The 72,089-nt window shown below is 46.2% G+C and overlaps 1 protein-coding gene across 1 annotated transcript; it reads right to left on the bottom strand.

The window, feature by feature from the left end:
* Positions 1 to 11,555: 11,555 nt before the first annotated feature.
* Positions 11,556 to 56,607, bottom strand: Lmnb1 (lamin B1). Its single transcript, XM_052742211.1, has 11 exons — positions 56,242 to 56,607; positions 35,382 to 35,538; positions 34,767 to 34,892; positions 31,027 to 31,197; positions 29,451 to 29,576; positions 24,254 to 24,474; positions 22,906 to 23,131; positions 21,387 to 21,491; positions 16,950 to 17,069; positions 15,324 to 15,431; positions 11,556 to 12,354 (listed from the first exon to the last, which is right to left on the bottom strand). The coding sequence occupies exons 1-11, from the start codon at positions 56,598 to 56,600 to the stop codon at positions 12,313 to 12,315; spliced, it is 1,761 nt and encodes a 586-aa protein (XP_052598171.1). The 5' UTR covers positions 56,601 to 56,607; the 3' UTR covers positions 11,556 to 12,312.
* Between the last annotated feature and the right edge of the window lie 15,482 nt (positions 56,608 to 72,089).

Here is a 72,089-nt window from a genome sequence, read left to right as displayed (position 1 = left end):
CTCCTGCACATGTGCATATGGGCTTATAGAGCTATGCCACGCATGCACATAGATTGCATGATCACACTGTGCACGGTTTACATAGGACACAAAGCCCTGGAATGATTAATCGTTTTTTGTTTGTTTTGTTTGTTTGTTTTTTGCCAGCGCATGCACAGTCATGTAGCTGGGGGGAGTGGCCAGGAATTCCAACAACAATGTGTATAAACTACAGCCTATCATATAGGTTGTACTTTGCTTCTTCTAGCTTGACCTATTTCTGAGAAGGGAATAAATTCTAATTACTGCTGTCTATTCCTTTCTTATTTTATGTATCTAAGATACTGATGTTTACCATCACATCTTTAGTGTTCTTCTTACTAGGATATATTAATATCCCTCCTGTCCATTTGCGATGTTTTGAAATTCTTTTACTCAGTACTAACCATACCCCTAACCTTCTAAGTCTCCTGTGGACAACAACATACTGGGAGATATTTCTCTAAGACGCCAAGCAAGTGAATTCCATCCGCTTACACTTACACTGTCTTCATGTCTTATTTTCCCCATGTTCTTAAATTCTCCCTGTGATCATGAGTACCAGGCTAGTATCGTGGCCTGGTGGTGAGAGGCGTCGCATCCCTCGGAGGGGACAGAAGGTGGGGGGCACACCAGAGTCAGGAGATCCTCAGGCATTGCAATACGGACCCAGCCACCGTAGACTGTAACTGCCCTTTTAGCGAGCGAAGGGCTTGCCAAGAGGAAGTCCGTGTGGCTCACCCATGTGCCTGCACACGTTGTATGCATCCACCCAGCAAGCAGGCACTGCAGCCGGCCGGACCTTCCCCCACTGCCTGGTGGCACGGGGCTGTCACTGGGGCCATCACTGCCTTCTGTGGTGTTTCGTTTTGTGAAACACTGCTGCAGGAAGGGAGCTCACGCCAGACCACCTCTAGCTCCGCCCTCCCACCCTCCTCGGCGGGTCTTTCCCATTGTCACACTCGGCCTTCCAGCAGTGACTGGGGCGAACAGTTGGAGGAGCTGGCATACCTTCTCCAACAGCACAACGCCCATCTTAGAGCTGCTTTGGGGCACAGCGCATGGAAAAGAGACCAGTAACCCTAGAACTAGTATCCTGGCCCAATTCAACCAGTCTCCAGCTTCAGAGTGGACATCTGGGCTAGATTTCACAGCAAGGGGCCCAGCTGCTACCTATCAGTGTTGGAATGTTAAATCCTTAACATTCTGGGTAGCGGCCACAGGCTCCCCGGCTCTTGGGAGTGATTCTATTCAGTACAAAGGGTAATGAAGTGTACTTGGTAGGAGAGCCCAACAGTGTGCCCGTCCAACAGAAAAATGACCACACAACTCTCCCCGAGCACAGCTCAAGGAAGGAGGCAGCTGTGGCCACCCCGCCGCACACCACTACCACGTCGTGTTACCCTGATGGACCTCAACAGCTGTTGCTGTTAGGATGGTTGTGTGCGGCGGTGACTTTCAGCTTCTGTGAAGGTGACTGCAGGAAACCCAAGTCACCAGTGCCACCGAGGCCACCAAGGAGCGGCTGGCTGCAATATTCTTTTGCAGCGTAACTTTTTCCCATACCCTTTAAAACGGGGGGGGGGGGGGGGGGGGGGGCACAGACAAGCTTCGTGACACTTTGCAATTAACTTTGCTAATATATAAAATGTCACCGGGCTTTTCCATCACCGACCATCCTTCTCACTGGCCCCCGCCTAGCAACTGCAAGGCTCACCATGAATGAATGCTTCAAGTTCAGCTGTGGAGAAAGCTGGGTGGCCCGGCCTGGATGACAAGATACCACAAGGTTAGGTATCCTGTTCATTCAAGGCCTAACAGCAGCTGGAGGCCCAAACAGTCCAGACAGACTGATCAGGCAGGGAGATACATAGTCTATGTGATGGTTTTTGGCGGCGCTCTTACCCTGCGGGGGAAAAGTCATGAAACACGACAGAATCCACTAACAAGAGCTTCATTAAGATGAGGAGAAAGGGATAGATGTGATCAGGTCTGCTGAAGGACACATGTGGGAGAAGGGGGCGGGGAGACGTGGGGCCTGCTTTTTAAGGGCCACTCCACACAGGCACACACAGGCCCACGTGGCTACTCCACGCATGCGCATAGATCATGTGGTCACGCCTCGTGCAATTACGTAGGACACATGACCAGGAAATGACTAAGTGTCCCACCGGGGCGACCATGGGGGCGTGGCTGGAATTCCTGTCGCTATGGAAGGCACCTTGAGGTTCTGTCATCCAGTACATCTGCAGTGTGTGAGGGCCCAGGGCTCAGTCCTGCAGGCAACAGCCTAGTAATAACACTAGCCCTCAAGGGCTCTGCTGCCCAAGATCCACAAAGGCAGGCAGCATTCTGGGGCTGGCAGCACGGCCTCTTGACCTCTCAGTGGTCTGCGTGAGGGGGAGGGGCTCGAGGGCAATTGGCTACTTCCACAGGGAGGTAAAGAACCAATGATGGCGTGAATCATGGGCCATAGATTCAGAGCTGGTCCTTTTACAGAGGCGTTCTGTACGACAAGGCAAAATAGTTCAGTGTCAGCCAAGCTAGCACGTGCTAGACGAACTGCGCAGTCAATCCTTGTTGAGATAACGTGGATGGCAGAGATCAGGCCTGTGCTTGCTCTCAAGCATAATGATTATTTTTTGGGTCATGGGCAGAGGATCAACAGGCCTCGGAGCATCTGGCTAAAAAAACCAAACCCGTACCTTCCTCAAATTAGAGGACCCTGATGAGGCTAGGCTGCCACTGCTAGACAGAGCTGTAGTGAAGTGGGGCATCCCTTCCTCTCCAAAAATTGACTATACAGGGCGCCAGAACCCCCGGCTCTGCCTTCATGGGGCAGGTGGTACAGGCACATGCCAGCATGGGTTGGAGGTGGTGGGCTGAGAGAGACTCCATGGAAAGGAAAATCCCCTCCGCTAGCATGCTCTCAATGCCGAGTGCTGCAGTACGGAAGTGGGGGGGGGGGGGGGGGAGTGTGCTCAAGTCTGTCCCCGGCTGTGGATCATTCACATCCTTCAGACTGTTCAGGAGTACTCAACGTCCACCTCGCCCTGTCGGGTAGCAAACAGGGTCGGTCCTCTGGGAACCATCCCAATGTGGGCAACTGGACACTGAAGAGACCTCTACCACCCCAACGAAGACGAGAAAGCTTTGTCCAAGTGAATGGGTCCAGAGACTCCTTAGGCATGGTGGCGCTCGCCTTTAATCCCAGCACCCAGGAGGCAGGGCCAGACAGATCTCTGTGAGTTCCAGGCCAGCCTGGTCTACATAGTGAGTTCCAGGACAGCCAGGGGTATGTAGAGAGACCGTCTCAAAAACAAAACAAATAAACAAAATCAGCGAATGAAACCCAAGGAAACTCAGGTTACTCTGGGGAAATATCTCAGCCACACTCATGCATGTACTCTTGTATATGCATGCATGTATTCGCACGCATGCACGGGTGCACAAGTACAAACAGAAAACCTGTGAAGAGCCAGAACAATGAAAGAATCCCAGGACGAGCCAATCTTGAAGTGAATCCCCTTATTTCCTCTGCCATTCCCGTCTCACTCCCCAAGACTGCTCCATTGGGCCACATTTGCGCCACTCCAGGAAACAGGTGTCTGCAAGAGGTCTGCTGAGGACAAAGAGCAGGTCACCCAGCAAGTCAGAGACGAAGTGGCCCCATGCCCTGCCCCCTCCACACAGGGACAATCTGCTGTGTGACAAAAGGCAGCACGTAGGCAGCACATGCGCTCATCCCCTGCCTGTCCCACCTTGTCTCCTGACAGCAATCTCCTGCAAGGCCATGGCGGCCCTCGCTTCCCCAGGCAGCACTGGCATTTGTGTGTTCCCCCATTATCATCTTCCTGTCCCTCAGCCAGGCCAGCCCTTTACTACGGTCTGTGGGAACACACATGGAAAAACAAGCTGCTGGAGAGCAGGAGGGCTGCAGTCCGAGATCCAGAGGCGGGGCCCATTCCTGTGTCTTGCGAACCGGTGCCAAGGATGACAAAAGGCTCTCCTTCCTTTATTTCATAATTCAGTGTTTCCCAACCTCCCAACACTATTTTTTTTAAAAAACAAAAAACAGTTGCCAAAGACACCTCGTCACTTCTCAGCCGCCCGAGGAGCAGAGTAGAGAGCCCTCCACGGGGCCGCCGTGGCTCCAACATGCCTGAGGCTGTCTGTTGGCACGTCAATCCTCTGCCCTAGCTAAAGGCTTACATTATTTGTTTAGATGACAGTCGGACATAAAACGACAGCTTTCATCAAGGACAGGAGCGCTGCCGCCACCTCACTCCTGCGGCTCGAGGAGAGCGGTACCCAGCTTTGTGGAGGGTGGAAGCGGGAGCGGCCAGCAAGGCCAGCTCGACTCAGCGGTGCGCAGGCGCACGCGCCCTCCCATAGCGCTCAGAGGTTGGCCATCTATTTGGCAGGAACCAAAAGATCTTTCGTGCTTAGTGTCTCGGTGGGAAATGCAGAAATGACGGCCAAACGTGTTCCAGAATTCCCCATTTCCGGCTTGAGGCTTGGGCACACGGGGTACTCCAGGGTCACTGTCGTCTTCAGTTTTAAACGACAATGTCACGGGTAGCAATGTGAGCAGCCTGTCACAAAAGCGGAGTGTTCATAAATGCATCCTTCCTACCAGGAAAGCCGGGGAGTCCAACAGGGCCACTGAAGCGCCACTGGGCAGTTTGAAACAAAGGAAGTTTTCAGTAAAAACAAGGAGCTACTCCATGAGGAGCTGACATTTACAGGGGACAGTCACGGGCTCTCCTGGAATATTCAACCATGAGGGAGAAGGGCAGATGCGACCTTGCTGTTGCGGTAGTGTATTCCCACCTGAGTGCTGGGTACAACGGGAGCTCCCCAGGGTCTCTCTTTGAAGGCAACACAGCAAGCCCAACCTCTGGCAGCTTTATGTCCCCAAACTCCAAGCTATCCAGCAATACCACACTCGAGTCCAGTTATCATCCACTGAGCACAAAGAGTCCCACCCCAGAGAACCCTTAAGCCCATATCAGGCCGGAACCTCTGTGGGCGCCACTTCCAAGAAGACTCTGGAGTCTGACCTTACCCTCCTAACACTGTCTGTGACCCTCATGTTGTGGTGACCCCCCCAGCATAAAATCATTTCATTGCTACGTCATTACTGTAATTTAGCTACTGTTATAAATTATAATGTAAATATCTACGTTTTCAGATTGGTCACTCTGGGGATCAGGACCCACAGGTTGAGAACCAGGTCCTTGTCTAGTTCACCCCTAGGACCACCTGGGGAGTCCAGAGAAACAGATTCGGGGCTGGGCTGTGTGGCCATGATAGTTCTAACCTCAGAGTTGAGAGAGCTGTCCTCTGCAAACCAACTTCCTACTAGACCAATCCCACCTGAAGGCCATTGCTGTGAGACCAGCGGTGCCTGCAGCATGGACGGCAGTTGGAGTTTTATACACGTCAGGGTCAGGGAAGGATTCTCGCGCTATGGGGGGGTCTCAGGCTGCGCATGGCAGTTAGCAAGTGACTGACGAGGCTTGCTGAATTGTTTGCTCATGAAACGAAAACTGCGTTGCTCCTGGCATTCTCAATGGCTTTCCCTGCTGAACCACTGACAAATCCACGAGGAAATGTTGGTTCCGACCGACTCCAGGTGCACCTACAACTCACAGGAACCCCACCATTCCACACCAGGTCTCCTTACCCTCACCCCAATTCTCTCGGTCAAATCATCTTAAGCTTGGTTTTAAATTCCGATGCACTTACAACCTACTACGTTGCCGTGACCTTTCCCGTGATCTAACTTAATTCTCCCACCAACACTGGACTGGGCTTCCCATCTAAACTTCCAACTAGGGATATTAGAATGTATCGTTTTTCAGGACCATGCCATGCCACGGACTAACAGCAACTGGTGATACTAACTGCTCTTCTTCTAAGAGATTTCCACTCAAGAGAGCTACGTCAAAGGTCATCAGTGTTATTCTGTTTGAACCCTGTCTATGGAGGCCTGTCTGGGAAAGCACAAATTTGGAACATGATGATGACGACATTTGGTATGTCCTAAACAATGGTCAATCCGGTTGTTAAAATTCTTTTTCCCTCAATTCTAATCACAGCTGAATCACCAGTTCCAGTAAAATCCCTATTCAGTCCCCCCACCCCACAAGGGAGGTACTGGCACCCATGCCTCACCAGTTCCAATAAAATCCCTATTCAGTCCCCCACCCCACAAGGGTAACAGAAGTACTGGCACCCATGCCGGGCCCATCAACAGTTCACAAATACTGTCAACACACTGCTTCACTTGGGCCAATTACTTTCAACTGCTTTCTCTGTCCCCACCACCCCGGAGGTGACTTCAGCAGAACACTTAATTACCTCCCTGTACAAAGACTGTGTCCTGAAACAGCCAGCTTGGCCAAAGGTCACTCCTCCAGTCCATGGCTAGTGAGACCGTCCTCCACACTAATAAAAGACAAAGCTGAGAATCTGGAGAGATCGTCCAGAGGACCCAGCTTCGGTTCCCAGCACCCAAGAGGCCCACAACCATCTGTAACTCCAGTTCCAGATCTTCTAACCCCCACAGGCACATGTGGTACACATACATCCATGCAGATGAAAAACTCTTACACATAAAGTAAATCAATCTTTTGAAAAGGACAGACCTGAGCAAGAGCTGGGGCTGGGAAAACAGAACCTGTCTCACCCCTCAGGCCATGTGCCCAGGCTTCCTTGACATCACCCCTAAATGGCACTGTGCAGGGCTCACTGTATTCACTGGGGCTTAGATGACTTTTGGACGAAACAGAGATTGAGGATCATGTGGAAGCCGGAATTATTCCAATTCCCATTTGCCAAGGGGCGCATGTCTCACCAGTAAGCCAACTATGACTGGGTGAACTGTCTGCTGCCCACTGCCTGTGATGGCAGGAGAGGCAGAGTGGTCAAGGATAGAACCCACCAGTCAGAAAGAAGCGGCTTTCCCTTCTGGTAGTCCTGACGCCCAATCCTCAGTGAGTGCTGAGGGACAGGGAGTGCTACACGACACCTTTTGGGCCCATTCAGCATCCTATCTGCCAAACAAGACTACCACTAGCTAACGAGGTTTGAGTCGGGTAGTATTTGGTGATCGTGACTATAACAGTCAATGAATGCGCCCCTCCCCATCCTCCCCTCTTAAAAGTACCCCGGGTGACTTTTCTGTCCCCCCACCCCCACCCCATGTGAGAACCACATATGAGGAGCCTGTGCTCCAAGTGTCCCCTCAGCTGCAAGGCACAAACCCAAGGGGTAAGGTCACCTTGGTGCCCTCAGCTCTTTTCTCCATAGAAAAGCCCCTTCAAGGACTGGCACTTTTCCTGTCGGCTCCATGGCAGCTTCTGGGGCAGAGCCCAGACCACTGTTTAGTTTATAATGAAGAATGAGCATTCTGGACTGTGGGCCCCACGTCTGTCTATCACCCCACACACACACACACACACACACTCCACTCCCTCCCCCCAAGTTCAAATCTCTTAACCATTGTTTTCTTAGGACAAAAACTTAAGGAGAAATGGTCTGACTTGTCATCTGGGAAAACGGCTCCCGGGAATTTTTTGGCCCCAGCTTCTGGAACAAGGGAACGGGAAACTGGCAGCCAAGTGGGGAAGGCAGGGTCATGGCCTCAGGCACTGGACCAGAACACATGAATGGCCGAGTCCAAGTCAAAAAACCTGGTGCTGTTGTTACAGGCAGTGTGAGTCAGGAGCTCCCTGGCTCCGCTGGAGAGAAAGCCCGAGCTGGCACTCCATTTGGGAACTGCGCGATGAAGAGTTATCTAGAGATCACTCCCCCTCACTCAGCTAGAAGCCAACGTGAGCGAGCTGCCCCTCGGGCGCACTTGCGACATACCGTGGCCAACACTTGTGGCCAGACTTAGGTCCCAGGACGTCAAGGGGGGGTTGGCTGAGTGAATAAGCATGTATATCCCTCAGACCAAACCAGACCAGTTAAGCGGGGGGTGGGGGGGGGGGGGGTTGAGTGCATGGCGTGACCCCCACACCTCAGGAAAGGGAGGCCTGGGTTAGAGTGAGACCCGAACTTGAAACACAAAACCCACCCAGCCACCCAGACCGTTTGAGACTACTTGAGGAGGCTGAGTTGTCACAAGACTGAGGGAAACAAAACAGGTACCTCAGCCCTGTCACACTGCAGGGAGGTCTCCCCACGGGCACTCATGGGGGACGGCAGAGAGTTGGCAAGCCGAGCAAGGAGGTCATGACCTCCTTCAAAGTGTGGGCTTACTGTAATCATTTTTATATTTATTTGTTTGTGCCCTCAGGCACCAAGGCAAGTGTGTGGAGGCCACAGGACAGCTCTGGGGAGTCAGTTTTCCCTTCCATCGCCTGGAAACTCAGGCAGTTAGGCTTGGCTTAGGGAAGCACCTTTACCCATTGGGCCATCTCCACAGTCTGTAAGGGTTTATTTTAAATCAAAGAAACCAACATCAATTTTGCTTGAAATAGCAAATGAGGAGGAATCTCTAAGAGCCAGCCCCACACTCACGAGGCGACCCACAGAAGCGACATGGGTCTAAGAGCGACGGAACAGACAGGGTGGCTGGCAGGGACTGGAGAAGAAAAGCACTAGCATTTAAATCTGGGGGAATCTGTGTTCTATTGTCATTAAGTCATTAAGCTACCCGGCAAGCGCTCTCGTGAAACCGAGAGGTGCACTCTGTCTCTGGAGAAATGTCAGCCAAGGACAGATTTACCGAGCTGTTGAAAGTGAAAGAGAAAGAAAGCATTATTGTGGAGGTAGGCAGCAGGAGGAAGTGGGGCGATTTCACACCCCGGGCTGGTGCAGGTCTCCAGGGCAAACTGGCGCTGATGCCTCTCTGTGTACTGTTCTCTGCCCACACCCAGACCCTCCAAACCAGCCCCGCCTTGCGGCTTCCACTCCCAGAACCATTCCCTGCGAACTGGATATCCTTCCCACACAACACTGACTAAAGTGAAACTCCAGACCTCCAGCAATGCGAAATATGAGTCCCTCTATTTTGCTTCATTTTACCTAAGAAGTTTCCCATTCCATCAGTCTGGATGGTTACTCCTTTCAAAAGGCAGCCAAACAGAAGAAATAGAATTCTAAATCAGACCTCCGTCGGTCCCCTTGCCTCAGTCAGCAGGACAGCCCCGGTGGCAGAATTCTAGGTTTTACCATCCATAAAAATACCAAACCCTTGCTTCAGGGACTCTGACACTGGTCTCCGACCAGAGACCCTTCTCCACACAGAGCCTTCCGAAGCACAAGCTACCTCATGAGAGAGGTGTAGGGTGAGAGCCTTTCTCATTTTAAAATACATGTTGGCCAAGAAGAGGAATGTTCAAATAAACTTCTTTAACACGATGATGGTGTAGAAGTTGATGATGCATATGTCAATGGGCATATGACTTAGGATAATCACACCTTTAAAAATGCACACACACACACACACACACACACGTATCTATACACATATGTATATGACAATAAATTAAGATGGCACGCATGGTCAAGCCCTCCTTTCTACTCTAAGACTGGTTAAGACAGCTAAGGCCCCTTCAGTAGTATGGTTACAGGCCTAATACGGTCAAAATCCTAGGACTTCTTGCTGAGAAGTGGTCACAAAGCTAAAACCCCAAGAAGCAAACCACCTATTATTAGAAGTCAACAAATGTACCTATAACATAAAAATAAGCAACACCAAGAACTCAGTACAGGAGGAGCCAGAGTCTTGAGGCTTTCAAGGAGAGAGCCTATCTCAAAATCAGGTTGGCAGCACCAGGAGTGATGCCCAAGGTTGTCCTCTAGCTTACACACACTCACTCACCCCTCCTCCTCCTTCCCTCTCTCCCCTCCCTCCCCCTTTAAGAGAGAATCAAAGACAACTTCAGAAATGAAGCCGATGAAATCAAAACTCAGTGGCTTGGATAAATGCCAAGGTGGACAGGGAGGGTCAAGAGCAGAATTAGTGAGACAAGCACAAAGGACTTCCTAAAACACACCAGAGAGATCGAACGCAAGAAAGTATTCCTCCTAAAATCCCAGACTGGAGGGACAGGGAACAGCGATGCCTGCCATGGTTCCCAACAAATAAGAACGTAAGATGAGACCCAATGAAAATAAGCTAAACATGAAGGTCAAAACAGAGCATGGCAGACAAGACAACGGCAGAAGATGAATTCCCACTTGTTAGAAGAAGGTAATTTCAAAGCGCGTTTGCGTGCTCTCTGCCTGGCCTCCACCATTGGAGATGCGGGCAGAGTGTCCCCAGCACCCCAAGTCCATGGGACAGGGTCGGAGCAGCCGATCCCTGAAAACCACAAGAAGCTCCAAACTACTTTGGTTAACTGAATCCTGGATCTTTATTTTCATGAGGTCACATAATACTCTACTGTATTACAACTGCTATTTTTTTCTTAATGCCTACCTAAAGTGTTGGTTTTTATAGCATAATTATTCTGGTGGTAAAGAACCCAGGGTATACGTGACAACAAGAACCCCATCTTGTGACAAAATATTTCACAACTGTGTTCGGCTGTCTTCCATATCGCCATTCAGAAGATAAATCTGTGTTGAGAAGTTATGATTTCATCTGCTTCAGCAGACAGAATTTCTGACCCAGCATTTATCTTGTGTCTGCGACAGCAGCAGTGTGCGCAGTCAATCTGTGGCGCACAGTAATTTGGGGCTTTGGGAGTTATTTTCAAGTGAAAGCTGGTAGTCTTTACACAGCTTACTGCAGGAATATTTTAAGAGGAGAGCAAACACTGGCTTTGGGTTAGCTTCTGAAATATCATCCGTGTGTTCTAGGGAGGCCTCCGACATTCCAAACCGACGCTGCTAAAGCAATCACAGACAGAAACTCCTCAAATCCAACCAGTGATGCCTTAGTGATCACCACACGCCAGGGGCACCTGCCACAGCACTCTCACATGTACTGCCTCTCGGTCACTCCTCCAGCAGGGGATTCTTACATCAATTTCTTTTCCTTTCTATTTTAAATGAGAGTAAAAACAGACTCTCAAATCTCCTCACTTTCTCCTTCAACGTGCATACTTTCCTGTGTCTTCACCCAGTGTTTCTGTGTGGGAAATCTGAAAGCCACCGGTGCTAAGCTAAAAAGCATGGTAAGTATTGAACATTCTATTATTATTGCCAACAGAGCACCGAGGAGCTCTGAACTCTGAATCCATCGCCTCCCTCCATTGTGAAAGCATCACTGAAAAGTCCAGTTCACACAAGCCAATCAAACCTAAAACATTTCTACCCTGTCAAGATCTGTCTAAAGCTGTGGTTCTCAGCCTTCCTAATGCTGCGACCATTTAAAACAGTCCCGTTTAATACAGTGACACCAACCATCACATTATTTTCATTGCTACTTTATATTGTAATTTTGCTACTGTTATGACTCTTAATGTAAATATCTGATATACAACCCCTGTGAAATGATCATCTGACAACCCCCAAAGGGTCAACACTCCCAGATTGAGAACCACTGGTCTAAAGAGTTAAAAAGGACAGGAGAGTAATAGTAAAAGAGCTTTTATTGGTTAATGTCGCATAAGAAATTTAAGCATGTTACACTATCTTAAAAAACACAACTAGAGCATTTGAAGAGAATCCCTCCCCCACCCTCTCCCCGCCTGCCCCATCCCCTCATGAATCAAGAATTAAGAGAAGTAGCTGAACATACACAGCTTTTCGAAACCTCCATCCAGAGTGCTTACATGACGGCTAGATTAATATTGCCTTCTTACAAAAATTTCCTTCTCTTTCTATTTAAAAAAAATTTGTAACCTTGATCATTTGGTACAAAAAAATTCCATACAAAAGTTCAATATATTGAAAAAGTTGCTTTCCCCCCTCCCGAACAGCACCGTTTTATAGAGAGCAGAGAATGATCAAGAGCAGACTGCCCAGCTAGACAGAGCAATCTTCAAATTATGCCGGGACACGCAGTGGTATACTTACCCTCCCCACCCTTCCTTAAAAGAACTTAAAAAAAAAAAAAAAATACATACACACATACAAAAAATGCCAAACCTTGAGGGCCCCTTTCCAAACAGTACAGTTAGTTCAGTGTCAATATTCACATCTTGCAACAACGTGTATGGATAGGATTTCTTTTACAAAACTTTCAGTGTCAAAAAGGAAATTAAGGCCATCAGATTCGCAGCTTAAAAATTCACATAAAGGAAATAGAAAAATATCCTGTGCTTCTGAGAAGGCTCTGCACTGTATCCAGGATTACCATGCTTCTGTCTCCGAAGACAGGTGACAGGTTCACATAATGGCACAGCTTCTATTGGATGATCTTGGGGCTCCCTGGGGAGAGGGGGGGAACAGAAAGAAGACTCAGCACTAACATCACAATGTTGCAAACACAAACCCTTCCAAACAGACTCCAAACACCCGCATTACCTACTAAAATGGGCCTGGTCACGGCTCACTCTTTTCAGCATTCTCCTAAGGGCTACCTTCAACAAATCCCACAACTGAGGTTTTTTTGTTTTTGTTTTTTTCCAAGACAGGGTTTCTCTGTGTAGTTTTGGTGCCTGTCCTAGATGTTGCTCTGTAGACCGGGCTGGCCTCGAACTCACAGAGATCCGCTTGGCTCTGCCTCCCAAGTGCAGGGATTAAAGGCGTGCACCACCACCACCCAGCTCACAACTGAGTTTTTAAAAACAAAGAACAAACAAACAAACAGCTGATCTAAGCCTGTAAACAATTAAGGATTTCTCACTTAACTCTAATTTTAAAGTAATTCTCCTATGTAGCTGAGCTGAAAAACCACTGTGTGAAATAGAAACTCAGGTTTGCTGAGGTTACAACCATAGCAAGATCTGGGCTTAAATAAGGAAGGAAAAAAAAGGCGGCAAGCGGGCTGGAGAGAGAGATGGTTCAGAGGTTATCAGAGGTTAAGCGCACTTGCTGCTCTCCCACGACGACCTGGGTCTGATGCCCTCTGTAACTTCGGTTCCAGGGGATCCTATGCCCTCTTCTGGCCTCCACGGGTACTGCATGGTGAGGTGCAGGCAAAACATTCATACCCGTAAGATAAAAAGGGTTTAAACAGTTAAAGCCTTAGCAAAGCCTTAGAGCATTGCTCAGTGTCACTTGCCTAGCAAAACTGTGTGACTTGTGACTCGCTCCTAATTAAACTAACACTGAAGGTTGGTTTTCAGTCTCAAGGGGACTGGGTCACCGTCACTGTGCTCGGCAGCTCCAATCCTTCCTCTTTTCAACTCTGAGGTGACTATCATCTGCGATCACAAGCACAAAGCCTCAAACACCTTGGACTTTTTCTTTTCTTCTCTTGAGTCTGCATAAATCTTAATGAGTCTGCATTTACCTACTTCCTTAGCAGCTCTGGAGTCAGCCTCTAACTTCATTTGCCTAGTGATATATGTTCTGACACTCCAGTTCTCCTTTGCTGCAGACTGTGGAGACGACAGGCCTGGGCAATGTGAAGCACACCGGCTCAGCAGCAGGCTTTCCACTTTACCTCTCCACAGACCCAACAACACACCTGACAACAGGTGGACTCAGCGCCTTCACCACAGCACCCTAAGTAGCGGGGGTGGACAGCTTGATGGGAGAGTATTTCCCTAGCATGCAGGAGTGTCCTAGCTCCTGGGTCTGACAAAATTGACAAGACATTCCACACCTCTTGGTCCCTCCCTCCCTCCCTCCCTTCCCGAGTGCTGGCTAGCCTTGGCTGACTTCTAGGAAACACAAGGAAGCTCTGGGCCTAGCTTTTGGGAGGCCCAGGACTTGCATTTTCACAGTCTTTGCCAGCTGCTAGTCTGTAAGAAGCTGGGGCTGAACTAGTCAACCCTGAGAACCACACTGGGACGGGTCCTTTCAGGCCCAGCCCCTGCCGGTCACACCACAAACTCATCGGAACGAAGAATGACGGTTTGAAGCCCAAGTCTGGTGCATTCTGCTGACAGTTCAAACACTACCGTTTGTCCTTCTTTAATACCCAAATAATGGCCTATCCTTCAGAACACTGTCCAAGTAGCATCTTCCACAGCTGTTTACAACGACACCAGAGGCCTAGAATGCCTTCTCCAGATCTGACCTGGCGGGATTCATGCAGATCACTTGTCCTCACATGTTAGTTCTCTCCCTTCTACTCACTGTGAGGTTTCCAAGGACTGTAGGAAATGGATCTTGTGCTTGGTTCTCATTAAAGCCAAGTATAACATACTTCTCTTAACTATGCCAGCAAAATGACAAGACATTCAGATGAAATACGATCCCACAGGAGGTTACACGAGTGGGTTCCACATGTCAAGTCAGCTGACAGCAGGGCTAGTGAAGCAAGACTGGTCTCTGAGTGAGAATGCTCCCCACAGGTTCATAATTGAATGCTCAGTCACCAGGGAGGGGCATCATTTAACCCATTAGAAGGATTAGGAGGTGTGTGGTTGAAGGAGGTGTGTTTCCAAAGCCCAGGCCAGATTCAATCTCAATCTCTCTCTCTCTGTCTGCTTACAGACCAGGAGGTTCACTCTCAGCTCCTGGTTCAGCTCCGTGCATGCCGCCATGCTCCACACCATGATGATAATAATAAACTTAAACTCTGAAACTGTAAGCAAGTTCCCAATTAAATGTTTTCTTTCTTAAGAGTTGCCTTGGTCGTGGTGTCTCTACAGCAACAGAACACTGATTAAGAAACAAGGCCAACTTAGATTACAATTATGGAGACAAGAGACGGATTAATAATCATGCTCAACAGCTTGAGAATATAAGTTAGAGGCTCATTAGTTATATTAATATATATTTTTTCCAAATTTAATGAGTTAAAGCTGAATTTGGAGTTTATTTGAAGGGTTATACAAAGCCCGGGCATTAGCTGAACTCTCTCGCGATTACTTACTAACAGCAGTGAATCTGGCTCCACACTGGAGCTCAGTGTGACTCTAGGTTCTGTGTTCTGTTTAAGTTTATACGTGAATGCTGCTCTCATTTAGTAGCACAAACTTTTCAGAATCCAATAAATAAGCTTCAAGGCATACGATCTAATTAATCTGTGCACTTGTAACATACATGTCTAGAACAACACACCATCTATACCAGAACACAAACGACAAAAGTCAAGGCTGACAGAGAAAACAAACGGAAAGCACTACCATCTTCCACTGCATCCAAGGTGCCGTCCTGAGCACTGCTTTGCTGAGCACACACCCAGCGGGTGGACTGCTACTGCTCGGGGTCACGAGTAGCAAGGAAACCCACATAGTGAGTTTTCAGGCAAGTCCATTACTAAAAATTAAAACAAGTACTACCTGCTGGTAGAAACGCTCCTCCTCACCAACCACTCCAATGGGCTCTTCCTCCTCCTCTTCCTCTTCAGGTATGGTTGTCTTAAAGACTGTACTTCTCTGAGCAACCTCCTAAAAGCAAGAAAGCAAACTTCAAGTCAGAAGCCACAGGAAAGAGGCCCTTTCCTTTGCTTAAGAAGCAGCACTGCTCCAGCAAGGGTGTTTTAAGCCATTTTCATCAGCAGCTTTAGCTAGTGAATTTTGTGTAATTAGCAGCAGTTAGTAGACCTCCAATTTGTTCCTGCAGGGGAGCTACTGGGATCCAATTTGAAATACCTGCTGAGCAGTTTCTAATGCTTTTTATCCTGTTCTGTTACTGAAAATTCTGTGCCAGTCCTCTGACATACTAAATTCTCTATACAACTCAACATGAGTTCTGCTTAAGATTTCAGCTCCTAGCAAAGAAAAGGCGCTAAAGAAACGCTGATTAAAAGAAGCTGGAGGCCAACTGCTCTAACTCAAGGACCATGGTGACAGCAGGACCACCTGAGCAGCCTGCAGACAAAGACAGCACCTTCCATTCATCAGGATATGGGAGCAGGACGGACTAGCACTAATTACTAGTACCGTACCCCTGAGGTCCAGATGTATTGTAGGGAAACAGAGCTCTGACCATTCATAAAGGAGCAACAGAAAGTACCTGTTTCCACTCTCAAGTCTAGGTTGCTCTGCTGGAGAATGCTGAGCTGGGCAAACGCTGCCAATCAAGCACAAGGCTAAGCTGATGGTCCAGCAGCCAGCAAAGCGTGTGTCCTAGAGTGCTTTGAGCATCCTAAGTCCAAAGGTCACTCAAGAAAACTACTCCACAGGGGAATGACTTCAGCAGAAGCTTATCTGAGCTCTAACAGACTCCCTGGGTTAAAACAAGACTAAGAAACTTTGGAGCCCGCTTCACGTGACACCTATCCAAGGACATGCTTTGTAAACAAAACAAGGCTCGATGACAGGTTCTATGTGGACATGAAGTAGTGCATCAGGACGGAGGAAGCTTAGAGGCTCAGCCAGAAGCTTCAGTTCCGTGAAGCCCGTCTTTACAGTCAATCAACCCCCAAGCACCAGTCTGTTTTAACCAAAACAATACATTTTTCCTGAGTCCTTACAGCAAACATCAAATGCAGCTACAGTTTTGACAAGAATCCTAGGGCTCACATGGGTGAAAATACACACCACTATCTTATACTCAAGTTTTCTGAGCACAGAGAACTAGTATAGTAGGGTTGACCACACAAACATTTACTAGGCTAACAGTGTGAGCATTTACAAGGTTAACAGCATAAGCATTTACCAGGTAGACATTCTGTATGGATATCTGTTTCGATAAAATGTGAACATTCTGAGCTGAAATTACTCAAAGTCCCAAAGTCAGTGTGCAGTGGAAACAGACCCTGGCCAGGACCACTGGACCCGAGTGTCCACTGTCAGTCCTCTCGGAGATGCTCTATGTTCATGTGTGGTGCTTTCCACTTTCTCAGTATCAATTACTTGGCAGCCTTGGTCTAACTGAAGCCTCGGGTACTTCACATTGCAATGGATTTCTGGTAAGAAGTCAGTCTGGTGAAATGGGGCCACAGTGAACTACATGTACCGTACCTCTCCCTGAGAATTTTTCAGTACAACCTTCACATCTTCACCAGTGCCCCAAGAGTTCTGGTTCTTCCAGATGAGGTCAGTTGGAGGACTGGCTGTGACTCCAGCATTTGCAGCCCATATCTGGAAGAGAGACAGGACATCAGGACACCCCGAGCCCAACACTCACACACAACACTATACTTAAACTCTTCCTCTAAAGGTCTGTGAACTCTGCCCAGCTGCCTGTGGTCACCATAGCTCAGAGCTTCTGCAGGCCTCAGCTTCCTCACATGAAAAACACGGACACATGAGCCCCTGAAATCAAGCTGCCACACTCCAGCCCAGCCATCCCAGAAAACAGCAATAATGGGCAACAATGGTGCCTAATCGCTGCTGAAGTGGCGACCAGTACAAAGATGCCTGCTCACTCACTGGTACCATTAACAACCAATTGCTCTACGGCAGTGGTTCTCAACCTTCCTAATGCCGTGACCCTTTACTACAGCTCCTCACGTTGTGGTGATCCCCACCATAAAATTATTTCATTGCTACTTCATAACTAACTGTAATTTTGCTACTGAGAGGTGTCTAAGACCATCAGAAATATGTTTTCCAATGGTTGAGACCCACAGGTTGAGAACCTCTGCTCTATGGGCTTCATGGGTCACCCTTCCAAGAGACCCCCGACACACACACATACATGCGTGTACATACCCCTCCAATTTAAAGAACAGTTGATGGTCTACAGCTAACAGCCTATCTGAAATATTCAGGAAGAGCAGCTCATCCCCAATTGGAGACAGTGTCACAGTGCCCCAGCACATCTCAGATTATGCTCCACAGAGAATGCAGGAAATGTTCCAGGTAAAACATAATTGCTATTGAAATAAACCAAAGAAAATAAATGCATTCCCTTCATCAGCATGGAAATTCTGCCATGTTTTTTCAAGTATTCTTGGCAGAAGTAAACAGGTGGAATGGAAAAAACTGGCAATCAGAAAACGCCGGAACAGAGGGCTGGAGAGAGAGCTCAGCAGTTAAGTGTGCACTGCTCTTGTGGAGACCCAGGTTCAATTCCCAGGGCCATACGGGCTGCTCACTGACCACATCCAGCTCCAGTTTCAGGGCATCTGGGGTGGGCCCCGGGGGTATATGCATGCATGTGAAGCACAGCACCTTATACAGTACAAAGACACACGTAACTGTTTTAGAAAACCCAGGTAGAAATCCTTATCCTTTGTGGTATCACTGTCCTCAGAGGCAGACATAACCGGTCCTAATCTTACGGGGCTCTATGAACCCCACGAGAAATACCCCTTGCTCCCTCTAAGTCGCTCTCCTCTTAGAAAAACCAGGCTTTGTGGGGCTTCACTCCTGCAGCAGCAGTACCTAAACCCCATAACGGGGTGCCTGGGCCTGTGCACCCCACAGAAACGGAGTTACTCCTCTAGTTCGGGGCAGAAAGGCCCATGGAAGCGTCGAGATCTTTCATGAGTATCAAAAATGGAATTTACCAGATGAAACTCAAAAAGGCGTCAGGACCTAGCTGACTTTCAGGTACTTCTTCTTGTGACACTTTCACTATCTCCACAGAATCACACAGTTGGTTTAGTGTGAGCAGTAACGTGTCAATATGCGGCTTAAGTGCCTGAAATGTGGCTGATCAAGTAAAAGATACGCTGTGCACCCCAGATCTCAGAAACAGCTAACGTTCTTAACTGATCATTTTGTATTGATATGGGGTTTTTGTTGGGGGGGGGGGGGGGGGGCGGGGTATTTGTTTTTTGACACAGAGTTTCTCTGTGTAGCCCTGGCTGTCCTAGAACTCACTATAGACGAGACTGGCCTTAAACTCATAGGTCCACCTGCCTAGGCCTTCCTGGTGCTGAGATCAAAGATGGGCACCACTAGGCCCTGCTTTGATGATATTCTGAACAAAATAGATTAAATACAGTTCCATAATTAACTTTATACCTTTTTAAGTTTTTAAATATAACAACAAATTTTTAAAAGCATACACAGGGTTTTCATCTCTGTTCCATCTTCAGACTGATCCCTGCATTTGCCTTGTACAATGTCATAGGAAAATCTCCCTCACTACTATGTCCCAAAAAGCTGATCACACTTAATGCTAGCTGAAGAAAAACTACACTACATTATCTCATACACAACACCTCCAGGAGCAATCTCTAGTCCCTGGGGTACATCAGCAGGTAAGGCAGATGATTGGCATAATGGCTCCACATTATGAGAGACAGAGAATATTCAAATCTAAACCTTCTGAATTAAAATACCAAATTCTTTCAAACACATTATGCAGTTTCCCTAAGACATAGAACAGAACTAAGCAATCTTCTCTCATATAATTACTAAAGAGGAGAACAGAGCAGTTAGGGTATTTGTTCTCATTTTCACCCATTATTACAAAATTAACACCTGCTATTTTCAGAGAGATGTCAAAGCTCTCTACACTTTAGAGAAGTTCTAACCTGCATTTTGAGCCTTTGATCTTAAACATTAAGGTTTGTTCTGATCAAAATTATAAATATGTGGGAGGCTAAGACAGAATTGTGAGCACTTCAAAGTCAGCCTAGGCTACAGAGGGAGCCCTAAGGAGGGAGGGGGAAGCTGGGTGTGGTGCCAGCCTTTAATCCCAGCATTTGGGAGGCAGAGGCAAACTGAGCTCAAGGCCAGCCTGATCTAAAGAAGTTCCAGGACAGCCAAGATTACAGACACCTTGTCTCAAGAAAAAAAAAAATGTGCTAAAAATAAGTACCTGTTTTCTTGAGACAGGATCTCATATAGCCCAGGCTGGCCTCATATAGCCCAGGCTGGCCTCAGACTCACTGTGGAGCTGTGAATGACTTTAGCCTCCTGACATCAGTTCCCTAGTGCTAAGATTAAAAGTGTGTTCCCCACACTCAGTAGCACTTATTATTATTATTTTTTCCTAAGGAATCCAATAAAAACAATGAGTAGTCACATCTACATTCGTCAAGGATGCCTTCTTTGAGATCAATAAAGTTAACAGATTTGACTGTTTCATAATTTGCTTGCTAAGTAAAAACAAAGGAATCTTTTGTTAGCTATATGATTTATACTTCTCCAAAACTCAATGCATTACTGTTTAAAATGTGTTTTAAACACATCAATAGAAAGCCTAGTTAGGGTAAGATCAGAATGGCATTTAGCCCAGCACTCTGGATAACCAGGGAACTATCCTTGCCTGAGAGGGCATTTTTTGTTTTGGGGGCTTGAGGGTGGGGGGCGGGATGATGTCTGTCTTATTTACATTTGTTCATTTGTGTGGTTGCTTCAGAGTCCAAAAGAGGGCGGTGTCAGGCCCCCTGAATTCACGGGTGGTTTAAAGCCACCTGATATGGGTGCTGGGACTCAAACTGGTCCTCTAGAAAAGCAAGTGGCTGCTTGGGGATTTTCAAGACTAGGTTTCTCTGTCTATCCCTGGCTATCTTGGAACTCTATAGACCAGGCTGGCCTCAAACTCAGAGATCTACCCGCCTCTCCCTTCCCAGCCCTGTACCACCATGCTTGGCTTTTTTGTTTTCTTCCAATTATTTTTGAGATTTTTTTCACACGAAGTATTTTGAGCATATTCATGCCCTACACCTCACTCCTCCCCTCCCAGCCCTTCCCATCTAACTTTGAGATTACTTTTTTTCCTTCTCTCCCCATCCAGGCAGTCTTTGGACTGGAGTGTGGTCAACCTCTCAGGAAACACATTACTAAAGGAAACTGAGTCTCCTTTTCCCATAGCTATCAAATGCCAATGGCTCCTCAGCTAGTGGTGAGATTTCGTGTCTACCTTCCTCTACGCTGGGATTTCACTGTCTGGAGCTGCAGAAAGTGCTTGCAACTGGTCCATCAGGCCAAGGACATTATCTGAAACAAAGTCTCGCTAATATGCTGACCAGGGTGGCTTTGAACTTACAATGTTTGGCCTCAACCTCCCAAGTAGAAGAGTTGCAGGCATATGCAGCCAACTATACCTGACTACTGAAGGACTTCTGTTAGAAATCCAATCCTGCAACTCCAACCCTGAAAACGGGTAAGGTTAAGGCAGAGCCAAGATAGCAGCACATTAAAGTTCGTCCAAGGTAATTTAGGCAGCTGCAGCTTTAGGCTGATGCTAGTATTAGCTTCCTACAACTCTTCATGCTGTACAGTATCCGGGATTGCAGTAGGTACAAGTAGTTAAGAGCTAACTATTTTATACCCACCGAAACAGACAAAACATAATGCAAACTTCAATTCTCTTCACTATTGTTAAGGCAGAATTTTTAAGTCTTTAACAGCACACACAATACTCTATAATGTAAAGACAGTTTAAAGCCCATTTCTAATATGCTGCTCCTTCTGTCAAACTGTTGTTTGGTTTTGTTATAGCTATTTTATCTATGATTAAAATAATGAAGTTAAAGGATGACTGAGATCACTTACTGTAACGGTCTGGCCTGCCTTCAGCACATATCTTGAGGTATATTTGTAACTGACTGATGTGTCTCCAATTTTTCTGATCATCTCCCAGCCTCCCATTGGTTGATCCTAGTCACAATAAAACAAGGTTACTTCACATATACAGAAAACTATGAAATAATCAGATCCATGAACCCATAAAGGCTCAGAACTAAGGCCTTCCCATGATATGAACTGAACTTTGTCTCTCTGCAAAGAGTAACTTCATGACTGCTGCACCCCACCCGGAAGGGTCTGAACGTTAAAGGGGACAAAACGGGAGAGGAAAACACAGAACCAAGGATGGTCTTCACTGCTAAGTCAGATGGGTCTTTATGATTCACAACACAATCCAGCCATCAAAACACAAACAAAACACCTAATGTCCGAAGACTCCATTTTGCATGTAGACACTCATGGCCGACAAAGATAAGGAGGGAATTTTGTTTTTGTCTTCTGCATCTGTGCCAGCTTCACCCCAAATTAAGCTGTGACTAAGCATTTAAAAGCAAACTAAAGAAGCACTAAGCCGGACCTGGCTGACTACTGTCAACCCCAGCCGCAGCTGCCCAATGAGGGGGGGTGAAGACAGCCAAGCAATCAGGCTCCACTCTAGGCTGAGGTTAGCTGCCCACTCCTGGTTGCTACTCTGTTGCCAAGTTGTGGCCAACCAGCCCCCAGCCCCGTCTCTCCTGAAACTGCCCGTGCTCGCTGGCTTGTGTACACACATGTACATGCACAATAGTTCTAATAGTCTGGTGAGAAAGAGAGCGACCCTGAACATATGGTCCAAGTAACATTCCCTCCCCTGTGCCCCAAGACTGCTTCCTCCAGCACTGCCCTACATCTTCACAGCTCCTTCAGAACCAGAGCTCTTTAAAGTCCCAGTTCTAAACCTCAGAAATCCCTGCAGTGGGTACTTCCTGCTCACATCAACTATTCCAAGACCGAGATTCGTGTCATTACTATATTTATATAAATCAGATCACGAACATATGTTCATTCATTAACTTTGAGAGGAAAAAGCTCCTTCAACACACGTGAGCCCACATCCTTTCCTAAAGCTTTATTAATAACTGCAACTTCACCAACCTGGCTATGGAAACTTCTATTTCATCTTTGGGAGGGCCATGAAGAAATGGCCAGATCTGGGTTGAGGGATGGAGCAGATAAAGTTAGATTCACAAAGAAAATCTCAGGCTGGGAAGGGGGTTTAATGGGTAATGGTGGTTGCCCCCCGCCAAGGCTGGTAACCCGAGTTCAATTTCAGAACCCCACATGGTGGAAGGAGAGATGACTCTCTGACCTCCATACCCTGCTGTAGCACATGGACACCATTCCCACCACCACAATAAATAAACACAAGAAAGAAGAACAAAGCAAATCTTCAGGCCCCGGAAGACTGTAAGAGTGAAGCACACAGATGGCAGAGAGCCATTACTGTCTACAGCAGCCCAGCAGCCTGCAGAGCAGCCTGAGGAGACGGGTCGGTCGGTCCTTTTACCTGTTCAGAAGTGTTCTTCAAGCGGATGAACTTGCCATCAACATCGATCTCTTCAATGCACACGTTGCCGGTGGCTGAGGCTGAGTGGGAGATGCTAACACTACTGCTGGCCTCTGACTCCTCCACATCAACTCTCTTCCGCTTCCCCCGAGTGGTGCGGACACTGCGGCTAGACGATGCTCGGGACACAGTCACCCGGGAGGAAGGACTTGGAGAGAGCTTTAACCTACACAGGGAAACAAGAGGTCTGCTGATGGAAAACCTGACTCACCTAGGCTTTGGTCTCCACGGGCATTTCTAAAGCAAGGAACCCCTTACCATGTTAGACAATGCCCATAACTGCCTTACCTAAAGCAAGATTTAGTCAAGCTGCGATATTCATATTGCATTACTAAAACATTTGAAATCTCCAATGAAAAAGCCCACTCAATATTTAAAGTAATAACAATAAATTGAGACCTATTTCTAAGGGCTGGAGAGATGGCTCAGAGGTTAAGAGCACTGGCTGCTCTTTCAGAGGACCTGAGTTCAATTCCCAACAACCACGGGGCTGGGGATTTACCTCAGTGGTAGGCAAGGCCCTGGGTTCGGTCCTCAGTTCCGGAAAAAAAGAAAAAAGGAAAAAAAAAAAAAAAAAGACACAACAACAACAAAAAGACCAAAAAAAGGGAAAAAAAAATCCCAGCAACCACATGGTGGCTCACAACCATCTATAATGAGATCTAGTGCCCTCTTCTGGCCTGCAGGCATACATGAAGGTAGAACACTGTATACATAATAAATAAATAAATTTAAAAAAAAATCTATTTCTACTTAAAACAAATGACAGAAAATTTCAAAGTCATTTTCCTCCTTTTCAAAAGAAATGCTTTCTTTTCCTTAAAAGTGAGAGCATTTAATAATGCAATTTCATTCCATTTAATACATTTGGAAATATACACTGAAAGAAATGTAAACCACTTATAATAGTTGTGTTATTCATGTTGAAGAATGTACTGGATTTTGTTTTTGCTTTGTTTTTCAAGATGGGGTTTCTCTGTGTTAACAGTCCTGACCGTCCTGGAACTCACTTTGTAGACTAGACTGGCCTTGAACTCACAGAGCTCTCCTGAGTGCTGGGATTAAAGGCGTTGCGCCACCTCGCCCAGCTGCTCTGGGTTTCTTAGAGACACTTTGAAATGTAGGCTGTTCTTCACTATGACTCATTTGTAAATGTCTTAGTGAGGCAGGAGGCAAGGCTCTGATTTAGAGCAGCCCTAAAACACTGGATATAAGAGAGACAGAGGGAGAAGGGCAAAAAGTGGGAGCAAACCCAGCTTGTGGGCACGGGGAGGCCAGAGAGCCTTACCGCTCTTCCTCGCCTTCTAAGAGTTTCCTGTAGGCGCTGATCTCCATGTCCAGGGCCAGCTTCACGTCAAGCAGCTGTTCATAATCGTTCAGCTGCTGCTGCATCTGGTCCCTTATCTCCGCCATCTCTCTCTCTTTGTCAGACAGCATGCGGCGAGAGTTGTCTTTCTCTTTAGCAAGCATGTCCTCCAATTCTTGAATCCTTTCCAAACACGCTCTAGACTTCAGAGTCAAAGGAGGACATTTACTTTCCAGGACCACTTCCCCAAGAGTACAAGGCAGCTCTTTTAACCCATCTCCTAACGAGAGTGCAAACACAGCCTCGCAGGAGCTCTAACTCATAGCTCAAAAGATCCTGACTGGGAGAAATTAAAGCCAAATCCTAAATAAAAAATTATAAAAGACATAAATTATTTTATCTTTTAAAATATAAAATACAGCTCTTGGGCCGGGCGGTGGTGGCGCACGCCTTTAATCCCAGCACTCGGGAGGCAGAGCCAGGCGGATCTCTGTGAGTTCGAGGCCAGCCTGGGCTACCAAGTGAGTTCCAGGAAAAGGCGCAAAGCTACACAGAGAAACCCTGTCTCGAAAAACAACAACAACAAAAAAAAAAAAAAAAAAAAAAAATACGGCTCTTATTAAAAAAAAGTCTCGGGTAATAGAAGCCTAAAAAGAATTATTTCTCAAATTAAAGTTTGGAAATGTACATGTGTAAGTTTTGGAAACCTCAAGTCTGACCTGTCCTCCAAGGTCCTCACTTCAAAACTAAAGAGCGCCAGGCATACTCCTTCACAAAAGGAACACTAAAGGGTATATGAGAGTATGCTTTTGGAGAGATACTGGGACACATTCTAAAGACCAAAGAAAAGGGGGTCTGGCTAGCACATTGAATGTGCCTGTCTCTTTAGGGTAGCCCCATCATGTCCTGTTTGGTTACAGAGCACATGTGCTACATGGTGATGTGTAAAATGTTACCGGAAGTACAGAAGCTGTATTTGGCACACAGAGTGAAAAATCACACATCCTCTATCTATCATGAAGCTCATCTTTAAAACCTTGTAGCTCACTAGGTAATCATTCACCCATGTTTCTTCCTGACAGAATTCATCTCAGTAGCCCCAGAAAATGACAAGGGTAATCAGCTCAAAAAGAATGATGGAAGCCAAGGTCCTCAGAATCCCAAGTACCCATTCAAGTGACAGACAGGGACCTACTGTGGAAAATCTTAAATCTGGAGAAAGACACTGTAATAAATACTGCGCTACTAGAGTTTATTCTTTGAACAAGGACAGGCTCAAAATTGTAAACATATAATGGGGCTCAACAAGTAACCAGATGATAAAAACTAATTCCCCAGACTCAGAGGTTATAAACAGGTGAGAAAAGAAGCCAGAAGAGCCCTGTAGTATCATATGAGACAAGTGCAGGAATTTCTGCTTAACTTAATATAAATACATATGACTAGAGAGAAGAACAATTACAGATTATGGCTATGCTAAGTTAGCTATGTGCATGTGTGCACGAGGGGTGTGTAACCTGTTCTATGAGAAGGTGTGTGCGTGCACAATTTATTTTATGAGATGGCCCAGAAGCAGAGATACCAGTACCAAAAGCATACTGTGTGTTTGCATGTGCAAGCAAGTGTACCTGCACCTCATACCTCTTCTTTGAGGTGTGTGTGTGTGTGTGTGTGTGTATAACCTGTGCTACAAAGGCCAGGGATGTGTGTGTATGTGCACGTGCATTCACACACATAAGGGTATAACTTGCTCTACGAGGGCTCAAATGTGTGTTGGGGAGTGTATAACCTGTTCCGTGAGAAGGCCCAGATGTGTGGGTTGGGGGCCAACGCTAACCCTGTCCTATAAGACAGCCCAGAAGCAGAGACACCAGTGCACATTCCATGGATAATTACTGGATAATTTACTATTATCCGGTAAAAAGAACCAGGAGAAATGTATGATTCTAGGGCTGGGACACAGAAAATACATGGTAAACCTAAAGCATACTTTAAAATCAGGTAATAAGGTGATACTGGGATTGTGGCTTAGTGGTAGAGTGCTTGCCCTGGGTTCAATCCCCAGCAACACAAGAAAGCAGGTTGGGCTTAAGAGGTGGCTTGGCGGTTAAGAGCTTTCTGGAGCAGTTCTACTCTCTCTAGGACATGGAGCTTATTAATTCTTGTCTGGGTAGGCCAGACAGCAGGAAATGAAAGACCACTGACTCTATGAACAGTAAGAAATCAGAGTCTTGTCGCTTTTTTACTTTTATGGATCTGAGTGTTTTGCCTACATTCATATATGTCACATGATGTGAGTGCCTGGTGCACACAAAGGTCAGAAGGGAGTGTCAGATCCCCTGGAACTGGAGTTAGACAGTCTTGAATTGTCCTGGGGGTGCTGGGAACCAAACTCAGATCCTCAAAGAGAATGCTAAGGTTCTTAACCATCACTGTGCTGGCCCCAGGTCTGATTTGTAATTCAGAACACAATGACACTGATTCATTGATGATACAGACGCAGTCAGTTCCCAGTCTGGGAGTCAGAAACACAGAAAGAACCATGGGTGCTTCTGGTGTGCCACTGCAGACACTTGTAAGGTAGGCAGACTCAGACCACCACAACTACTGTTCGAAATTCCTAGTGCCAAAACAATCTTGCTATCATCTATATACTTCAAATTATCTTCTAAAAGTGCTTCTTGAAAGGTTGCTTCAATCTTCAATTCGAGAACGTCAGGAGCCACGGGTCATTCACAGAAGGAAACCCTTATGACCCAACAGCAGCATGATGAAACCACCATGACTCAACAACACTCAGACACACAAGAGAAAAGTATTAAACAGATCTTTTTCTCTCTTTTCTAAGACTGAGAACACTCACCAAAACCTCTTATCAAGCTGGACACAGTGGCCCACACTTGCAATCCCAGAGGCAGGAAGGTTGGTTAAGCCTTAAGCCTTCCCAGGTTACCCAGCAAGTTTGATGAAACAAGTATGTGTGTGCGTAAATGTGTTCATTTATTCCTCAAGACGAAGCCTTCTATCAGTGACGAGTAGAGGGAGATTCCCTCTGCCCTGATAAACTAAAACCACAGTAGCTGAAGCGGATGCTCGTCTCCTATCTACTAGAAACTCCAAGGGTGCCAGCTAAAATCCACTAAACTGAAAGCACTTAGAGGTAAGGAAGTAGACACATCAGAAAAACAAGGAAAAGACTGAACGCGAGTCAGGACCTAGACCTGGTTCCAAGTCCCCAGACCACCGCTATTTAACCACAGTAAATCTCCACCTCCTTGGCTGTCAACCAGCCTCAAGAGAAGCAACAGCCAAATGAACAAGAGACAGGGCTATGTGAGCACTATCTAATGATACAGAGTGGCTGCTATCAACTCATCGTAGGAACACAATGGCCCATTTCCAGAATAATGTTCTCCCCAAAATCACATGTTGGAAATTCTACTCTCCAACATGGCAATACTAAAAGAAAGGATCTTTCCATTGATCCCTACCACCTAGAATTAGTACTTCCATAAAATAGGCTCTGGGTAGTGACTGTATTTGCCCTTCGACCACAGGAAGACAGGAGACAGCCCAATCTACGGATATGGAAATGATCTCACCTCTTTTTTTTTTTTCTCCAGGGTTTCTCTGTGTAGTTTTGGAGCCTGTCCTGGAATTCACTCTGTAGCCCAGGCTGGCCTTGAACTCACATAGATCCTCCTGCCTCTGCCTCCCCGAGTGCTGGGATTAAAGGCATGCGCCACCACTGCCCGGCTTATGATGTCACCATTTAATCTTCCCTGGTCTTAGCCTTCCCAATGCTGAACCAGGGCCTGTGGAGCTAGCTCAGTCAGTAAAGCACTTGCCAAGCAATCTTGAGGACCTGAATGAGAGTATGAGTATGAGAGTGTGTGTGTGTGTGTGTGTGTGTGTGTGTGTGTGTGTGTGTGTGTGTTGTGTGTAAACTTTATAACATTCTGTTAGAGCAGCCCAAAAGGACTAAGACAGATGGTGCAACAGAGAGCAAACTCCTCAGAGAAAATTTTCAACAAGAGTTGGGTATAAAGGGAATATGGGGAAGGAAGGGGGAAATCCTTGGTTACCTGAAGCCTCTGGGCAAGTCATTAAACTCACCTTGGCCTGTGGTTTGATCCAGTGAACAGTCCATAGTTAGATGAAAAGTTCAAAATACTAGCAGAACAAACTAACTCTACAAAGTTTTATGACCAAAGTAATAAAATGCACAAGGCAGCAACGTAAAAATCTGTGTTAACTGTTTCATGTGACTAATTTTCTGCTTTATTTTCTAAAGCCCACAATACATCCTTTTATTCCTAAAAAGATTTTGCTTAAAAAAAAAAAAAAAAACAGGAAGAAAAGCCTGCTCAATAAAATAGCATAAAGTTTAAACAAGTTCTTCTGCTCAGGGAAAAAAAAGGGCAGAGTTACTTCCCACATCATTAAAGAGAGCGGCCATGCTGAATCCTCGTGTGAATCCTCGTATCACTTTATCCAGCATCGCCTCACAATGAAACTGACTTGAAGCCACATCCAGGCTAACTTTACTTCACCTGGAGCATGCCACCACCAGGACAGGCAGCCAGTCAACAAGGAGAAACGCAGTCACTTGTCACTGAGGTGAGTGACTTATTAATGACTCCAGAGATTCATAACCACTGACTAATTTCAAATGCAAGGAGAAAGAAGGCATTTCACTCACAATTTTTTTGTTGTTCTTCATTCTAGTTTCCAAGTGTGATGAAAAGGACTGAGCGGTAGCAGTACCACAAAGATAAGACTCAGTGTGTCCAGTGAGTGACCAGTAGATCTCCACATAACCTTCTAATTAATTAGGAATAAGGTACTGTTCAGGTGTCTTGGGGAGAAGGGGGAATTCTGAGACACATGTTACTATGTAGCCCAGGCTATCCAGGAATAACCCAGGCTGGCCTTGAAAGTGCAGCAATCAATCCTCTTACCCCTGCCTCTCAGGTGCTGGAATTACTGGTGTGCACCACCACAAAGCTGCAAGATATTTATGCAATGAAAAAAATCTAGAAAAAAAACAGAGGGAGTATGTCTCATCTGTGACAGACAGAGAGGTGGAACAGGCAGGCAGAGCAGGTACACGGTGATAGCACAGGGGCCAGCCTGCCAGTGTAACCGCAGTTCTGCTCAGAGGCACGTGCCGACTCACCTCCTTCTGCAGGTTAGAAAGCTGTGAGGAGAGGCTCTCGATCCTCATGCGGCTCTCCATCAGTTCTTCCCGGGCACTGTTGACAGTGGAAGTGTTCATCTCTGAGGACAGTCTGGCATTCTCCAGCTGTAACAACAGGAGCCAGTCAGTCTCACCTAGTGAGTTACAACTGAAAACTGAGGAAACATGATTCACCAAGACATTTTGCAAGCCTAAGCCCTGCTGGTAACTGGCTGACGAAACACAGGAAAATCATGGCTGGTCTGCTGAGGTACATGGCCGTGCACCTATCTTTTCAGACTCACTTCTAAAACTATGAATTCAAACAATTTCCATGTATCTAGGTCATTAACTCCATTTATTTGTTCAGTATTTCACCCACTAAGCATTTGCTATCTAGGGTAGCACTATCAAAGAAATGGCATTAAAAACTTGACTGTAGTGATGTTTGTAAAGGAAAGAGTCCATATGCCAAACCCCCCAAACCTAACACAGATAGACTTTGTAACCAGATAGACTCTTCCTTTCAGAAGCAAAAGCCGTTCTCACAAAAACAATGCAGACATCTCCAAATGCCGTGTGTGTGTGTAAAACAGAGGAGTGAGAAACAGAGATGGAAAGTATTTGTTTCTGTGTTCCTTCTCAGACTTCCAATCCAGTCTGTGGGATTCCCACTCCCGCACTGTCTAGCTCCATGCCAGCCCTCAGCGGTGCTGGGCGGCTGCAGGAACTCTTCATGAGGTCTCTCACATGCAATGCCCATTACTACTGCATTAAATAACCAACACTCAACAGGAACAGTGTGAGGCCGAGCAACGGAAATTATTTTAAATGACTCCATCAATTTTCTACCTCTGCCTCTAACTAATATTTTTTAATCTAGTCATTTAACATTTAACATATGAGAAAAATCATTTGCAAACAAAACCCAAGATGTTTTCATGTGACCTGGTCATGTAAGTGGGATGTTCTCACACTTCTGAAATGAAGAGTCAGATTTTCCTATAAAACAAAACCACCCAAAGGGGACACGCATCCATGCGCACCAGCTATGTGACCGTGACAAGTAGCCGCAGTGTGCAGAAAGGCCCCGCAAGTCCTTGGGACCGGAAAGCATTTGACGCTTTGGGTTAACTACTCTGATATGACTGAGTGGCCACTGACAGAAACATAAACCTTTACTTCTAGTAATACTAGAATAACCCCATTTTCTTCTATATCCTAGTCGCGTTCAGTCTATATGAAGCTACATTGAAAATATAGTCATTATGTTTATTCCTAAATAAAATCTTTTTTTTTCTCTTAATTTTTAAAAATGATTCCTGGGGCTGGAGAGAGAGCTCAGCAGGTAAGAGTTCTGGCTACTCTTCCAGGCGACAACCCAGGTTCCATCTCCAGCACCCACATGGTGGCTCACAACTGTCTCTAATTGTAGTTCCATGGAATCCAATGCCCTCTTCTGGTATGCACAAGTCCATGCAGACAAAACACCGATATACATAAAATAGATGAACAAATAAGACCCCAATCTGTCAACTCTGCAGGATGACCGAGGCACTGGCTGACGAGCATTCACCTTGGCATGGTAGGTTTGCTCCAGCTCTTCCTTGTACAGTCTCACTTGAGCATCATGCTGCTCTCTCATCTCATGCAGAGCCTGCGCCAGCTTGTACTCATACTCAATCTGACGCCCAGAGTCCACCTCCACCAAACGGGTCTCATGCTTCCTCCTTGTCTCATTGATCTCCTGCGGGGAGAAAAAGACCATGAAACAGCTGCTCCCACGGACCACACTAGCACCATCTTGAGTAACCTGAGAGCCGTCTGAGGCTTCATACACTAAACTCCATGCACGCCTGTCCTGTCTCAGAACAGGCGGGCGATTACACTGCTGTCTTCCAGTTTTCAGACAGAACATCTCTAGGTATAAGTAATGACATAATGACAGTACCCCAAGTCCCAGGAACTTCCCAGCTCTTTTCAGGGGTATAGCTAGTTCACTTCACTGATGGCAAGAAACGGCCTGATGACTTACTAAAGCGCCACGCGACTGTAGGGACCCAGACAATACATCACATCAAACACTAAACGGGGTTTGTGTTTCTGAGCTGCTTTATTGGCAATCCTATGGACAGTCCACCTCAAAGTTTCTATGTAATGATCTATTTTCTTAGATACGGTAACAGTTTACATGACTCCTCTTACAATCTGATGTTACACTATTAGTAACAATGTATGCAGGGTCTATTTCATAGCAATGTCACTAGACTAACTCAATCCACTAAAATACTAAAGTAGTGGACTGAGTAGTTATGATCCTTCACTGTTTTAAGAAACTGTCCAAATGAACGGGGATAGGGAATTTGTGGCTAGTTACAGAAGCCCACTAATAAAAACTGTCCATTTTAGCTTCTCACTATGAACGTGTTTGTCTTGAGCTGCAATAATTAAAGAAGCCACAAGGGGGCACCATAACCCATTAAAGTTGTTTGTCTATTTTTGCATGGTGCTGGAGACCTCACAGGTTAAGTACATATTGTATCACCTACATAACGTCTAGTCCTAACTTCCTGAATATTTCTTCACGGTTCTCTTAATCATTAAAAAGACAATTACACTTGAAAAAAAAATCAGAAACCCGAGTTGAATACCCAGCTCTGCTCCCAACCTCCTGGAACTCAGGGTTGTTGGAGGAGCAAGTGTGCTACTTAAACGGTGAGGTCTAGCTGAAGAAAAGCTGAGCCCGTGCTACAGGCATGTCCTTGTCAACCTCCTCTGCCCTCTCTCCTTCCTCTTCCTGCCTCTTAACTGTTCCTAATGAAGAGGTTAAACCTGTCTGTTGGGCAGTGTCCGCCATGCTGGAAAAGAGCAAACATATCCCCACTTTAATACTGAATCATGCCGGGCGGTGGTGGCGCACGCCTTTAATCCCAGCACTCGGGAGGCAGAGGCAGGCGGATCTCTGTGAGTTCGAGGCCAGCCTGGACTACCAAGTGAGTTCCAGGAAAGGCACAAAGCTACACAGAGAAACCCTGTCTCCAAAAAAAAAATAAATAAATAAATAAAAAATAATAATAATACTGAATCATGTTGCTGTTGCCATTTTTCAATTATTATCTTCTGGAGAAGAAACACTTCTAGTTTCTTCACCACTAACATTAAAATAACACACAGTGGCAGAGCAGAGACAGCCGTAACTAAACAAAATGAAACTATAAATCAATTTCAGTAATTCAATGCTTGGTAACGACTACAGAATAGTGCTAGCTACCAGTTACATGGAACTTTTACCTGCAGTATTCAGTTTGATTCTTTCCATCCTCACATGGAAAAATAAAGAGGGCCAGTATTTTGTTTGTTCTTTTACACACGTATGTGTGGGCCCAAGATCCTTGAGGAACAGTTCACATCTCGGTAGCCCAGAGGCCAGCTTGTCCCAGGATCTCCTGTTTGTCTCTAAGTGCTGGGGCTTGTTGGCTTTTTAATTATTGGGAGGTATGGTAGGTAGCTCATTCCTTTTTGTAAATTTATTTTTACGGGTATGGATGCTTTGTCTGCATACATGCCTAGTACTCATGAAGGCCAGAAGAGTGTTGGATCCCTAGGATGAAATCATAGACAGTCATGAGCCGCCATGTGGGTGCTGGGAATTGAACCCCAGTGCTCTTATCCACTGAGTGATCTCTACAGCCTGTTTGTATGACTTTGTCATGTGTTCGCTGGGGTCCTCACAATTGTATGGCAAGTGCATTATCCACTGAGCCATTTCCCTAGCCAGTATTCTATTTTAAATAAGAGACTGACTCAAGTTGTCCCTGAGGTCTGGCTGCTAGTCCAGTTCACTTGGCACCAGCAACACCTCTGCCTTTTAATTTTATTTGCACGGATATTTTGCTTTCATGTATGCCTATGTGGTGCTTTTAAACCTTGTGCTCAAGAAGGCCAGAAGGGAGACAGAGCCCCTGAAACTGGAGTTAAGAATGATAACCACCATATGGATGCTGGGACTTGAATCAGGGTCCCCTGGAAGAGCAGCCAGTGCTCTTAACCACTGAGCCATATCTCCAGCCCCAACAATACTTACCTTAATTAAATACTATTCTTATAAAAATGAATCAATTCTTGTTATTTTCTCTAACTCCTACAGTAAGTTTAGAGTTATCATTAGCAAATGTTTGAAAAAAAAAAAAAACAAAACAAAATCACACTACCCTGAAAGGCACTACTTAATGGCTTATCTTCCCCTTAATTAATGCCGATGGGGTCGATCACTCGGAAACACACATTTCTCCTTCAGCATCACTGCTTGCTTGCTTTCTGGTAACAGCTGCCTTGCTGACCCTTCAACCACAGCAAGGACTGTCAATGCTACTCAAGTTTTACACACACCTATAAATGCTGCGAGTAGCCCGACTTCACTGAGGCCACTAACGATTTCATCGCCTGCTGTTCAAACTTAATGTAACCTTTCTCCACGATGTGCCAGGGTTTATTCAACAGAAGTAATGGTCTACTACTTCAGCAACTAGGTTATGAAGGAGAATGCTGCTTCTGCCTTGTTCCACTCACTCTCTCATGGCTCTCTCTGAAGAAAGCACATCCTAAGAAGCCGTGTGGAGAAGACAAGAGGCAAGGGGGCTGATGCCTCCAGCCTCCAGTCAACAGCTGTGCTGGGAGCTCAGAGGTGCTTCTTCTAGCCCAGCTAAGGGCTGACAACAGACTCATGAGCTCAGCTTCCAGGTTCCTGACCTTTGAACAGTATGATGATCAAAGCCTGTGGTTCTAAACTGCTACATTCAGAGCAGTCTGTCGGGCAGCCATCACTAGAGCAATCGCTTAAGCATTCTGACAGTAAGCTGTGACAAAGCCCGTCAGAGGTGAACTACAACTGTGGACCCCAGTGGCTTCGGGGGTTAGGTGCTTTTAGCACTGGGACCTTGTGCAGTTACCTGCAAAGTATCTCCATCCCCAAATCCTACCATCTCTTTATCAGCTCTCTTTTCCTTATAGGAAAGAAATTACACTTTGTTTTTAGCTTTATTTGGCATGGGGCTGTGTCACACACAAGTGGCCCGAACCCACCCAAAGGTCAGAGGACAATCTGCAGGAGTAGGTTCCAGGCACCAACCCCGGTTTTTGGGGTGGGGCAGTACAAGCCTTTACCTGATAAGACATCTCACCAGCCCATTGTTTTCTCCGACTATGCTCAAACTCACTATATGACCTTGAAATCCTAACTCTCCTGTGCTAGGATTACAGATAGGAGTCACCACGCCCGGTCTGTTTCCTTTGGAAAGAAAATTTTTATGTAGTTACCTCTTCGTACATATTTTTACGAAACTCCAAGTCCTCAGTAAGGCTCTGACAACGATTCTCCAAATCCACTTTAAGTAAAGTTTCATCTGCTAACTGCTTTTTAGCGGCGGATAAAGATGCTTCCAGCTATGAAAAGGAAAAAGAATGATAAAGATTATATGGCAACCATCTGGTGGTGAGTTAAGAAATTAATGAGATCAACCACTAGAGTTCCTATGTATTTCTTAACATGATTATGTCATTTTAACTTCCAGACATTCGCTAGTTCTACCCCAGGACATCACCTCAGATCCCCTATCAAACAGTAGTCCTCAACAGAGAGGGAGAGGACAATCTTCCTTCACGCTCCAGTGTTCTAGGACAATAATGAAAATGACCTTGAAAGCGGAGAGGACAAGAGTACCCAGGAGAGCAGCAAGATTTGCAAAACCCAGACCAGAAGGGACAAGAGGCTACCATGCTCTCCGCATGTTAGCTACCAAGACTGTTCTTTGGGGAAGCCACCGAAGAACACAAATAGGGTTTATTTAAAAACAAAATAATAAGTAAGTCCACAGACCATGGTTTCAGAATGCCAACTGATCAGCCAAATATGGGCCTGAGGCAGCATCTTACCTGGGCAATCTGATCCTTCAGATCCTCCAAATCTCCCTCTAAACTCTTTTTATCACCAAGGGCAGTAGCCAGCGCTGCATCCTTAGAGTTCAGTGCCGCCTCATACTCTCGAAGCTTCATCTGGGCTCCATTAAGATCCGATTCCTTCTTAGCATAACTGTAATATTAGAAAAGCACAGACAACATCAGAGCCCCGCCATGAGACCTTTCCCTTGCCTGCTTAAGTGAGAAATCAAGGCAATTTAAATACTGGCTGCCTGAAATCACAGAAGCTGACCTAGGAACATCAGCTCAAAGACAACAACATTTTCCCACATCACATGTTAACTAAGACCCAGGCTTTGGGGACCAGAGAGATGGCTCCAAGTCAAGAGCACCTGCTGTTCTTACTGAAGTGAAGACCCATGTTCGGGTCCCAGCACCCACATGTCATCTGTTAACTTCAGTTCCATGAGCTCAGACACCCTCTTCCAGCTTCCACCAGCTCTAGGCACAAATGCAGCACAGACTACATGCCAGCAAAACACTCATTCACATAAAACCTCTGATGTTAGTAACAGCTCGTTGATGACAGAGGCTTGCAAGCACCTTCTATTTCTAATATAAGGTGATTTGAAATTTCCCTAATTACATGGAGTTCTATGGTAGAAAAGTAATGTTCTTTTATATAGATTTATGGGGGGTGGGGGAAGAATGACAGAGTCACACTATGTAGCCCTGACTAACCTGGAACTCCCTATGTAGATCAGGCTGCTGTCAAAATCATAGTGATTGGCCTTTCTCTGCCTCTGAGTACTAGAGAGGAAAAGGTATGTGCCACCAAGCCCACGGAATAACTATGTGAACAATTACATTTTAAAAGACACAATGTTTGGCCATTAAAATAAATCTTTAGCATTAATTACTCAAGAAAGCCTTCACTATCAAGATTCTGAATACTTACTCTTAATAAAACTGAAGTATTGCTAATATTAAAATAAAATGAAAAATAAATTAACTCAATGGTAAGAAAGTATAATTTAAGGAGAAGACCCAACCCCCTTACCCACTGCGGTATGACAGATATAGTCCCAACAGAATCTTTTTTGCAAAGTCCTGTATGCTTTAAGGCCACGAGATGCCAGGCTTTAGCTGAAAACTAGTCGAGAAGGGACAAAGCAACTCTTTAAAATGTGAATTAAGCCGGGCAGTGGTGGCGCACGCCTTTAATCCCAGCACTCAGGAGGCAGAGTCAGGCGGATCTCTGTGAGTTTGAGGCCAGCCTGGGCTACAGAGTGAGTTCCAGGACAGGCACCAAAACAACACGGAGAAACCCTATCTCGAAAAACAAAAAACAAAACAAACAAAAAATTTGAATTAAAACAAGTAACAATCTTCCATTTGGGCTGGAAGATGGTTAAGTTCACTTGCTGCTCAATCAGGAGCTCCAGAATCTGAATGCCAAACGTAGCCCCCACTGCAAAGGATCTGACACCCTCTTCTGGACTATGTGGGCACGTGCATCCAAACAGGCACATACACATTCTCAGACACAGACGACCACACACCTCTTTTCTACAAGAGTCCAACCTTGGTGAATTACAGCCAAATGAACTCAATCCAGCCCTGGGTCTGTCTCCAAGGAATCCCATGCAGAAGCCTTTGAACGAGCCACAACTGTATTCGACTATAAAGGGGCCAGAGCTGAGTGCATATCATGCATCCCTAGGATCTACAGAAAATCACACTTTTGAGACAAGCTTCATGTAGCCCATTGACCTGGAACTCACTACATAACCACGGACAACCCTGAATCAGATCCTCCTGTCTACACCTCCAAGTGCTAGGTTTACAGACACAGTCATACCCAGTTTGCTGTGTGCTGGGAACAGAACCCAAGGTTTCACAGATGCTAGGCAAGCACTCTACCAACTAAGCTATATTTCCAGCCCTAAAAAATAAAATAAAATAAAAAAATAAATCACATTTTAGAAGTTGGAGGTGGTTCTGGAGTCAAGAGCACTTGCTCCTCTTGCAGAGAACCCAGATTCTATTCCCAGCACCTCCATGTGCCCAGCCTGACTCCCTAACTATGTAACTCCAGTTCCAGGCCCCTGTTCTGGGGCACCAGGCATTCATGTGGCAAACTGACATACGACGTGCAGGCAAACAAATCTAAAAAGATTTTAATCACAGTTTATAAAGTTTACTAATACTCACAAAAGCTACTCACACAAATTAAGTACAGGAACTACAGCAGCCAGGCCTAGTGTCTAAATGACACAGCACAGTGTGCTTCTGTGTGGGCCATGCGCCATACAGAGCAGTCCATAGGATGACTGTGTTCTACACGGTGTCATTCTTCACGGACTCACTGCCCTGATGTATGACTGACAAATGCAGAGCTCAGAACTCCTTGTCACGCCAAGTGTACAATGCAACACTTTATGGAAGTAGAAAACAGAAAGAGCCAAAAGCTAGTGTGGAGCAGTATATGTAAGTCACTAGTCATTTCTCCCACAGCAACCAAAACCAGGTTAAGGAAGACACGGAATGGAATAGGTAAGGAAATGCTGATGGTGTCTGTCCACTAAGGCCGAGCTCTTAGTCACTTAAAGTGCTGATATTCTATCAAGTATACACCGCCCCATTGTGCTGTAACTGGGCTCAAAGCTCCAACACTCACATGATCAGCAAACTAGGCACACACAAACCAGAAACGAGAAACAAGCTCATTTTCATAGTCCTCTCTCTCTGTTTCCAAAGTTAGGGTTTCTCCATGTAGCCCTGGCTGTCCTGGAACTCATTCCGTAGACCAGGCTGGCCTCGAACTCACAGAGATCTTCCTGCCTCTGCCTCCTGAGTGCTGGGATTAATGGTGTGTGCCACCACAGCCTGGCTCTTATTTTTTTTTAAACTTAAAAAAAAATGACATTTATCTGTGTGTGTGTGTGTGTGTGTGTGTGTGTGTGTGTGTGTGTGTGTGTGTGTGTTTGTGTGCGCGCGCGTGCGCACATGGAGGTCAGAGAACTCACTGCCCTGATGTATGACTGACAAATGCAGAGCTTGTCAAGTCTGTTCCTTCCTTACTTATGTGGTCCTGGGGATTGAACTCGGGTTGTCAGGTTTGGCAGCAAGTGCCTTTACTCTGAGCCATCTTTGTTGGTCAAATGATGGAGGAAATCTGACTGGTCAAAAACCCGCTGGTTTTCAGAGTCAGACTATAACTAGTGCTTGTAGTCCAATTAGGTGTAAGCAGTCTCCTACAGTAGTTGTGAGTGGGGTAGTTTCTTAAAACATGGATAGACTAGGACAGTCCTCAAGTCCCCAATGGGAACTCTCGCCTTTCTTGGGTACCAGCTTAGAAATACTATAGTACAAGTCTGTGTATTTGTGTGTGTGGTTTTTCCTAGAATGGAGCCTATGAAATGACTATTACTAATTTCTTTGGAGAGTTTAACTTTTCATATTTTTATCATTATAATTTTCTAATGTACACATTTTAAAGAAATTGTCAATTAAGTTTCTCTGGAAAGAGCTATTATAGGTTTTGTATATACTCTTAGAGAAAAGGCAAGTGTTTAAAAATTAATTCTTTTTCTTCTTGAGTGTGGACATGCAAATTAGCTTTTTGTACAAATGTAAGCATGTTTCTAGCTGGGGGGGGGCGCCCCCCCACATGGCACACACCTTTAATCCCAGCACTGGGAGGTAGAGACAGGTGGATCTCTTTGAGTTTGAGGCCAGCGTGGTCTATATAGTGAATTCTAGGACAGCGAGGGCCACAGAGTGAAACCCTGTCAAATGGGAAAAAAAAGATTTTATCATTCCAAAAGTAAAAGGCCTTTCTTGCATGAAGCCCTTTATTATCTTCTTGTGGCTCAGAGGTTGAGAGCACTGGCTGCTTTTCCAAAGCATGTAGGCTCTATTCCCAGCACCACACCATGGCTCAGACAGGTCTATAACTCCAGTCCCGGGGATCTGACACCCTCTTCTGGCCTCCAAGGGTACTGCACACAGATGGTGTACAGACTACAGCAGGCAAACACCCATTTATGTAAAATAAAACTCAAGAAGATCAGTGTGAAGTGATGATCCTTTGGTTACAGGACCAAACTTACTCTGAGACCAAATCAATCAAGATCTGTCCTACAAGCCACCATGGCCTTCTCTTGAAGTAAGACAACAGGCATTGTATTGGACCTCATGGAGGGCTCCTGCATCAGCCACTTATACACAGGTATATGAGTTAGAAACAGAGGGCTCAGTCAAGTTCCTGAACTTGGGGACCTATTCATTTAACTGAGCAAACATTCCTGAAGGTTTAGTATATGCTACCTAAAACATCAAGTTAGGTAGAGTGGATCTGACTTATAAATGTAGCTGTCTGGCGCTTTAGTAAAAGAATGAGATGGACTTGTAGGTGTGCCTGCAACGGAAGTTGGTGGCAGACATTCCCTGCAGCTGTCCTTATATCCCAAGTGATGGATTTCTGTAGGCTTAGCAGCTGCACATGAATCTACTGCTATTTTAATTATCTGCGGGCCCCACCCTGCTGGCCACTTAGGCCATGGCCTGGCGGAGTCCCACAGCTCTGGCTCTGCCGCAACCTGCTATGTAGGTTTAAATTAAGGATCTATCATTCTATTTATCAATAAGATGCAGGAGTCAAAGGCTGGGATGAAAACCTGCTAGCTCAGAGAGGTTGAGTAGCAACTAGCTGACACTGCTTTTTGACTGGAGATGCCTCTCTTCCCTGTCTCAGAACCAAAAGGGAGTGCCAAACTCAAGTCCCCACCCCTTCCTTCCTATGTGTCTTCTCTATCTAAATTGCTGGCTTCCCTGTGGCCAATTTCAGTCAGCTAGTCACTGGCTCCATTCCGATTCAAAGTTTAACTTTATTGGCAAGAGTTCGATCAAAATTTCCCACAACACCCAAGCACCTTTCAACACCAAACAAATGTTCTGTGTTCATGCAGCATTCTCCTCTCCTCCTTCAGTCCAAAATATTAAGAGTAGAAATGTGGATGCCTCCAGAAAGTCTCTGATGAAGAGAGAGCCCACTGCCACCACTACACATGAGGAACACTGATGTAACTCTGAGGCCACAGATCCCAGTACTGTGGGATCCTTAGTTCCCTCAAGAGATTTATAGACTCAAAGAAGGGAAAGGCCTCTTATAATTCCTGAATTTCCTATACAGAAAACCTGTAGATAACAATGGTCTTGCTAAATGTTAAATGAATCTGAAGCCGTGGAGTATTCAGTATATGCCTGTCATACACAAAGCCCAGAGTGCAATTACAGTACCAAAATAACACCTTCCCAAGTCTTTCATTCTGCATAAAATGTCTTTTAAGAAAAAAAAAAAAAAAAAAAAAAAAAAAAAACCTGTGCCAGGTCCCCAGCACGTCAGAGGCAGGTGGATCTCAGTGAGTTTGAAGTCAGCCTGGTCTACAAAGTGAGTTCCAGGACAGTCTCCAAAGCTACACAAAGAAACTGTCTCAACGCCCCCCTCCCCCCTCCCCCCCCCCCCCCCCCCCCCCCCCGCACGCCACACACACCCATAAAACTGCAATCTTCTTATCGTCTCTGAAATTCACTTTTAAATGTTCTCCCTCTGACCCTGCCAATGTCGATGAATCATGAAAACATTCAAGATTACACCCATCTCTAGATAAGAGCCATTAGAGTTTTATGTCAGATGAGTGGCCAATGCCAAGGGCATACGGAGGCCATTCAGTCAAGTGAGTTAACAATCTGAACATAATCTTGTCACAGGTTTCTAACTGTTTTCGATTTGTTCAGTGCTATTGATCAGCCTAACTCAACTATTTCTACCTCCAGAAAGATCGTAAAGTTTTCAATTAAATTCAGTACATGAATCTAACGCTACAAATATGCACACTACTGAAAACAAGTCATAAAACATTCCTTCAGACACTTTACACAGGAACCAAAACCAACTAACTGCATCCAAGAGCTAAGTAGTTTTATGCAATGTAGTTGGCACTCTATCCTGATGAAGAATTTGCACCCCAAGAGTTTAACTAGGTCTATCCTTGTCATTAAAGAAATAATCAGCTAGCAATTGTTCACTCACAGTAACAGTATATAGCTGTACTTTCCCAACAGAACTAGCACTGCCTAGGACATGCCCCACTCTCCAGGGTAAGTGGCTAGTTACTCCGACTTTCCAAATAGCTCCTAGCCATCTCGTACACCACTACCTTGTGCTTCCCTGTTCTGTGTTCACACATGGCTCCTCTCCTGCTTCAGTCCACAACATTAACACTGAAAACATGGGTGCCACCATAGGGCCACTGGTAAAGGAACGGGAGCCGATGGCGACCTCTACAGACTACCTCTCAATCAGTGCACACCCAGCTCTGTACTTGGGGGTGTTTAGGGTGTGTTAGTGAGTTATTTAGCCTTGACTTGTTTTCAGATCATCATGTAAACCCAGGCTTCAGCATCAGATACAATGGGCTCTGGAACTGTGTGTCTGACCATCACCACCCTGTCTACATGCCCTACATTTCCCCAGGTATACCCTACTCTAAACCTGTCTTTCCAATTAAAACAAAGTTACAGCACTACCGGAAATAAATGCTCAAGAGCTGAGCACACATCTTTAATCCTAGCATTCGGGAAACAAAAAACCAGCCTAATCTATACAGCAAATGAATTCCAGACCAGCCAGGGTTACAACACACACACACACACACACACACACACACACACACACACACACACACACACACACGAAAAGCTGAACAGGTCTTTAGAAAATCATTCAAGACCTATATCTGACAATAGCCACCTGAAAGTGAACTAGTAAGCCTATCATATCAGTAAATATTTTCCTCCTATATATTAATATATATTAGTTTAATATATTTATATATTGTTTTCTTTTTTTCTCTTTTTGTTTTTTTTGGTTTTTTGTACAGTCTTGGCTGTTCTGGAACTAGCTCTGTAGATCAGGCTGGCCTCAAATTCAGAGATCCACCTGCCTCCCGAGTGCTGGGATCAAAGGCGTTCTTGACACTTCCTACTATGAACAGTCAGGCTAGTCTTTAACCCTATATATAGAAAAGGTCTGCCTTAACTCCTAATCCTCCTGCCTCTACCTCCTAAATGCTGGGATCACAGCTATGTTTAACCATACCCAACCATAGCAATAAACACTTGAAAAAATTAAAATAGACTAATTAAAAGGAGAATCAAGATTTGTATGAAACAAACAAACCAACCAACCCAAACAAACAAACCAACAGGCCAAACTCTAGGAACAAATATTTTAATCATAATTAGCAAGATGTAGTGAGTGGCACTCACCTATAACCCAGCACTTAGAACACCAAGGGTGGAGAATGTGAAGTTCAAAGTCCGCCTCAACTATGTACATTCCTTTGCGCCCCCATTTAAATGAACTCAATTAGAGCTCATTACAGAATAGCTTTAGCTGGATGTCAGGAAATGACTGCCCTTCTATTAACACATTCTTGTCTAGTGTTACACCTGACAGAAATGCTCACCCAGGGGAAATTCCTAGTTTGACCAGTAGCACACTACAAAGAATGAACAATTTTTAAATCATTCAGTGTGGCTATGGGTAAAGAATCTGTATTCACCTTTAGGCCAAGACCTAGAAAAATGCTTTCCTTGGGATCCTCTTCTTTTACACAGGTTTCACAATTTTTATTTCTCCAAGTATTTTTGTTTTTGTCATTTGATTTCTCACACACAAAAAAGATATGTATAAAAGTTACATTAAGGGACTAGTGAGTTACTTCTAATCCCAGCGCTGGAGTCAAGATCCTTGGGGTTCACTAGTCAGGTAGCCTAGCCTACCTGGCAAACCTCAGATCCCAATAAGACCCTGTCTCAAAAACATCAGGGACGCCGGGCAGTGGTGGTGCACATCTTTAATCCCAGCGCTCAGGAGGCAGAGGCAGGTGAATCTCTGTGAGTTCAAGGCTAGCCTGGTCTACAAAGCGAGATCCAGGACTGTTACACAGAGAAACCCTGTCTCGAAAAATTAAAAAATTTTAAAAAATTGTGTTAAAAAATGTTTGCTAATTGAGAAAAACATCATTATAGGACTATACTTACTCAACAATTCTGGAGGATGGGAGGGAAACATATAACTTTTCACTTGTAGCCATAATCCAAATCATTATTTCTAATCATCACAAAACAAGAATTTCTCGTTATTTTGCAGGGTTTCTCTGTGTAGTCCCGACTATCCTGGAACTCCCTTTGTAAACCAGGCTGTACTTGAACTCAGAAATCGCTTGCCTGTGTCCCCTCCCCCACCCTCACCCCCAGTACTGGGATTAAAGGTGTACACCACCACACTCAGCAAAACAAAAAAAGAGAATGTTTAAATCTCTGTATACTGTACACAGAGAACCAAGCCGTCTGGCCTAGCATTCTCGGCTGTTTCTATTCCAAATCACCTTAAGGTTCTTCTAAACAGCTGTCCAGGAGCCTGCAACTCAACACCGGTGAATTCACTCGCAGAACAAATCATGTTCTGGGGATTTATTTGTAATCAGAGCTCAGAATCTACGTGCCTTTATTATCTTTTACAAAAAAAAAAAAAAACAACTTATGCCTATAATAACCTTCACTCCCAGTCAGGCCATAATTCTGCACTCAGGAGGCTGAAGCAGGATTGCTCCAAGTTCAAGGCCAACTAGAGACAAAGACCAGGTTCCCCAAATAAACAAGTCTGCTTTCCTAAAACCAAACAATCTTATTTCCTAATAGGCTCAAGTTTCCTGATAACATGAGTTGACTCCAATGTTACTGATCATTTTCAGTAGTGTGTGCAGGGGAACAGGACATGAGCCACACTGTTTCTCATGAGGAAAACTAAGGAACTTCCCTGCAATTAAAGTAAGTACAATACACAAAATACCCAATCTTGTAAGCACAATTCCCATCAGCAAGGGTCTCTCTGGCACATGCAAAGAGTACAAGGCACTACGCATGCTCAGAGCTGCTAAGGTCACTAATGGTGGAATAAACTGTCCACTGACAAATGTGCAGAAGGCAGTGAAAAGCAAGCCAATTCCAGCAAATCACATTAAAATGAGGAAGACTACGGAAGACTGGAGCTGGACTCCAGAACATTTCTCTCCTCAGTATCAGTAAGAGATCGGTCCAGGAACTCCTTACACAAATAACCAAAGCCAGTAACTCCCTTCTAAAGTAGCATGTTTTACATATATAACAATACTACATTGTTATATATAATCTAGAAATATCCTCCTTTCTACTTTAAATCATCTCTAAATTACCTCTAACCTTATGAATGCCATGAAACAGTTCCATATAGTTCTTCTCAACCTGTGAGTTATGACCCCTTTGGGGTCTCCTACGACCATCAGAAAATACAGGTATTCACATTATGATTCACAACAGTAGCAAAAGTAGTTATTAAGTAGAATCAAAATAATTTTATGGTAGGGGTCACCACACAGGAGGAGCTGTGTTAAAGGGTCGAAGTGTTAGGAAGGTTGAGAACCATATTTGGTGAATAAGGGTGAGTCCTTACATGTTTAGTATAGATGCAATTTTTGTGTTTTCAGTTGAATCCCGCTGGTGTAGGCCAACTATGTACTAATACATAAAATCATCTCTCTACCAGTCATGCGAGCCACCATCACAAATGATGATCCAATGGACCTACCAAAATCTAAGCCTATGGATGGCAGGCTGGAAAGCGGAACATCAGAGCAACGCCACTGCATAACACACACACACACACACACACACACACACACACACACACACACACACATCAATAATGCAACCCACAAGTGGATGTAAAGAGCAGAAGTGAAAATGAAGGTAATCTTACATTACACTCACACACGTACGCACACTCCTGGATGGTCATGGTGGCTTGTTTTCAAAGCACACATCATAAGTCTAAATAAGAAGTCAGGGAAGACTCCCCTAACTAAATCAACACTGAACCGAGTGAGTGGAAACTGTGAAAGGTGAAAGAAGCCCAAAGGGAACCGGAAGTGGAAGTGACCCTTCGTGAGGAAGGTGGTAAAGGAAAGCTTTCAGAATGGTTTTCGTGTTTGGAGACATCAAGTCGGATATGCATCGGATAAACCAGACACAAACTGTGGGAGACAGACACACTGCACGGAGCCAGTCCACCACGGGCAGCAGAAACTCACTAGGTAGAACAACAAGTCCCAGTCTGCTCAAGACCATTTCAAGTGTGCTCGCTGCCCTCTTCGAGAGGACTCGGGATCAGTGCCAGCCAGCACCCACAGACGGCAGTTCACAGCCATCTATAACCCAAGGGACTTGACACCCTCTTCTGGACTCCGAAGGCACCAGGCACATATGTGGTGCACAGACATACATGCAATAAAACGTTCATACACTAAATAAAAACAAAAAACAATGTCTCCTGAGGGTTGGAGAGATGGCTCAGTGGGGAACAGTGCTTGGTGTGCAGAGTTCAGATTCCAGCACACACCTGTAACCTCAGCACTGTGGGGATGGGGCAGACAGGGCGAGGGAGGGGTCACAGGGCTTGCTAGCTGCCAGCCTAGCTCCAAGTTCAAAGAGTGTCTCAAAAAAGGAGTAAGCAGGAACAGATAGAGCAGGACACCTCAAGTCTTTTTCTTTGGTCTCTGCCAGTGCATGCACAGACAAGAGCACCCACACATGCAGTCACAGTGCATGCCTTTAATCCCAGCACTTGGGAGGCAGAGGCAGGTGGGGGTCTCGTGAGTTCGAGGCCAGCCTCGTCTACATAATGAGTTCCAGGACAGCCAGGGCTACACAGAGAAACCCTAGGGGGGTCCCCCCACATCATATAACACAGGCCTCTCCCACACAGCCCTTGCCCCACCGTGTACAAGGCTCTGGTTCAAGCACCAACACAGCAAACTTCAAGGCCTCTTCCCTTCGCTGCCTACATTCTTGCAGCTTAAACCATGGCCCATGTCCTCTCACCAGCCTTGAATGCAGCTAGTGGCTTTGCTTCACTGTATTTCACTGACACTAGGCTCTCCCCACAATAAAGGCCATCTTTCAGGCACCAGAAAAAACATGCTTTTCAGGCCTTATCCAACCTTCCCCCCAAATCTTGTTCAATGACAACTTTTCCTGATTATTACAGATCATCTCCATTGAGTCTTTCCCATCTTCTACCTCACCTCCAGGATCTCAGAACTCTAAAGAGCCAGCTGACATCTCAGCTCAAAGTCCAACAAGCACCACGACTGTATCACTACCCAGAGCAGGATCCTTCAAAACAGCTCCTTCCCTAGCCAGCTCTGTCAACCCTGGTGACATGACCTCTGCACAAGAGTGCTCACCCTAGACTCCTTCCTAAACCCTATGCCCACCCTCGATCTCTTCGATCCACCTGCTCTCCTTCCTGACAATTTTGGGGCCAAGGGTTACTTTCGTTACCTCAAAGTGTCCTATCGGTGTCCTTGTCTTTTTATCGAGGTAACAGTGACAGCCCCATGTCACTCTTCTAAGAGTTCTCAGGGCTCAGATGCAATCCTCAACTCATACACCTCTAGTTATATGAATTCCTGGTACTCAGGGCAATTGCATCCTACTTGTTTTCTATTGAGAAATGAACTCTTCCTTACCACTCAATACTTAGACATCACCACCTCCCCCAGACTCCTACTGAGGCTTAGGTGGTAGCCGTGTTTCTCTAGAGCACCGGGGGCCGCTGCTGTCCAGCACTAACTGCTTGTCCTAGTCACTGCACTTACACTATCACAAACTAATGCTGGCGTGCTGGCTGCCACTCTAGACTGTACGCAACGTGATCATGGGGACAGTGTCCTACTCCGTTCCCACCACCTGCTGCAAAGACTTAGCATAGAGGTCTGGTCCAGTGTGTGCTGAATACGAAGTGGAAGCACATTTCTGTCGTGGGGATTAAAGATTTAGAGAGGTATTAATTTCTTTTAAATTATTAAGGCATGGAGTAAAGTCGGAAGGCAGCTTTGTAGAAAAGAAAAAAGAAACTTTACTAATTTACGTTCACCCATTTCTTAAGAAAAAATATTTATTTTATTTGGGAATGGAGCAATGGCTTAGTGATTGAGAGTACCAGCTGCTCTTCTAGAGGATCAGGGCTCAGGCCAGGGTTTCCAACACCCACACAGCAGCTCACAGCAATCTATACCTCTAGGTCCTAGAGATCCAATACCCTATTCTGGTCTCCACAGGCAGGCATGTGGTAGGCAGACATACATGCAAGCAAAACACCCATACATATAAAAGTATTTTTAATTTTGAAGATCTTTAAAAGATTTCCTTTTAATTATGCATGTGTCTGTGAGTATGACACAGAAGTGAGTGCCTATGGAAGCCAGGTGTCGGATTCCCTGGAGCTGGGTTACAGGTGGTTGTAAGCCACCTGAAGTGGGTACTAGAGTAGTGCTGAATCCTCTGGAGGAGCAATACAACATCTTAACCACTGAGCCACCTCTCCAGCTCCATCTTCACCTACTTCTTATTAGCACATGACACCCTTGGTATTTCAAACAGCATTTCAATCATTGCGTTCTCCTGACAAATCCAAAACTACCTCCTTGAACACGATCAACACCATGAAAACCACACAGCTGGTACCACCGCCAAAAGTAGCACCCTATGGGCCCTGAAAGCCAGCTGTCCTGTGTGAGATTTCTAGTCCAAATGTCAGATGTCCGTGCTCTTTGAGACTGCTTCCTGTCAGGAAACCAGAAGTCATACAGATCAGCACTACCATGATTAACTGAGACACAGTATGTAAACCCAGGGCAGGCTGTTTGTTAGAGCTTACACTTCATCTCCAGCCTCCATTCATCTAAGTAACCCCACACACAACAACCTCAGGGCCCGGTTTCCTCCCATCAGCAGGGCTATCACAGAGCTTACAGAACAGGATCTGTAAAGCTTCTAGTTCAGTCTGAGCACCAGGACAGAGGGAAGTGGTTGTCTGCCTTTTGTCCAGCATTACAGGAGACACAAGCCCTCCAGGCTCTTCTCTATGGACAGAACCAGCTGATTAGAGCAGATGCTCCATGTAGCAGCAAAAGTTGCCTGATTCTATCTATATCAACAGATCCAAACGAACTGAAAGCAACGTAAACAGTACATGTGTAAAGACCAAGGAAGCAGATTAGCTGAGAAAGCCTTATGACCAAGGTCCGAGCACAAAGGGCATGAATTCATTCTGATTCCAGTGTAGACACCAAGTTTTTGCTCTCTGTTAGCACCATAAACATAAAAATACCCAAGAATTAGAACCAACTTCCAGAAACTTAGCCACTGCTGCTAGGACCAAATATTGGTAAAACTGCCATGCCTTTACCCAGTGGCTAATACTTAACCAGCAAATTAGGCAACATTTAACCAGTAACCTGATACTGTTTGCCAGAGGCTCCTGGAAGTTCATGGCACTCTCTGGCCTCTGAGAAATTGGCTGGCTTCAGTCAGTGCAAAGTTTCTTTGGTCACAGCAAATGACAGTGCCAGCACAGGTCATCCTGTCAGATCTTATTTTCTCCATCTTTTAGCATGCTTTATTGGGGCGGGGGTAGGGGTGGGGAGGGCAAAGTCAGAAACAACCTGAAGTCTGTTCTCTTCTACCATGTGCTCTGGGATCACTCAGGGAGTAAGTGCCTTTACCTGCTGAGCCATCTCACTGGCCATGTTTTGTTTTTCTGGTACGAGTTCACACTCTGCAAGGCAGACCATCCTTGAACTCAAGTGATCTTCTTGACTCTCAACCTAAGCACGAGGATTACAAAAGTACGAACCCCATACCAAGTTCTCAGAACTCTTAATTCTAGGGGACAGATGGGTAATTTCAATGTTCTACTTGGTGTGTATCTGTGGGTTTGTTTTTCTTCCATTTCTTTTGTATAGTTTTTAACTTCATTACTGTATGGATGTACGCTCACAGATGCGCAGGTGTCACGGCCTATGTGTGGAGGAGGCAGAAGACGGCTCTCAGGGGTTGGTCCTCTCCTACTGTGGGTTCCAGGACTGACTAAGGAGAGACTTGAGCAGCAAGCCCTTCTACTTGCTGAGCCCTCTTCGTCAACCCTGAAAACATTTTTTCAGTCCCCAAGTATGACAGCCAAAGCATAATCTCTTTATCATATAGAATACTAAAAGAAAGGGTAGCACTGGCTGGTAGCCATCTTTGGAGCCTAGAAATAATGAGGTTCTCCTCTTGGGTGCCTGCCACCAGCTGATGACTGAGGCTCGTTCTTACCGTGTGTGCACGGTAGATCTTTAACTCAGGCATATCAGAGGTAATATCTAGACAAATGAACGAGCACAGCAAACCCGAGACTTCAAAGAGAAAAAAGACCCGGCAGCATATTTTCAGTATGTTGTGTATCTTTCATTCTATGCTTACTTCCTTGAAACTGAATACCCCAAAAGACTAATCTTAGATCCTAAATTATACAAATAATTCCAACAGGTATCTTTCTCCCAATCTTCCTTCACAAGCATGGGATGGAAGGGTTTTGGACAGTCTAATTACTTAGGGCCTCTTCCTTAGACTTTCACATCAGTTTGAAAGGTTTAGCCATCAAAGCCCATGTGTTAAAGGCCTGTCCGAGTTGTACTAAATTCAACAACGTTGTCTTTGAACCTATACTAGCCTGCCTGAGGACCTGCGTATGGAAGTCGTTAACAGATTCCAGCAGGACCAAGACATTTCCATGAATGTTTCTGGGACTTGTTTGGAATGAGAGTGTTGTTTGGTTTTTTGACTTGGGAGATTTCTGAGATCAGGTCTCTGTCAGTAACTCCGGCTGACTTCCCACTTGAACCCGTCTGGTCTCAGCTTTCCAAGTGCAGTCACTACAGGTGCCCATAACACCTGCACCGTGATGCATGTCTAGGGAGGGTTTATGTTAAGGAACCAAAAGGTGATTTTTTTTTAACTACACTACAACTGCTTCCTTAATATGTCTGCCTAAATGGTAATCACTCCATAAACACTGCCTCAACATTAACATGTACAGATTATTTTTACACAAATTCAGGAGTCAAATGGACTCAAACCAACAATAAAACAGTCCTTCCTTCTCATCTTCCAAATTACACTCCCTTTATTGTTCAAAAGTAAGTTCTCAAAAAGATGATGCGGTACTCTACTAACATCTCTCTCACTGGACACAAATAAAGACAGTGTATACTGGGAATGGTAACACAAGCCTGTAATCCCAGCGTTTGGGAGGCCAAGGCCAGAGGATCCTAGTCTCAGGCCAGCCTCTTCTACATAAGAGTTCCAGGCCAGCCAAGGTGATAGTGAAACCCTCTCTCAAAAGGAAAACAGTGATTACTGGGCTGGCTGGCTGGTTCAGATGATGAAGGATCTTGTTAGAAAGTATGACAGCCCAAAGTGGATCTTTAGAACCCATGGAAAGGTAGAGGGGCAAACGGCCCACAGAATTGTCCTCTGACCTCCACACTAGCCATAGAATGTACATCCACAACCCCACCCACAAATTAAAAACTAATAATAAGCCGGGCGGTGGTGGCGCACGCCTTTAATCCCAGCACTCAGGAGGCAGAGCCAGGCGGATCTCTGTGAGTTCGAGGCCAGCCTGGTCTACAGCGCGAGATCCAGGAAAGGCGCAAAGCTACACAGAGAAACCCTGTCTCGAAAAAAACCAAAAAACAACTAATAATAAACATGATGGGTGTGATGGTACAAACCTTTGATCCCAGCATTTGGGAAGCAGAGGCAGGCAGATCTCTGCAAAATTAAGGTCAGCCAAGGCTATATAGCAAGATCCTATCTCAAAAAAGAAAATTAAATTACTATCATTATGGAGCTTGCGAGGATTTAAGGTAATTTCCCAGTACGAAAGAAAAAGGAATGGAGACTGTCTGTAATGTCAGCACCTGGGCTACACGGCCAACTCCTAAAAAGGGGCTGGGGGAAGGGGTAGCCCAGCAGGAGGACAGAGAAAACGGAGTACAACTAAGAACTACATCCTAAGACAACCAAGCCTTCGAACGGGAAGGACTTAAGACTGAACAGCAAGGACGCATGAAAATATCTGACACCAGTCAGCCGGCAATTTCAGAAACTGCAACAAAGTTTCCATGTTTTCTAAGAATGGGGCTGAGGAGACATCGTGCTGGCTGGTTTTTGTCAATTTGACCCAAACTTAAGAAGTATCTGGGGCTGGGCAGCTTTGGCGCACTACAACAGACAGCCAACAAGAAACACCAGCATCAAACACCACAACAATGAATGCTAGAAGACAGGAAAGTGACACTTTCTAGGCACTGAGACAAAAATGTTAAAATAATTTTGCCCAACTACTGATCAAATGAGACAGTTATTATTCTGTTATTATTCAGATACCCAGACAATTCCCTGCCATCCTTCCTGCATAAGTTACATAAAAGATAGTCTCACTGGGCGGCGGTGGCTCACGCCTTTAATCCCAGCACTCGGGAGGCAGAGGCAGGTGGATCTCTGTGAGTTCGAGGCCAGCCTGGACTGCCAAGTGAGTTCCAGGAAAGGCACAAAGCTACACAGAGAAACCCTGTCTTGAAAAACCAAAAAAAAAAAAAAAAAAGATAATCTCAACAGAGTAAAGACACCAAAGGAAAATATATGATCCAAAAAACTGGATCATAAGTTCCAATGTATCTGCCAACAAGATACCTTAAAAACTTAGAGTTCCCAAGATGTAGTGATGCATACCTTTAATCTCAGCACTCAGGAGGCAGAGGCAGGCTCTCTGAGTTCCAGGTCAGGCAGGAATAAAGAGGGAGACCTTGTCTTTATTTAAAAAAAAAAAAAAAAAAAAAAAAAGCCCACAGCAGAGTTCAAGGTAAGAATGTAGATTTGTGCTGGGCATGCCTTTAGTCCCAGCACTGGGGAGGGGGGAGTGCAGAGGCAGGTGGATCTCTGTGAGTTCCAGGCCAGCCTGGGCTACAGAGTGAGTTCCAGGACAGGCTCCAAAGCTACACAGAGAAACCCTGTCTCAACCCCACCCCACCCCCAAAAAAGAACGCACATTTGTGCCAGCCAGTAGTGGCGCACACCTTTAGTCCCAGCACTCACTTGGAAGGCAGAGGCAGGCAGATCTCTGAGTTTGAGGACAGCCTGGTCCACAGAGGAGTTCCCAGGACAGCCAGGGCTACATGGAGAAATCTTGTCTTGGGTGTGAGGGGGAGAATGTAGATTTGTATAACAGAGATTGGGATTAAATATCTTCAAATAAGTCTGAAGATGAGGGTAATTTGTTTCTTTAATCAGCAAGGAAAATGAACAACTTAAGATCAAAATTGTACAAGACACGACACAGTCCAAATAAAAGGAAACCACTTTTCAAAAACTGGTGTTTTGAGAAAACTGCGATGTTAAAAATACACCTGATCCTGGGGCTGGAAAGATGGCTCAGAGGTTAAGAGCTCTTCCAGAGGTCCTGAGTTCAATTCCCGGCAACCACATGGAGGCACACAACCATCTATAATGAGATCTGGTGCCCTCTTCTGGCCTGCAGACATATGTGCAGGCAGAATGCTATGTACATAATAAATAAATTCTTAAAAAAGATACACCTGATCCTGACACTTCAAGTATATATACTGTAGCACAAATCCAGAAAAAGCGTAAATCCAAGACCTACTTGACACCCAAGAGCATTCTGAATTGTCTTTCAGATAGGCAGGTCTTGACTACAGGATTCCTCTGTGGCTCAACTTTACTCTCCTTTCACTAGTTATCACCTAAATTATATGTTCTAAAATGCATAAATAATCCTTGTCCTCTTCACCTTTTTTTTTTTTTTTTTTTTTTTTTTTTGGTTTTTCGAGACAGGGTTTCTCTGTGTAGCTTTGCACCTTTCCTGGAACTCACTTGGTAGCCCAGGCTGGCCTCGAACTCACAGAGATCCGCCTGGCTCTGCCTCCCGAGTGCTGGGATTAAGGGCGTGCGCCACCACCGCCCGGCCCTCTTCACCTTTTAATCCTGCTGGAACCAACATGTGACTGAAGCCAACATGTGACAGATCCACAACATTTACAGCTACCGTCCGCCAGGTGGCAGTACAACCACTTACTGTGTAGAAAACCTCCAAGGGTATCATCTGGAAAGATTATCAGAACTCCAGCATCAAAATGCCTCAGACCATACAAGACAATTACTGTTTGTTTGCTGTGTGCTCTCTGCCACTGCACCCTAAAATTAGGACATTAGGGTTTTTTTTTTAATCTGTGACCTCAACACACAAAACAGTAACTGGTACATACCAGATGTTTGAGCTATGTAACATTTTAACATCTCTGAAATTGCGAATAGATCCAAGATAAGGCTGGCCCTGATTTTGTGTTCTCTCTCTCTCTCTCTCTGACAGGGTTTCTTTGTGTAGCTTTGGAGCCTGTCCTGGAACTCACTCTGTAGCCCAGGCTGGCCTTGAACTCACAGAGATCTGGCTGCCTCTGCCTCCCAAGTGCTGGGATTAAAGGTGAGCACGAGCACCACCACCACCACCACCACCAGGCTTTGTTTTTCTTTTTAGTGATACACATAATAATCTTTTTTTTTTCATGTACATTGGTAACTTGCCTGCATGTATGTTTGTGTGAGGGTACCAGATCCCTTGGAACCGGACTTAAAGACATTTGTAAGCTGCCATGTGGGTGCTGGGAATTGAACCCAGGTCCTCTAAAAGAGAAGCCAGTGCTCTTAACCGTTGAGCCATGTCTCCAGCCAAGTTTTACAAGCAAGACATCTAAAGTTTGAAAAAATGCAGTAAGAAACAAATCGGAAGGTGAGGCACACCTTTAATCCTGGCACCGAGGAGGCAAAGACAGGCCAGCCAGGACTAGAGTTGAGGGCCACTCTTTAAAAAAAAAAAAAAAAAAAAAAAAAAGACGATAAAGAGAAAACAGTAGTATCTATCAGTAAATGAATAATTATTTCAAAGGATGATCCAAGTGTTGGCAAATCCAAGAAACAGAAACAGAAGGTTGTAGCTGCAAGGAAGGACTCTGGGCCTCAGTTCCTGCGCAAGGGTAAGGTGGACAACTGCTTAAGTGCAATAGTTGGAAGCCAGTTCCAGCAACTGAAAAATCCATCTCAAAGAAGGGAGGGACAAAAGAGCTCTGGGCAGAGTAGCACATGCCTTTAATTCCAGTCAGGAGGCAGAGGCAGGTGGATCTCTGGGATGTGGAGCCCAGTCTGATCTACAGAGAGCTCCAGGTCAGCCAGTGCTGCACAGTGAGACTGTCTCCAAAAACAGTGCTGAAGAGACTGCTCGGCGCTTAGAAGCATTGGATGCTGTTCGGGTGGACCCAGGTTCCCTCCCCAGCACCCACGTGGTGGTTCAGAACAGTCAGTTACTCTAGCCTCCTGGCCTCTACAGGCACCAGGAATACACGTGGTGCAGATATACATGAGGGCAAAACACCCCGACACTTATAATAATGGAGGAGAGGCAGTAAAGACACGCTATATAGACGGGTGGAAGCCTGTGAATCCTGGTTACCATGGAAGTATCAGCCGACCCCAAGAGCTGCAGGCCAGACTGGAGAACAGAGTAACATCTTGTATCGGAAAGAAGTAAATGTTCATTCTAAACCATCCTATATATTGTTTTATTGTTACCACACACGTTTTTACAAGTCATTTTTAAGTATCTGATAAGGTAGTAGCGAGTCAGGGAAATGAGATTCAGATCCGTACAGAAAGATATCCCCGGGCAAATGGTCAAAGTCTGAATCAGACACCTCCCAAAAAAATCTGCTGTCGGTACAAAAACACCATGAACTCCAGACTGAAATTTAGCAAACCTCTACATCTAAAGCGTGACACCAGCACTTGTTGCACACAACTGAGTTGCACATTTTACCCATCAGAAAATCAAGGAAGGGACAGCAAAGGGTACCCTGGTCTGAAAACTCAGTTCCCATTAGGATCACAAGCTCTCGCTCACTCAAACACATCTTCCGTGGCCTGCTGACGCACCACAGACCGCAGGTATGCGAGGTGTGGGTCCGCAGCACAGTCTCCAGGAAAAAGATTATTTTATAGGGGGGTTGAAGCGAGGAACAGAGCACTACTGCTTGCTGGGTGGGCGATCCGCGACTCAAAAGTCTGACGGCCGTGGCCTGCGAAAGGCCAGTTTAAGCAATCTGGTGCGCAGAGCACCCGAAGACCGGGCGCCACCAGAGGACATCCTACAGCAAAGCCAACCCCCCAGCTAGGAAACCCAACTAGCCTTAGGCCAAAGGCGTGCAGCTCAGTCCCCGCCCTTCCCGCGCGGTGAGGGCAGGGGCAGTTCGCTGGCAAAATGTCACAGGGCCGAGACTGAGCGCGCCAAAGCAAGATCCACCCCCGGGAGCCGAGGACGCTCGGGGCCGGTCCCTCCCCTTCCTCCGCCCGCCTAGAACTCATTCATTCTTCTGGCGATTGGCGAGTCCACCCGGCCCAGCCGCCCCGGCCCAGCAAACCCACCAGATGCTTTGTCTCCCACCCGCCGGAAACCGGGGCGCGCACTCGAGCGCGCGCAGTGGCACCGGCTCCCCGCACCCGGGGCCTGCAGATGGGGGATCTGGGGTCCGAGGTCAAGCCCCAGACCCCCGCATTTGGCCCAGCCACCTAGAAATAATCGCCACGACCCCACCGTCTCTATAACTCGAGTACCCTCCAAGACACCTCCCCCTCCTCGTTCAGCTCTAAATCACTAGATGTCCCCCCTCTGCTTCCAAGACACGGGGGGGGGGGGGCCCTGTCCCCTTCGTAAGGACGAGGCACCCGGCCCATGCTGTCCCACCCGGGGGCACGGCGCCCGATGGCGTCCCCGGAGCCCGGCGGCGCGACGATCGAGCCCGTTACTCACTTGAGCAGCAGCTGGTCGTGCTCGGCCTTGAACTTGCCCAGCTCGATCTGGAGCTTGGCGCGCTCTCGGGCCGTGTCGTCGAGAGCGCGGCGTGCGTCGGCCAGCTCGGTCTCGTAGAGCGCCTTGAGCCCGGTGAGCTCCCGGCCGCGCACCTCCTCGCGCTCGGTCACCTGCAGCTGCAGCGCGCTGTTCTCCGTCTCCAGGCTGCGCACCTTGTCGATGTACACCGCCAGGCGGTCGTTGAGCTCGCGCAGCTCCTCTTTCTCCTGCAGCCGCGACAGGCGCGTGGGGCTGAGCGGCGTGGAGGGGGCGCTGGCGCGGCTGCCCGCCCGCTGCGGCACGGGGGTCGCGGTCGCCATGGCGGGCGGCGGGATCGGAGGGACGAACCACAGGCCGGCGGGGACCGAGCGCACCTGGGATGGCGGCGGCGGCGGCGGCGGTGGCGGTGGTGGCGGCGGAGGGGAGGGCTACCGCACAAAGAGCGAGGCGGGAGGGCCGCGGAGAGAGCGCGATCGCCGGCGAGACGCCCTTTGTGAGGGACCACGCACCCCCGGGCGAACGCGCGCGCGCGCGTGTGCGCGGGAAGGAGGCCGGGGCAGCCCGGAGGCCGTCAGGGTAGCTCGGCCGCCGACGCCAGTCTCCCGCGCCCGCTGCACTTTGTTTCCTCTCAAGCTGCTCGCAGCGGCGGGCGGGCGGGCCTGGGAGGAGGAGGAGGAGAGAGGCGGGAGGAGAGAGGCGGGCCGGAGGCGAGGCGCGGGGGGCGGAGGTGGCACGGGCCGCGCTCCGCAACATGGCGGCGGGCCCCCCCCCCCCCCGCCTCCCGCGCCCACGTGACCGCCGCCGGCCAATGGCGAGCGGGCGGCGCGCCTCCGCGGCTCGCGGGCAGCCCCGGCCTGGAAATTCAAAAAAATCTCGACCCTCCGGGTTAACCGTCGGCCTCACGCTCCGGCTTGGGCGTGGTGGGGCGGGGCGCTCCCCGAGCTGCTCCTTCCTCAGCCCGGAGCCCCAGCGCCCGCCGGATCTCGCGCGGGCCCCTGGGGGAACCCCTTGGAAGGGCCGGGCCTGCGAGTGGCGGGAAAAGCGCCCGAGGTTTCCGGGGCGGGTCCGCGCCGCCTCCTGCCGCCGGCCGGTGGCCGGCCGGGCCGTTCAGGGAAATTCAAATGTAAACGAGCCCGGCCGCGGGCGGGCGCCGGGACCTCCCCCGGAGGCCTGAGCTCGATGGTGCCTGCGGGCCCGAGCGCCCGGCTCTGCTAGCTGACCCCGGGTGCGCGCCGACGTTGGTCTCGAGGGTGGAAAACGGTTCGTGGGAGCTCCCAGTTGTGCGGAAGCCGACGGATTGTTGATCACGGCGCGGGGTCCGGGGGGGGGGGGGGAAAGTAGCATTGCTTCTGAAATCATTTGCTATCCGTTTCGGAGGGGCGGCGGCCCCTGATCCTTTTTCTGGGCGTACAGTTTTTGTAAAATCAGAAACAGCCCACGGAGGATCTTACTAACAAGACTTGAATAATAGGATAAGTTGTTGTCGTGGTTCATTAAAAGGAGATTAATAAAAAGTCTGGGCTTGTGGAAATCGGAATAACTCCCTTTTGTGGTGCTCTGATTTTAAAAAGTCCCTCCATGTCAGAATTGGCCGCCAGATTGGTTTTGATCTGGAGACAAGGTGTTTGCTGTGTCCCCCGTCCCCCCCCCCCCCCGTCCCCTCCCTCCGTGGCTAATCTAGGATTTGGGGTAATCGGGCCTCGGCCTCCCAAGTACTGTGTTTACAGGTATGAGCTACCGCCCTCAGGTCATTTTTCGAAGTTTTTCAGACCGCCTATGGAGTGATCGCAGCCTTGCCCTGCTCTCAACAGCGTGTGCTTTTCGGTGGATAGAGTCCCAAACTCAGATTGCAGATTTGCAGTTGATACATTGTATTTTGTGTGTGAGTTCGAAGGGGTCAAAGGAGCTCAGAGGGTAACTTGGAGTCTTTCCTGGTGTATTCCGGAGATGGAATGGAACTCAGGCACGGCAACAAGTCCCTTGACCAGATGATCCATCCTGCCCACCCCAGAAAGCTGTGTCATTTTAAGGACATTATACCACGATTTCCTCTTGGGAAAATGTAATGATTCCTAGTTTCCAAGGAAGATGTGTAAGGATTAAGTAAGTGATATGAAATGTGTTACACTATCGTACCAGGTGGTGGTGGCGCATGCCTTTAATTCCAGCACCCGGGAGGCAGTGAGTTCGAGGCCAGCTAGAGTGAGATCCAGGACAGGCACCAAAACTACACAGAGAAACCCTGTCTCGAAAAACCAAAAAGACACTGTTTCATGGATAGATAGTAACTCTTGCTAGTTGTAATTCAATTTCTTCAATCAAAAGCAATGAAAAAGATTTTTAATTTAGATTTAGATAGTAGCCCCATTTTTGGCCACATTTTTACTAAATGTGCACTTGCCTTACTCTGCACTTTCCCCACCCCTAACTACTGGATGTGCGTCATCATACCCTGGTTCTTCCCTGCCCTCATTCAAATATTTTATGAAATCCCATCACCTCAAGTTTTAGAACTAAAAATTGTTTTAAGCGTGGTGAGGATATTTCTATATTGACTAGTATAACCATGATTTCAAATATAGTGCCTTGTTTTTCCTATAAACCTGAACTTGTCAGGGCACCCATCTAATTATTGGTTGGTTTGTATATACCCCACCAAGTTCCAACACGCCATGCCTTTGTTTTCCTCTTCTGTAGGCCAACTGTAATGGCAACTACAACTTGCTACATATAGAGAACTTACATGGCATTTGCCCGACTTCCTGTATATCATGCGGATCTGGATGGAAAATGTGGGATACCTGAGAGATCTAGGAAGAAGGGGCCCGGGCTGGGATGGGATGGCAAGGTAGAGGAAGTGGGGAGGGGGATACTAGCACACCTACTTTTGTCCCAGGAGAGCAGAGTGACATCTGGCAGATAACTGAGCACACCGTCTGTGCAAATAGGATAGATAGCTAGGGCAGGGGCACAAACTGAAGAAGGAGAGAAAATGCTAAAGGCATTTTATTTATTTCAATCTATATTTGTTATATTTATATAATATATATTATATTTATTTAATATATTTGTTTATATTCAATTTATATATTTCAATATATATTTACCGAGTGAATGAAAGTAGAAGTAATTCAACGCATGGTCTATAGAGCTCAGTTGCATCAGATTTACTTTGCAGAATACTTTTTCCAGTTGTAAAAGTATAAGCATAAATCGTGTTTCAGGAGTTTGAGTGACTACGCAGGATCCCTTACAAGTCTGCCTGTGATTTTTGTATGTTAAGAAGAGACTAGAAAATATAAGGCACAGCCACCCATCACCTTTTACTAGGATTGTCCTCTTATCACAGCCTCTGCACGTTTATGTAATATTCAAAGTTGTTTCCCAAATGCCCTTGTTAAAATCTATACATTTGGTAATAGCATTAGCGGAGTTACTTTCCTCTAACTCTACTTTCATCTTTTTTGTTTGGTTGGTTGGTTTGCTTTGCTTTGGTTTTTTTTTTTTTTCAAGACAGGGTTTTCCTGTGTAGCCCTGGCTGTCCTGGAACTCACTCTGTAGACCAGGCTGGCCCCAAACTCAGAGATCCAACTGCCTCTGCCTCCTGAGTACTGGGGTTAAAGGCGTGTGTCTCACCACTCAGTTTATAGTTTCATTTTACTACTGGCATATTGCTTAAGTTTGGGTTTTTTTTTAAGTGATTGGCACTCTTAGTCAGTCATATGAGTCACATGACAAAATGTGATCATAATACTCTAACAGTGAAATCATTGTAAACATATATTTTTTCTTTTTTTGGTTTTTTCAAGACAGGGTTTCTCTGTGTAGCCTTGGCTGTCCTGGAACTCACTCTGTAGACCAGGCTGGCCTCGAACTTACAGAGATCCACCTGCCTCTGCCTCCCAAGTGCTGGGATTAAAGGCATGCGCCACCACCACCCAGCATAAACATATTTAAAAGCATTTTTAAATCAATGTTTATGTATCTGGTTTTTTAAAATTTATTTAATCTTAAAAGGGTGGCCCCTTCACTGTGTATCTCTGCCTTGAGCATGATTTAAAAATAGCAGTGATTTTGATTGGTGTCAGAGTGTAAGATTTGCAGATAATTTGGCTGCTCCTAATCTGATCGGAACTGGCCCAGCTCAAAGAAATGGGAGCGTTCCTTTTTCAGGATCAACCTTAGGTGAGTCACTCTTTACCTTGAGGTATGGCTTACCCAGTAATAGCTGAATTTATTAGTTTAATTCTTCTACTACAGAAATGAGACTCTCCTCCCTGAAGCACTATGGGCAGCTAATAGTTACTGAAGAAGGAGTAGTCATTTTTCTTCAGTGGGCACTGAAAAGTTGCCCATGCTCCATTAAGTAACACTCTCCAGCACACACATACTCAGGCAAGCAACCTTTATTAAACTCAATGGATCGCAGAAACAAAAAAGAAGAAAAGATGTGAAAATAAGAATGAGTTCGGGTATGGTATCACAAGGTGTTAGGCCCAGCACTGGGGGCAGAAACAGGTGGATCTCTGTGAGGCCAGCGTGGTCCACATAGTGAGTCCCAGGACAGCCAGGGCTACATGGAGAGACCCTGTCTCAAAAGTAAAAAGAGTGGGAAGACTTGTGTTAGGAAAAAGGAACAGTTCAGAAGGAGTGGGAGGAGATTGGAGAGGTAATGAGGATGAAAATAACCAAAATATATACATGTCTGACGACGTAGGACGGGCCAGGAGATGAGTCGGTAGGAAAAGCATTTGTTGGCACAACTGACAACCTGCATTAAATCCCCAGGACAGATGGTGGAAGGAGGGAACAGACCCCCCACCAGTCGTCCTCTGACCTCCCACAAGTGCACACACACACACACACACACACACACACACACACACACACACACATCATCATCATCATCATCATCAGTGCAATTTTGAAGGAATTCTGAAGGCCTCCTAATACACCTTCCCCACTTGGCCTCCTCACGTTTCCCAAGACTTAGTGTTTCAGATCAGTCTGGAGAGACAGGCAGCGTCCTTTCCAGATCCTGCAGCTGAGTTCTGGAAAGCAAAGTGGGCAGTGCAACCTCTGTCTAGTAGGCATGGTACAATAAAGGATGACGTTCCAGCCAGATAGCAGTGAGTCCCACTCCTCTGCCCACCTTTAGGATGTCGTTCTTCCTGAATTGTCAGACTGGTCTATAGTTTCCAGGACGAGTCTGAGTGAACCAGTCCCCTCCACCAAACTCTTTCCACACCTAAAAAACACCCCAACTGGGTAAAGGACAGTTGGAAGCCAGGCACCCTGTGAGACCAAGGCTCCTAGTCACACTTGTGGGCTGAGGCGGAAGCAGGGTTTGAGACCCAGTCAGTAAAGGTGATTTGTGGCTCACAGACAAGCCCCCGGTTCCCTCCACGTTGGAGCAGCAGAATCCAGCAGCAGCCTGGTCTAGAACTATGGTGGTAAACAGCATCAAAAGGACAGCAGCTGGGCTGTCGAGCCTGCGGCACACCAGCAGAGCGCTTGCCTGTCGCTCAGTCCCCGGCACCAAAATCCAAAGGCAGCCATAAAGTGGGAGAGGACCAGCACGCAGCAGCCTGACCTGTGGTGGTTAGCTTATAGACAAACTTCATTCTAGATGTTTCTGTAAGGGTCCAGGTGACATTTAATTTCAGTCAGTAGTCTTTGAGTGAATGGGTCTCATCCAGTAAGTGGGAGGCTAGAATTGAACAGGACTCTCCTCTGAGGAAGGAAAGGGATTGCACGCCCCCCACCGACTTCCAGCTTGATCAACAGCCCTTCCCCCGCTCTCCAGTTTGCAACCTATCCTTGCCAGTCTGGAACGGATTCCTTAAAATACATCTGCCCTATGGAAATACACCTCCTGTCTGTCTAGGAGATTTTTATGGAAACTGGACTAATACACCTTCCTTCAGCCCATCCAAAGGGTCTGAAGGAGCTAAGAAAGCCTGCAGCTTGGAGAGAGGGATTGAGAGGAAAGGTTTGAACATCTGTTGAACATATGCACGCTGTGATATAACGCTCTGTATACACTATGGTCTACCACATACCAAGCAGGAAACACGGGGGTAGGTGATCCCCACTTTGAAGGGCTCATATAAATCATCCAAGTGCCAAGTACAGAAGAGCCATGCACACAAAGTAATGTAGGAACACCACGGGCTGGGCAGGTCTCCGTGTGGGAGGAGGAAGCAGAAAAGACATCGATGAGCTGGCCTCCAAGAATGTCAGCCTCCAGGGATGGGCAAAGGGATTCAGTACCTTGTAGAGACCTGAAAATGGCACCCCACAGCCTCCAGGGGAACTGGGGGAACTCTCAGGGGGCATCCCTAATCTCCTTATGTTGTGCTTTTCATTTTAAACCATGCCTATGGGGAGTACTTTGGGAAGTGGTGAGGGATATACATTTCAGTCACTGGGCTGCCCTCACTAGTCAAAAAGAACGGAAAATTGAAGAAATTACTTCATTATTAAAACAAGTGAATTGGTTACGATGGATCAAACATAATAGCAATGTGTTGCCTAAAACAAACATAGAAATCTAAGCAGGAAATGTTCTTGCATACCTATGGTGGGTAAGGCACTGCTCTGTACACTTGAAAAGAGATTTATAGGGACTGAGGAGATGGTTCAGCAGTTGAGAGCACTCTATGCTCTTGCAGAGGACCCAGGTTCTATTCCCAGCAACGATCTGGCTTTCTGTAATTGCGGTTCTAGGAGATCTGACACCCTCTTCTGGCCTTCATGAGTACTTTACAAACACACGGTGTGCTTACACACATGTAGGCAAAATACTCATATAAAAAGAAATAAATCTTAAAAAGAGAGAGGGATGGCCAGTCAGTGATGACGCATGCCTTTGATCCCAGCACCCGGGAGACAGAGCCAGGCAGATCTCGAGTGAGTTCGAGGCCAGCCTGGTCTACAGAATGAGTTCCAGGACAGCCAGGGCTATACAGAGAAACCCCTGTCTCGAAAAACCAAAAAAAAAAAAAAAAAAAAAGGATATATATAGAGAGAAGCCAGGCATGGTGACACAGGCCTTAAATCCCAGCTTTCAGGAATAAGAGGCAGTTGATATCTGAGTTTGGGCCAACTTGGTCTACAGAGCTAACTCCAGGATAGCCAGGGTTACACAGAGAAACCCTGTCTCGAGGGGGTGGGAGAGATTTATACAGTATTAACACATACAGATATACGCTGTGGAAATGTATACATGTGAATAAATAATAAATAGCCTAAGCAACCAATCTGTAAATTATAAAGGCCCAAAGGAATAACACTGGACCACTAAACTTAGAGACTGTCTCTTCAGCCTGGACAACATGAGAGAACGTCTAGACGTGAAAATGGTTGCTGGCCCCTAACACATGTGGTGGGGGCCTCGGTTCCCTGAGCTCTTTGACCAACTAGTCTTGTCAATTGCTAAGCATCAGTTTCAGGGAGAGACCCTTTCTCAAAACAAAAGGTGAAGAGCGGTTGAGCAAGACACCCCAATGTCAAATTGTGCCCTCGGCACACATCACACACCACACCCAAAAATAAAACAAAAACGATAATTTGACAGACTATCTGTTAAAGAGGTTTATAAAAGTTGTGAATTTTCACCTGGGCACATGAGGAAAGACAGGCAATGCTCATTCCCCAAAGCACTTCTCAGATTTGAGGGACCCCTGAGATTTTCCTGTTCATCAAGGGGTGCTGGGGTGATGGAGCTGTGAGGCACACCTGTGGAGAACACAGGGGTGTGGGACTCAGTGCTAAGCCTTGGCTCACTAGGATCCTGAGTTGCATCCAGAACTATCAAGGTAAGTGTCGGATTGGGGAAGAAATGATCAGATGAGGTGCCATAACCTCTGGGGCTCCAGAAATGTCCCATCACCTCTGCATTTCCTGGGGAGAAGCACCTCCCCACGTTAACCCCTTCACCGAGTTCCAGAAGCATGTGGTCACTTAGAAGAAATGGGTTTCATTTCTCTAACGCTTCATTTCTTTCATTTACGACACTTCCTTGTAAGGATTTCAGTTGGTTGATCGTAAAATGAAGGATGGAGAAATGAAATCTCAGTTGTCATAGGAAAAAGGGAAGTCACCAAATTATAGGAGTCCAACATTTCTATTTCTTTTTAAAAAAATATTTTTGTTCTTTGAAATTATAATTACATTGTTTGCCCCTTTTCCTCCCTCCAAACTCTCCCATACACTACCCCACCCCCTTGCTCTCAAATTCATGGCCTCTTTTTATTTAATTATTAAATATGCACACATAGATTTACACACACATACACATATATGACTAAATATATGAATACAACCTGCTTAGTCCATATAATGACACTCGTACATATATGACCTCAGGGCTGACAACTTGCTATTGGATAACCAGTTGGGAGGGCTCTTCCTTGACGAAGACCATTTCTCCCACTCAGTATTCCCCAGTTGCCCATAGTTCTTTGTCAAGGGTTAAGGCCCTTTCATGTTACCATGTGTATCGGTGTCATGCTGATCCAAGTCTTGTTTAGGCATCCATGCTGGTAAAATTTCATGCGTGTAACATCTGACATTTCTAGGAGACACAATCTCACAGCAAATGTGCTGGTCCTCTGGCTCTTACAGTCTTACTGCCCTTCTTCAAAATGACCCCTGACCTTAGGTCCAGAAGCTGTGTTGTAGATGTATCAACTGGGCAACATTTTTCTTCATTATCCTCTGACTTCCATGTGAGTGCCATGGTATGCATGCATGCATACATTCACGCACACATAAATAAGTGTACATTTTTTAATTAAAAATAAGCCAGGCGGTGGTGGCGCATGCCTTTAATCCCAGCACTTGGGAGGCAGAACCAGGCAGATCTCTGTGAGTTCGAGGCCAGCCTGGTCTACAGAGCGAGAGCCAGGACAGGCACCAAAACTACACAGAGAAACCCTGTCTCAAAAAAACCCAAAAATAAATAAATAAATAAAGTAGGGGGTCGGAGAGATGGCTCAGCAGTTAAGACCACTTGTGTCTCTTGCAGAAGACCCAGGTTCAACCCCAGTACCCACGTGGTGGTTCATGGCCATCCATAGTGCCAGTTACAGGTACCTGATGCCTTCTTCTGACCTCCATGAGCACCAGACACACATGAGGTACACGTACATACATGCAGCAAAACACTCACACATAAAACAGAAAATAAAATGAATAAATCTTGACAAGATTATATATAAAATAATAAAAGTAAAGTGAATAAAAGCATCTGCTTCAGGAATAACTAACATGCCATTCTCCCCACAGCATGCACCTTATCATTTAGAATTCAGCATGACTTTGTGACATATCTATTTGTCCCCTGGGGGACACTGCGGTGATGCTATACCATCACCTCTGTGTCCCTGATACCCACGTGCAAGTGGACAGTGTAAAACAAAGGATGGTCTCAGGACCCTGGCCTTTGCCAGACCCTCCCTCTCCTTTCCCTCAAGGTATTTTTTTTTTTCCTTCGAGACAGGGTTTCTCTGTGTAGCTTTGAGCCTTTTCCTGGAACTCACTTGGTAGCCCAGGCTGGCCTCGAACTCACAGAGATCTGCCTGGCTCTGCCTCCCGAGTGCTGGGATTAAAGGCGTGCCCCGCCACTGCCCGGCTCCTTTCCCTCAAGGTATTAAAGTAGCAGAGAGATCTGGGTGTATTTCGTGTGTGTGTGTGTGTGTGTGTGTGTGTGTGTGTGTGTGTGTGTGTGTGTGATGTGTGGTGTGTATGGTGTGTGTGTGTGTGGTGTGTGTGTATGTGTATGGTGTGTGTGTGTGGTGTGTGGTGTGTGTATGTGTGTGTGTGTGTGTGTGGTGTATGTGTGTGTATGGTGTGTGTGTGTGATGTGTGGTGTGTGTGTGTGATGTGTGGTGTGTGGTGTGTGTGGTGTGTGTGTGTATGTGGTGTGTGGTGTGTGTGTGTGTATGTGGTGTGTGTGTGTTACGTGCAGCAGTACATGCAACACCACTCAGGTGGAAGTCTGAGGACAACTTTTTCCTCACACCTTTATGTGGTCCCAGGGAAAGAACTCAGGCCACCAGGCTTTCATGGCAAACACCTTTATTCACCGAGCCTTATGACCTGCCTTTGAGCAAACTACCAAGAGACATGAATCTTACTTTTGAAATGTTTTAAAGTGATTCTTTGTAAGAGTTACACAAGACAGATGTCTGACTTCCTGTTCCCTGTTCTTGCTGGAAGCAATAAGCTGATCTGTAATGGTTTTTAGTGACTATATATCTATTGTTATTAAGACGGCACTAAAAACAGTTAAAAAATATAAAGATTCTCTCTAAATGGCATTGCCCTATATCAGTTTCATGTTTACATATTTCATACTAAATGTTGCCCACAAAACTGGTCACAGTTATTGATGAAAAATGGAGGAAGATAACCAGTCAATTAACACACACACATACATAAATATACATACACATATACGTGGGTGGGGGGTGCTGAGGTAGGATCTTATGTAGCCCAAGCTAGCCTAAAACTTGAGCCAGGCGGTGGTGGCACACACCTTTAATCCCAGCACTAGGGAGGCAGAGCCAGGCGGATCTCTGTGAGTTCAAGGCCAGCCTGGGCTACAGAGTGAGTTCCAGGAGAGGCGCAAAGCTACACAGAGAAACCCTGTCTCGGAAAACAAACAAACAAACAGAAACTTGCCAGGTACCCAAAGATGACCTTGAACTCCTGATCCTCCAGTCTCTTCCTCCCCAGTGCTGGCATGAACTCTACCACAATTGGCTACTTCACAATTTTGAAAGTGACTATTTGGTTTGAAATGAAAAGGAAAGCCTTTCCAAGGCTGTCGTTTTATTTTGTCCTATGCACTGTTTATCTTAGTGTAGCACTGGTATTTAGAAAGTGCTGAAGAGTGCACGCGGTGACTGAATTGTTAAAGCTTGTTTCCATTTAACAAACTTGCTTTTTTGTTGTTTGTTTTTGTTTCCCAGAGTGTTTCTCTGTGTAGCCCCGGCTATCCTGGAACTCACTCTGTCTCTGCTGGGATTAAGGCTGGATTTAACAAACTTTCAATGAATACAACCACAGCCAGCTCCAGAGAGAGGAGGAAATGATAAAGGCAGTCTCCATCCGTCCCACAGGAGTGTTCGGGAAAGGCTGTGGTTGGTTTCTGTGACTTGTGCCCACCACTATCTGGAAGCCAGCCTCTCTCCAAACAAGCTGCTTGGGCTGCTGAGGGATAACCAGTCACTTTCCTTTGGTGTCAACGCCTGAACAGGCACCAAGCAATTGCAAAAGGCTGAGGGAGATAAGATCTGTTTTTCTTAGACACAATATTTAAATTGCCCCGCTGCATGTCCACAGCTTCCACATTTTGAAAAGAAAAGTAACCCTGTGCTTTCTGTATGACCACAAGACCAACCCTGTTGCCTGCTGGACAGAGGAAGGGTAGCGTTAAAGGTGCAGCCATCTGCTTGCCTTGGCTCCTGGGGAGGCTAGACATGCTAATTGGCACCCTCACCCCACCTCCACACCCACTCTTACCACCATGCCTCCACCATCTGGCTAGATGATCCTGTCTGCCCATATCAGCTCCTTCCAGCTTCCTTTGGCTAGAGCAAACCATAGATGTTCACCCTCTTAGAATGATAAAATCAGCTCTCAGGAGAACTTTCAGACTGAGTTTGTAAGATTTCAAAAAATATTACATAGATTATCATCTCTGTCCCCACAACCATACCCTGTCCCTCACTAGGCCCTGTCATCTCAACTAAAGCATCCTTTCTTCTCCATCTAGGAAAGCTGGTAAGTATGGCATCCAGTGTGTTTTATAATTGGCAGTTGTGTGATGATAGCCAAGAGCCCAATTCCTGCAGCGATCCCAACAGTGTGACTTAGATAGTTAGGGCCATAAATGGGATTCAAAAATGTGCTGTGACTATAATGTCTCTTGCTATGAAGCCACAGGAAATGGCGAGAGGTACGCTTCTGAGACAGTAACAGCACAAATGTCATCCATCCTTTAACAGACTCAGCAGAAACAGAACACCATCGAGGCAGACTAAGATTCTGAGGGTTTTGAGCCTACCAATAAGTAAACACCAAGTAGCTAAGAACAGAGAAGAAATGTGATCCTGTCTGTCTGAGGATTAACTGATCTGGATAAGCTGATGCTTGTACCACTGGTTTTGCTTTGATTTAACAAAATCTTGTTAGTCTAGTTTACACACACACACACACACACACACACACACACACACACACACACACACACGTACATACAAGCTCACATTTTTTTGTCTTTTAGCTCTTTCTTGTTCTAAGTTGTTGTTTTTTTTTTATTTGTTTTGATTTTTGTTTGTTTTTCTTGAGACAGTGTCTCACTATTAGCTCTGGCTGTCCTAGAACTCCCTACGTAGGCCAGGCTGGCCTCAAACTTACAGATCCACATGCCTCTGCCTGGACCACTGTGCCTGGCCATGCCTTTTTTTTTTTTTTTCTATCTTGTACTGCCATCATTGTAGACTTTGCATATATGTGACATATAATATATAATGGTGCCAATGAGCATGTCTAGCCTCCCCGGGAGCCAGGGCAAGCAGATGGCTGCACCTTTAATGCTACCCTTCCGCTGTCCAGCAGACAACGGGGTTGGTCTTGAAAGATCACAAAGCTATCATTGACTCAGATTGGGAATCCGGTTAGGATGTTGGTAATGGGCTGTGGTTAGCCTGGGATGAAAAGCCTCACTCCATGATACATTGCAGACACAGCAGTGTAAACTTAGAGGAGGAAAGAACCTCAGGGTCCTGATGGCCCAATGTTTACCGCGCTGAAGTCAATTACTCAGGAACATGCCCGTGTGTGCTTTTTTATTTTAATAACAGAGGCCAAAACACTTGGTGTAGGATAGTTTTCTGAACTAGATGAAATTAAGCTGTAACCCAGACCTGTGCAGATCTCCAGATATTCCTACCTGTGGGAGATTTTTTTCTATCTCTTTCAGCTGCTCACCCACACTACTGTTTCTAAGTATCCGGGGAATTCCTCACCACATAAATTTAGCAAGCCATAGGGTCCACCTTTCACCCACCTACTCTTTTTTTTTTTTTTTTTTAAGTACAAGACCCATTTCTTTGGCAACTTTAAGAAATGGCCACTCAGATGAACCAGCTCCATATATTGTCCCAAAACCCAGTGGTCCAAAGAAATGAGTGGTGAGTCCATTTCGGTAGCCACATCCAGTTGTTGGTGGCAGTGGGGACATCAGCACCATGTAAGTGCGGTCTTTGTGGGATGGCAGCTGTACAGACTATGCTTGTTGGGCAGCAAGAACAATCTGACCAGAAAAATTCTAGGCATGTAGCCTCCTTTGACCTTGAACCTCTAGCCTTCCCAGGAGTCTTGAGCTACACAATATATTTTCAGTACTTCCCTCTTCTGCTTTCTACTGTCCATAACAAAGAACCCTAAGAGAAGCAGCCTCTAATAGTGACTTAGAATCATAGGCTGGGATGGAGAACATTTGTTAGGGTCTTTGCCCAGCATGCCTGAAGCCCTAGGTTTGATCTTAAGCATGAGAATCAGAGGTTTGAGGTCATACTTAGCTACACAGCAAATTCAAGGCCAATGCACAAGAGACCCTGTCTCAAAAGGAAAAGCAAAAAGAAAGGAAGGGAGGGAAGATGGCTCCGAGGATAAATAACTTGTCAGGCAATTGTGAGGAGCTGAGGTCGAGTCATGAAGAGGGTTGGTGCAATGACGAACGTCCCAGTGCTCCTACGGAGAGATAGGGGAGCGACAGGAGAGTCCCCAGAATCTCAAAAGCCATCTCACCTGGCACATGCAGCAGTGAGAGACACAGAGACCCTGTCTCACACACGATGGAAGGTGTCAGTCCTCTGATCTCCACACCTGCTCTCTGTAACACCCATGACACCCCCCCTTCTCTCACACACATACACATATGCACACACATACACATGCAGGCGCACACCCGATGTCTTTGGAAGGAAGGAGGGCAAGAGAAAGGAAAAAATAAAAGAAAGAAACTATAAGAACCCTTGTAGGGCCTCCACCAGAGATGATTGTAGGGACATGGGTTCGAGCCACTGGAAAGTTTTTATTAGCTGACCTGCAACCACACTGGGTGCTCAGGATCCCAGTGTAGTCCTGAGCCTTTCTCAAGGTGAGGGTTTTTTTTTTTGTTGTTGTTTGTTTGTTTGTTTTTGTTTTTTTGTTTTTCGAGACAGGGTTTCTCTGTCTGGTTTTGGTGCCTGTCCTGGATCTCACTCTGTAGACCACGCTGGCCTCGAACTCACAGAGATCTGCCTGGCTCTGCCTCCCGAGTGGATTAAAGGCATTTAAGGCTGGGATTAAAGGCATGTGCCACCATCGCCTGGCCTCAAGGTGAGTTTTGAAGCACAAAAATCATGTCCCGGGTGAACAAGAACAGTTAGCCAGAAGCGAAACTACAGAAGCCAAAAAGCAAGGTTAGTACATTTAGAGACTTCCCCATGACTGTGGCCTTTGATGGGTTAGGTGAGGTCATTGTTTTCATTTGGGCAGGTGACGCTGTCTATGTGCTGAGTTTTCTGGCCTGAAAGGTTCTTTCATCATGGAGTCAGTTGTGCTAAGGTATGGGAACCTGTTACGGAATAGAGGGGGCGGGCGGGGAGTGGGGGAGGCAGTATATGGTCTCTTAGGAGCTATATATTGCTCACAAAGACATGAGTTAAGGGTAAGGTGATTAATGAGCACATGTGTATATTTTGCTTGCTATACAAGAAAAGGGAGCCTTTACTGATACTTGGTGAAGAGAAACCTTGTCTTTATCTAGGTCCAGGTCCCAAAACATGTGCAAAATGCAGGACTTGTATCTGAAGGTCTCTGGTCCATATACCTGGTGCCATTTCCTCTGTGCTCAGGTCTCCTGAAAAGAAAGAAATTCTAGCTTTTAGACTTGGAGAAGAGCAGAGCAGATGGATCCTGGAGGTAATGTCAGATCCTTCAGACACCAACAGGCAGCCGGGATTAGCACAGCACTGGATGGAGAGCTATGGGCAGAGATTGATGGTGTCTAACTCTGTCTTTCCTCTCTTTATAGACAAAACACTCAGTCTAAGCTTGATCAGATAGCATACTAGTCAGGGGTCTCTAGAGGACCAGAACCAATGCAATGAATATATATATTTAAATGAGGAGTTTTGTTTTGTTTGTTTGTTTTACTGAGACAGGGTCTCTTTATATAGCTCTGGCTGTCCTAGAACTCACTGTGTAGATAGCTGGTCTTGAATACACAGAGATCTACCTGCCTTTGTTGGGAATAAAGGTATGAGTCACCACTGTCTGGCAAAAAAAAAAAAAAAAGTAGGGGGCCTTTTATCAGACTGGCTTACAGGATGTGGTTCAGGTAGGGTAGCCCAACAATGGTTGTCTCATGACAGAAAGACAGACAATCTGATAGTTGCTCAGTCCACAAGGCTGAATCTTCGGCAGTCCCAATCTGGAGCTGGAGACCTGAGGATTTCTGGAGAGCTGCTGGTCTTCAGTCTGTGTTGGAATCCTGAAGAAGCTGGATTCAACACTAGCCAGAGCAAGAGCAGCAACTTGCCAGCAAGAGTGAGGGCAAGCAGGCAAGAAGCAACGCTTCCTTCTTCCGAGTCCTTTGTATCTGGGCTACCAGCCGAAGGTGTGGCCCAGATATAGGGTGGGTCTTCCTGCTCCAAATAATCTGACTGAGAAAATCCCTCACAGGAGTGCCTCGTGGGTTTTAGTTGATTCCAAATGCAGTCAAATTGACAAAGATCAGCCATCTCAGG

Source organism: Peromyscus californicus, unplaced genomic scaffold, assembly GCF_007827085.1.
Source record: "Peromyscus californicus insignis strain IS unplaced genomic scaffold, ASM782708v3 Scaffold_17__1_contigs__length_78620276, whole genome shotgun sequence".
In the NCBI taxonomy this organism is placed as follows: domain Eukaryota; kingdom Metazoa; phylum Chordata; class Mammalia; order Rodentia; family Cricetidae; genus Peromyscus; species Peromyscus californicus.
Note: the sequence above shows the minus strand (reverse complement) of the source record. Positions and strands in the feature narration are given on the sequence as shown.

Coding starts and splice junctions, on each gene's coding strand:
- Lmnb1 (XM_052742211.1), bottom strand. CDS start 56,600: ATGGCGACCGCGACCCCCGTGCCGCAGCGGGCGGGCAGCCGCGCCAGC. Junction 23,132..24,253: donor TTAGAAGGCGAGGAAGAGCG/GTAAGGCTCTCT, acceptor TTCCCTGTGTAG/GTTAAAGCTCTCTCCAAGTC. Junction 17,070..21,386: donor AGGCAGGCCAGACCGTTACA/GTAAGTGATCTC, acceptor TCTCTCTTCCAG/ATATGGGCTGCAAATGCTGG.